The sequence below is a fragment of the Sorex fumeus genome, unplaced genomic scaffold (genome assembly GCF_029834395.1).
Source record: "Sorex fumeus unplaced genomic scaffold, SorFum_2.1 ptg000061l, whole genome shotgun sequence".
Classification (NCBI taxonomy): Eukaryota; Metazoa; Chordata; class Mammalia; order Eulipotyphla; family Soricidae; genus Sorex; species Sorex fumeus.
Genome location: NW_026606118.1, coordinates 5,365,708 through 5,418,778, shown reverse-complemented (window position 1 = coordinate 5,418,778; position 53,071 = coordinate 5,365,708). Strand labels below are relative to the sequence as shown.

Here is a 53,071-nt window from a genome sequence, read left to right as displayed (position 1 = left end):
CGTGCCTGGAAGTTGGGGTGGGCTGCTGTCACAGGCAACCACCAGCCTCTCACCCTCTGGGACTCGCTCCCTGTCATCTCGCGGTAAGAAAGCCAGATTTCCTTCCACAGAGATGAAGAACAGAAGATGCAGCGCCTCCCAAGCCTAGGACCACAAGACAGACCCCAAAACTCCAAACCCAGCCCACTCCAGGGGCTCTGAAATGGAATCTGCCCCTGCCTGGGAGACGTGGTGATGTACACAGGCACCAGACAAAACGTATCGATCTCCTGGCAGGCTGACCAGACTGTAGGTGGGGACACAGTCACCACCCAGAGCAGGTGTCTCACACATAAGGAGACCATGTCCTCTACAGACAAGTGTTGTCTTGGATGGATGTGTTTTGATGTGTGAGCTGTGCTTCTCCAGCTGGTAGGCGTTACAGAGAACGGAAATACACTTGCCTGCGCCTTTCTTTGTTATAATGCGTAATGTTGAAGGTGAGAGAAAGCTGATGGGTGGAGCACATACTTTGCATTCAGTGGACCCCAGTTGACCCTGGCACCACTTTGCCCCCCCACACACAGCTAAGGAGCAACCACAAGCAGCTAGCCAGTCGCTCGGAGTGTGATCTCTAAGGATAGACAGGTAATGGGTGGTAGAGATACGTAGTAGATTGATGTAGCAATAGTTGATAGATAATGTTATGGTAGTGGGAATGGTTTGAAATGCTTTATTCAGGCAGAGGACAGCACAGGGATTAAAAATCTTGCCTTGCATGTAAAGAGCCCGCCCCCAGTTCGATCCCCAGCACCCTAAAGGATCCCAAGCCCCGCCAGGAGTGACCCCTGAGCACAGAACCAGGAGTAATCCCTGAGCACCGCTGGGAGTGGCCTACAAAACAAAACAACCCAAGGCGGGCACGATAGTACAGTGAGGAGGGGGCTTTCTCGCACGCGGCTGACCGGGGTTCGATCCTCGGCATCTTCTGTGGTCCCCCGAACACCGCCAGGAGTAATTTCTGAGTGCAAAGCCAAGCGTAATCCCTGAGCATCGCCGGGTGTGACCCAAAAAGGCAAAAATAAATAAAAAAAAAAAAAAAACACAAAACCCCCGAACAGCCGCCGCCGGGAGCGCAGCGTTCCACTTGGGCGAGCGGCACTGGGCGGGGCGCGGGCGCGGCGCTGTCCGCGGTGCTGAAGCCGAGCCGGACTCGCCGCGCGGGTTCCCGGCCGCTGCTCCCGCTTTTCTGGCCTGGGACCCCGTTTCTTGGGTCCGGCTTGACGTTGCAGTCTGGGCGGCAGGTGACCTTGCATGGGGTTCCACCCCCGCCCGGCTCCCTCCGCCCCTGCGCAGCGGCGGTGGGCGCGGCCCCCTCGCCGCCGCCCGCCCGGGTGGTGCCACGTCGCCGCGGCGGCGCCCGGGGCCCCCTCCCTGCGCGCACCCCACCTGCTCCCGCATCCCCGGCGCGGGCGCGCACAGGCGGGCGGCGGGGCGCGGGCATGGACGCCGAGTACCCGGCCTGGGAGCCCCCGCTCTGCAGCGAGCTCAAGCGCCTGTGCAAGCGTTTGCAGGAGGCCTACCGCGAGCTGCGCGAGGACCTCACGCCCTTCCGAGATGAGCGTTTCTACAGGTAGGGTGGGCGCGGGGCGGGCGGGCCGACCCGGAGCTGGGGGAGGGCCGCGCTCCGGCTCGGGGTTAGGGACCCGCCCGGGATCCTACCACCCCCCACCTTGGGCCGCGGGCGCCCGCGCTGGCTGGTCCTTCTGCGCCCCTGCATCCCCGGCCGCGTGCGCGTTTAGGGCGCGCGGTCACTCCCCCCTGCACCCCGAGCCCAGCGGGGAGGGGCTTGGCCTCTCCACTCAGGCTTTGGGCCTCGTGGGAATCCCGAGGGTGCTGGGGTCCGTGTCTCAGCACCCCCTTGTTCCAGTGCCTCTCTGGGGACCCGCGATTCCCAGGGGCGCCCCTCGCCTTCCCCGCTCCCCCTCCTCCGCCTTGCGCTTCTGTTACCACGGTAACTCCCCCTGCTACCGGGTCCTCTGCCGACAGCGACCCGCGCCCGCCCGAGGGAGGCCTGCCTGGTCCCCGCCTCAGCATGGCGAGCTCTGCGGCGGGGTGGGCGTCGGTACCACCCACCCCAGCCCAGAGCCCTGCGTGCAGGCGCAGAAATGAATCACGCGGAGCAGCCAATCCTGCCCAAAGCCCCACGCCTCCCCAGGGAAAGATTGCTCACAGTTGTGGGGTAGAAAAGCCCATTTTAAAAATACGTGTATAATCCCAAGATCATAGAGTGTGGCTTTGACTGCCTCTTGCAATCCAGTCAGCGCTGAAGCCCTGGTGGGGAGAGTTGAAAGGACCAACCCGCCGACAGAGGGGTGGGGGCGCGCCCAGAGATACGGAAACCACAGAGTGAGCCTGAGGGCTAGGGGTTTCTGGGGGTCTCCAGGGCCTCAGCTGGGGCTCAGGGATTGTGCAGTGCCAGGAACTGTTGAGCTATCTCCCTACCCCCCCTCTCTCTCTCTATATATATATACATATATATATATATATGTATATAAAACTTGATTTTCTTTCCCACTAATTTCCTCAGTTTTGTTTTCTGGATCCCCCCCACCCCCGCCCCTGCCCCTGACTGTATTTTTCTTCTCTAGAGTTTGGGCCACCCCAGTGGAGCTCAGAACTTATTCCTGGCTCTGGGCTCATGGATCACTCCTGGAGGGGCACCATTTGGTTTGATCCCTGTGGGTGCCAGGGAGGGATGAAACCTCAGTTGGTGGCGTGCACGGCGCGCGCCCTACCCACGGTGCTCACTGGCTGCCTGGTATCTTATTTCTTGGGAGCACTTCCTGTTCCCTCCCCTCCCCCTTTCCTTCACCGCTGCTGGCGTTGTCAGGATGACGGGCTGTGCTGCTCTGGTGCTCCCACATTTAGCGGCTCACGTGTTCTCGGGTGGTGAATCGGGGGCCCTGTGTCAGAATGTGGTGCTCCCACACTTGGCCACGAGCTCCCTGAGGCACTTGCACACACACACACACACACACACACACACACACACACACACACCCCACCCCCTCTGCCACGGCTCAGGCCCTGGGTGTAGATGTCGCCGGGGCCACTACGGTGCTCGCTCACCAGCTCTCCTGAGCACTGTCATCCTCTCAGTTGTGCCGTTCCCTGGGGGCGGGCATTGCACTGTGGTGCCCGCACACACCCTGGTGTCGTGGCTTGGAGGCACTTGCCGTGCAGGAGACCACAGGCATCAGGGCCACCTGGGCTGGTCCTGACCTATGTGGGGCACTAGGGATTTGAACTCGTGACCATGTGCTTGCAGCCAGGTGCCCTAAGCCCCCGAGCTGTTCCTCTAGACCTGTGGCAACTCTTCTCTGGCTGAGAAGCTGTGGACAGGTTGTGTTGTAGGGACAAGAGGACCTGTCCATCACCGGTGAATGTGCAAGGGGCTCACCTTCGATTCATTATGTCAGTCAACAGTTCCCAAGTTGTTCTCTGCTCCTGTTGTTAGTCCAGATGTTGGGGAGTGGGGAGTGGCGGAGAGGTGGTCAGGGTCCCTGCTTCCACGGACTTCCAGGCAATAAACAGGGCTGTGCGTCCCAGGCTGAGAGCTCCAACAACAACCTGCAGGTGTAAATGTGACGTGGGGCAACACTTTAGTGGAAATGACAGGAGTTGTCCATTGGACCCTCTTTTCTTTTTTCTTCTTTTTTTCTTTTTTTTTTTAAATTTTATTGAATCACCATCAGATAGTTACAAGCTTCCATGTTTGGGTTCCAATCACACAATGATCAAACACCCATCCCTCCACCAGCGCACATTCCCCACCACCAATACCCCCGGTATACCCCCCCCCACTTCCCACTCTCCCCCTGCCTCCATGGCAGACAATTTTCCCCATACTCTCTCTCTACTTTGGGGCATTGTTTTGCTATATAACTACTGAGAGACCATCATGTCTGTGGGCCCTCTTTTCTTAAAAGAATTTTAAAAATTATAATACCATGATTGGCCAGGTTGGACTCTTCTTAAATTGTAGGTCTAGAGGCTGGAGTGGTCGTAGAGCAGGGAGGACCCTTGCCTTGCACACAGCCAACCCGGGTTCCATCCCTGGCATCCATATGGTTCCCTTGAGCGCTGCCAGGAGAAATTCCTGAGTTCAGAGCCAGGAATAAACCTTGAGCATCTCCGAGTGTGTCCCCAAACCCTAAATAAATAAATAACTGTGAGTCAAGACCTCCTGTGGGGCGCATCACTGACCGTGAGAGTCACTCCCGAATGGGCCACCGTAAACGGTTTCTAAATGCGCAACCAAAACCAAATTCAAACTCAAACGCGCTGTGAACCCCAGGGGACTGAGCGTGTCTCGCAGTAGGAAGGGGCCACAAGAGCACAGCGTGAGAAGCCCCGCATCACGTGGGGAAGTTCCGGGGAAGAAAGGACAAGCGCAGAACTCCCAAGGCCCTGGGAACATGGCATGTTCTGAAGATGGCGTGTCTGGCATGGGCAGATGCTGGAGACAGGGCTGTGTGGGGCCTGGACGGTGACACTGAGAGAGGGGGTCTCCCAGGGTGAGCACATCCAGCCTGAGGGTTACTGCACGCGGCAGTGTGAGCTGGCTGCGATGCTCCTGCATCTGGGTCAGATGCTGCTCGCTGGCCCCAACATCCATGGTCAGAGGCTGACCATGGACCCAGCCGCTGCATCCGTGGTCAGACGTGGCTCTCTGACCCCACCCATCCCAAGGCCCATCCCAGGGAAGGGATTAACTTGGCCCCCTGCTCTGAGAACTGCAGCTTGTCTTACCCCTGCCATGGCAGAGGCTGCAGTGCGGTGCAGTGGGGCCCTGCTGGCCCTCCTGCCCGCCCGGTGGTTCCTGCAGAGGTTGGAGCAGGTTGCACGCGGGGAGTTGCAGAGCGGAGACTTAGAGCTGCCGCCTCTCGGGCTGGAAGATGAACTTGCTACTCTGATTCCTGCTCTTGCTCTTCTCACCATCCCCGTTTCGATATGTGGCACTGCCCCAAAGGGCCAGGGACTCTCGCGTGGTTGTCAGTTTCCTCCGAATGGGGAACAGCCAGGAGGCACCACCAATGGTGCGGCCGGGAAGAAAGAACCCACCGTCCCCCCCCTCCCTGGGACTCCTCTGGGGGTCAGTAGTAGTTGCCACACAGGACAAGGTGAGAGCGAGAGAGTGAGTGTGTGGGCACCTTTGGGAGGAGGTGGGAAACCTGTTGTGTCCCCTGTACCTCCTGGGCAATGGGAACCCTGGCCACAAGTGGACACTCAAGCCCTGGACTGGACTTGATGCTCCAGTGGTCTCCTGATGTCATAATTTACACTCCATTGTTTACCAAGTTGTTCCTGATGGTTTGTCACAGGCATTCAATATCCAACCCCAATCCCTGCCCCCCCACTGTCACCTTCCTCCACCACTGTCCCCTTTTCCCCAACCACCCCTCCAGCCTAACCACCCCCTCCCCCGTAGCAGCCCACAATAATCTCTTTTCCATCGCTTGTTACCATTAAATGACTACCAGAATGATTAATTATTTTTTGTTTTTTGGGTCACACCTGGCGATGCACAGGGGTTCCTCCTGGCTCATGCACTCAGGAATTACTCCTAGAGGTGCTCACGGGATCCTATGGGATGCTGGGAATCAAACCCGGCTCGGCCACAAGCAAGGCAAACGCCCTACCCGCTGTGCTATCTCTTCAGCCCCGACTACCAGAATGATTAAAAAAAAAAAATCTGTAGAAGAAAATGTGTGAAAATTGACGCTTCTCACCATGGGGACACCAAGTCCCTGCCTGAGGGCTTACTGAGCTGTTGTTGCAGTTGAACCTCTGGTGTTCGTGTGTTTGTTAGTCGAGCTTAGTTGGTGTCTCCGTTACACTCCCATCCAATCTGCTGCATCCTACTGGAATGTTAGTATTGTAGAGTTTGGAGACGTCACACGGCCGTGAATGCAGTTACGCAGTTCAGAAAATCCAGAATATTGAACTGGGTTGTCTGGCCAGAGTTCTGGCGGCAGCTCTGGGGAGTGAGTGAGTTGCTGGGGCAGGGCTGGCCTGGGGTTTCAGCGAAGAACGCGTGTCTGAGAAATGTTTGCTGCTGGTCCATCACTTTTCAAGATTCCTTTCTGAGTCTCTGGAACAGGGCAGGTAGAAAAGCTTGCATGGTGGCAGTGATGAGACCGGGGGTGGGGGGCAGGCGTGGGGGGCATGTCTTGGGGGTTACAGGAAGGTTCGGGGGAGGTCACCCAGCCCGACTCTGAGAAGGCCTGGAGTTTTCAGCCAAAAAAACCAAAAAAACAAACAAACAAAAACCAACCAAACAAACAACAACAAAAATAACCCAAACAACAACAAAACATTTACCAGAATTGTTCAGCACCTGAGGCTCTGTCCTGTGGCAGTGGAGTTGGGCTGGAGCTACGAGGATGGCTTTGGGGCCAGACAGTGGCACCTGGTGCTTTGGGGGACACGCACAAGGCAAAGTGCCCTACCCACCCCACTGTACTGGGCCCTGATGCTTCTCGATTTTGAATTTATTTTTATTTCTTTTATTTGTCATTCCACTTCCCTTTATTCACGATAAAGGGGGGCCCTGGGGCCTGGCCCTGGTGCTGTGTGGGCCGTGCTGGGCCGTCCACACTTGCCTGCTGTCGGGTGCCTCTCTGGACGTTGGTGGTGGGCAGGGGGAATGGAGTGGCCAGGAGTGATTTCCAGGTTTCCAGAAGCTGCATCCTGTGACTTCTGTGAACCCAGCTGGGTCTGTCTCGTGCGCAGAACTTGGTTTTTGTTTTGCTTTGGTTTGGGGGCCACACCCAGCAATGTTCAGGGCTTACTTCTGGCTCTACATTCAGGGGTCACTCCTGGTGGGACGCGGGGGAACCATCTGGGGTGGGAAGGATTGACCCGGGATGGCTTCATGCAACGCAAGCGCCCTTCCCGCTGTGCCGTGGCGAGCACTTGACTGGAGTTGCGTTCCCTTGCCCACGCTCAGGGCTAGTGCCCAGGAGCCGGAGCCAGAGATGCCAGTGGAAGAAACCGTCAGGGGGAGCTCTGGCAAGTGGGGACCCAGGTTTGCCCGCAAGGATCCTGATTGAGCCCAGGGCTGGGTGGCAGGCGAGGAATGTTCCAGATTAAGATGGTCTTTGTGCATCTCCATCTCTTCCAGGGGACACGTTCGCCAACCGGGCAGAGCCTGGGGGTCTACCTGGGGTTCCCTCGGCTAACACAGCTCAGAGGCCCTCCTCCCCGCACCCCTGATTCAAGTAGCTGCACCCACTCAGGCTCCCAGGCCGGAGGAGAATTTCCTATTCAAAGCCAAGCTGCTTTCCCTGCTGACCAAGCCCATCAGGATGTCAGCCTTGACATCTCAGAGCTCACTTTTCTTTCTGTATGTTTTTTGGCAGGGGCGGGGGTGGGGGAGCAGCATACCTGGTGCTCAGGGCTTACTCCTGGCTCTGTGCTTACGGATAACTGTTTGCAGGGTTCGGGGGGGCATAGGAGATGTCAGGGATTGAACCCACATCTGCTCTGTGCAAGGCAAGCGCCCTGCCCACTGTACTACCTCTTTGCCCCCCCCCCATTTTTACTGGAAACAATCACTGAGTACTAGCACCTTCGCCTCTCCGTCTCTTATTTGGGGCGGAAACAGCATCTCTGGAGGGTAGACTCGAAACTGTCTACCCTGTGACCAACTGTGTTGGTCTCAATGCTGCTGAGTCTGAGTGTAGCCTCCAGACTCTTCAGGGTCCTTGGGGCCACACCCAGCCCCAACCCCACCCTGGGGTTCTCCCACCCTTGCTCAGCTGCCCCAAGGAGACTCTTGCCTGGTAAGACTCCTTTGTGATGTCCCCTCCGGATGAGGGACCTCCCTGGCTGCACAACCTTAAGTCCCCCACCCCCACCGCCTGCCGGGAGCTGTGATGTGCAACACTGCCCCCTGCTGGCACACGCTTCCTCTCACACGTGCCCCACAGAGGCTCTTGGCCCTGGGGAGTGTGTGTCAGTCACGCCCTGTAGCCCCTTTCGGGCTCTTGCTTTGAAAGACTTGGCTTGGAGCTGGACACTCACGAAGGGCTCATGCCTTTCTTGGGACCCGGGGCCTTTCTCCTCCTGCCTCCCAAAGTTTCTCGGGCTTCTCGGGGACCGTATGGTGCCAGGGTAGAGCCCCCCGCACTCCAGTGTGAGAAGCCCCCGGCCAGTCTCCCCCCTCAGACTATGGCTTTTTATTCTGTTTTGGGGTCGTACCCAGTGATGCGCAGGGCTTACTCCTGAGTCTGAATCACTCCTGGCAGGGCTCAGGTGGCCTTACGTGGTGCCGGGGTTGAACCCAGGTGAGTTGCACGCAAGGCAAACACCTACCCGCCGTGCCATCTGTCTGGTCCGAACTGTGGCGTTTTTTTAAGCCAGTGGGTCGGGGAGAATGAGCACAGCTGTTCCTGTTCCGGCGCCGCTACACTCCAGCTGGGTCGCCCGCGCTCGGTGCCAGCCATTATTCATTATTACCAAGACGGCAGAGCCCAGAGCGTTGCCACAAAGTGGTAGACAAATGGCACTTGTTCAATTAGGACGTGGGTCGGAAACCTCCGCTATAGCCACGCTCGTTCCTAGGGCACCGGGAACCCCTGCAGGTGGCCCATGGGTGGTGGCTTTCCGAGTGGGGCAGACAGCTCACTTTCTGGGTCCACGGGCAGCTGAGCTTGACTCTGGTGCTTTTCTAGAAGGAACTGACACCTGCCGGAGGCTGGCCGGCTCTTGGGAGATGAACTGAACATCGGGTGTGAGTGTGGCTGTCAGAGAGACGGGTCTCATTTGCCCTCCTGGTTGCTTCTGGAACAGGCTCAGGCCCCGTGTACAGCCGCCTTCCTGACCAAGCAGCCCGGTCATCATACAACAGGGTTTTAGATGGCTGTAGTCAGAGCGAAGTGAATTCCCTCTGGGGCCTCGGGCCTCTGTAGCGACTGTAGCTCGGCTGTGCCTGACCCTGCCACCTCTGCAACACCCGGGCCCCAACGCTGAGCATCCAGGTCGGGGTCAGGGGCTATTGGCTCTCAGAGGCAGTCTTGGTGGCCTCTGACCCGCAGGCCTGAGTCTCCCGCCTGGGAAGCGGGCGGCAGTCACTCAGCGCTGTCACGGGGCGGGTGTGCAGGAAGGCTGGTGCGCACACGCTGTGCAGCCCGTAACGGGGGGAGGGGAGAGTGCCCACACCCACGTACTCTCAGGCTGAGAGACAGAGCTGGACTCCATCCTGGAGCTGCTGCCTGCCCGGAGGAAGGGGACAAGCAAAAGCCGGCTAGTCCAGCAATAGGACAGTGGGGAGGGGACTTGCTTTGCAAGTTCGATCCTGTGTGGTCCCTGGGGACCACCAGGAGTGATTCCTGAACACAGAGCAGGAGCAAGCCCCCAGCATTGCCAGGTGTGGGCCCCAAGCAAAAACAAAAACTTGGGGGGGTGGGAATCATGTTTCATTGTCAACCACAGGCCCTCCCGCCCCACCCCCACCCCGTCCAGCCCAATCCCTCCCCCGTCCCGCCCCGTCACGCCCTGTCACGAGGTTTGACTGTCAGCAGGTATCGCAGGGCACCTTTGGTCACTGTGCTGGCCGGATGACTCGTCCATGTGTCCAGGTTGTGTTTCTAAGCTGCGTGTCCAGCACCTATGATGCCCAGTTGATTTTGAAAGAACAAACAGGGAAGGAAAAAGCACAAGCCACGTGCTTCTGCTGCGGGGCGGCTGGCAGAAGTTACTGGAAGGTGATCTAGGCCCTTGAGGGGCTTTTTAAAAGGAGGAGTCCAAGACGACTGGAGCACGGGACAGCAGATAGGGCACTTGCCTCACACTCAGCAGACCCAGATTCAATCCCGGGCACCACACCCCAGCCTGCCAGGACTGATTCCTGAGTGCAGAGTCAGGACCAAGCCCCTGAGTACCCCTGACAGAGGCAAAAAAAGCAAAAAAAAAAAAAAAAAAAAAAAAAAAAAAAAAAAGAAAAGGAGTCCAGGGCCAGAAAGATAGTACTGGGGCAGGAGAGAGAGTACCAGAGAGAGAGAGAGAGAGAGAGAGAGAGAGAGAGAGAGAGAGATAGTATCAGAGAGACAGACAGACAGACAGAGAACGGGGCAGAGAGACTGTACAGAGGGAAGGAGCTCGCCTTGCAGTGACTGATGCTGGCTTGTTCCCCAGCACCATGTATGGTCCCGCGAGCCCTACAGGATGATCCCTGAGCACAGAGCCAGAAGTGAGCCGTGTGCATTTCCAACTGTGCCTTACCTTCAAACTACAAAAAATTCAGTTCCTGTGAAAACCCGTGGTTCCATGGGGTAGTGGAACCCCATCCACGGCGCTGTATCAGGAGGGGCTGGGAGGCCCCCAGCTCTGCCCTGTGTCTGGTGAAAGGCGCCTCCTGCTGGGGGCTGAGCTGACTGTGAGGGGGGCCCAGGGCCAGCACAGGCGCTCTCTTCCATACCGGGTGGGGACCGACCCCCTGCAGTCACCTTCAGAGCAGGCTCCAGCGCTCTGTCCCCTGCCAGGCCCAGCCCCAAAGGCCTGGTGTTTGGGGCCCTTCCCCTCAGTGTCCAAAAAAGCCACTATTTTGCGACAAGGTGTGAACCAGAGTCGAGCTGGCGGCATGCGTGGGATTGGGGGTTGGACCCTGGGCACTGCATGCGACCATGGATGTGCTCCAGCCGCTCAGCCTGAGAAATACTCTGCCTTCCCAGAGGAACGGCTGCTTGGCCCATCTTAGGGCCGCTCTGGGGCTATTCCTGGCTCTGCTCAGGAGAGTGACCCTGGGAGCAGGGGTGCTCTGGGGACCATGCCCCGTGCCAGGAATCCAACTGGGCCCCGCAGGTGCCAGGCGAGCGCCCGAACCCGTTCCCTTGCGGCTGAGGAATAATCTTTCACGGGTTGTACCAGATGAATCCAGCCTGAGGGGCCGCTTACTGTAGTAACTGAGGTCCAGGGGCACATTGCCGGCTGCCCCCACCCTCGGCTTGTTCTCTCCAACTTGACCCCAAAACCGTGCTCCCTCTCCCGCCCTTCCTCCTTGCCGTGCGCGGAGGCGACGAGAAAGCTTGGAGCGTCGAAAGGACACTCGCCCCGCGCGCGGGTCCCCGGGCCAGCCTCAAGGGCCAGCCTCAAGGCCGCGTCGGTAGCGAAGATGGGACGGGGACACGTGGGCAGGAAGGTCCAGTCCCGGGTCTCCACGGCGGACTCCAAACCCGCGCCACGCGGGCATTTGGACCCACGTTCCGAAGAGAGTGTGGCGGGTCCTCCCTCGAGGAGCTGCGCGCGGCGAGCGCGTCGGGGTGAGCGCCAGGCCGGACCCGGGTCCGTGCGCCCTTCCCGGGGGTCGCAGCGCCCGCAGGCAGCTCGCCTCGAGGCTCCCCCCAGTCCCGTGGGACTCTGGGGTCGCGGGTGCGGCCCCGCCCCAGGACCCCGCGCCCCTTCTGAGGCCCCGACTTGCGGGTTCCCACGCGCTGAAAGCGGGCGGTGGAGAACCGAGGAGCAGGAGCCAGTCGTTTGTTCATTCATTCATTCATTCATTCATTCATTCATTCATTCATTCCCGGAGAACCCGGAATGAGGCCTCGGCTCCGGGCGGGGAACACCCCCACCCGCGTCAGCACCCCGTTTCTATCCGTAATCCTCCCCCTTCCCGCCCCGCCTCCCCCGCGCCCACCCGCGGGGTCCCGCTCAGCCCAGCAGCGCCCCCCGCACGCCTCGCCCTGCCCGCCTGGCCCCGCCTGCGCGCCTCCCCTCTCTCCGCCCACCCCCACAGCTCCCACCCCGCAGGCCGCCAGCCCCACCCCCTCTCGCCCGCCCCGCCCCCCTCCTGCAGACCCCGAGTCCCTCCTTCCCTCTGGCCCTCCCTCTGCACCCTTCCCTCCCTCCCGCCCCCTGCACCCACCCCTGCGTCCAGGCACTACCCGCTGCGCCCTCCCCTCCGCCCGCCCCTGGCACCCCCTGCAGCTCCCTTCCCGCCCGCCCCCTGCACCCCTGCACCCCCCTTCCCGCCCGCCCCCTGCACCCCCCGTCTCCCCCGGCCCTCGCGCCCCGCTCCCGGCCCCGCCCGGCCGCGCCGCTTCCGCGCACGTGACGGCGGCGTCGCGCTGACGCGTGTGGCGGCCGCGCTCGGACCGCTGTCGGGTTGCGGCGGTGGCAGCCGGGCGGGTGCGGGGCCGGGCGGACTCGGGGCGCCGCCGCCATGGAACCGTGAGTGCGACCGGCGGGCGGGGGTCCGGGGTCCCGGGAGGCCCTGCCGGGGGAGCGGCCCGGCGCCCCCCGCCCGGACACGTCGGCGGCTCCGCGCGCTCGGCGAGTTCTGGCGGCCGCGCCGGGCCGGGCCGGGCCCGGAGGAGGTGCAGGGGGTACCCGGTGGGTGCCCGGCGACGCCCGCGCGAGTCCCGGAGCTTTGACGCAGCGCGCGCCGAGGGGTCCCGGGCGCAGGGAAGGGGCGCGGCGGGACGGAGAGCGCTGGCCGGCGCGCCCGGGAGCCGGAGCCGGGATGGTGCCCGCGCGGTTCCGCCCGCGCCGCCGGAGTTTCCGGCCTCGGCCGGTCACTCGAGCCCCGCACAGGACCCGGCCACCCTGGAAGGTCCCTCCGGCGGGACCCTTGGAAGGTGTAGGGGAGCCCCCGGCGGACGTTGCGGTGCGTCCTGCCGGGGCCGGGTGCGGGGAGCCCCCGGCAGGGCGCGGGGCCGAGCGCTGGCCGCGTAGCAGTGTCCAGACCCCGGCGGCGGCCTTCTCGGAAGGACAGTTTGGTTCGGACTCCAGCCCAGCCCTGTTGGTGGAAACTACGCTCCTCGCCCCCAGCAGACGCTCAGCCCGCTGCTCCCCTCCTGCTCTTGGTCCCGGGCTGGCCTGTGCCCATCCGCTCTCCAGGGCACCTGAGACCCATCAGCTCCCCAGGACACCTGTGACACATCCTCTCCCCAGGGCATCTGTGATGCATCCGCTCCCCAGGGCACCTGTGACCCCCCCCCTCGCCCCCAGCTTCCCAGGGCATCCGTGACCCCCAGCTTCCTTAGGACACCTGTGACCTGTCAGCTTTGAAGGGGACAGGCTTCTGTCGCTGCTGCAGCATCTCTGCCTGCGGTGGGCTGCTGTCTGTTGTGGACAGTGTTTGCGTGGGTTTCTGTCTGGCCAGCCACTAACGTAGGCGCTGTCCGTGCTGGACGGCTTCGGGTCACTCCCCTATGCTCCGTGTGGGACAGCGTTTGTGACCCGTGTCAGGTGGGCTGGTCCTTTTGCACGTGGATGTCCAGGCTTTCCAGGAACTTACTGAGCAGACCGTCCTGGGCCTACTTGTGGTTTGTTGCCAGTTTTATTGTAGATTTGTTGGCCACGTCCACACCCGTCCGGGGCCCGTCTCAAAAGAGTCCTCCGCGCTCAGCCTTCCACCTTTATTCAGGACTGATCTTAGCTGCGACCTCTCATAGGTGGTTTCTTCCTCTAAACCCATTTTGTTGAAGTTTCCTTGAGGTTTTTCTCCCCATGTGTGGTCTAGCGTCTGTGATGTATTTGATATGCCAAACACAGTAACAATTGTCACAATGGAGACGTTACTGGGCCCGCTCGAGAAAATCGATGAACAACGGGAGGACAGTGACAGTGTGGACATTAAAGTTTTTTTCTGTGCGTCTGTTGAGAAGGTTGGGTGGTATCTTAATCCTTCCTTCCATGGAGGTGGTTTCTCACGTCGATGGTGTTGCAGCGGTCGGATCCTTCTTGTGTTCCGGAGTGAACCCCACTTGCTCCTGCCGTCCCGCCTTTGAATGCCTTGTTCAGTCATGTTGCCGTTATTTGGTCGAGGACTTTTGGCTTCCTTCACCCGGACTCTCGGGCTGTGTTTATTATTTTTACTTTATGTGGCGTGTTCTTGTCTGGAGGACGCTGAACTCTTGAGCTGAGTTTGGGGATACCCAGTGGGTAACCGTAGGATCCCTGTTCTGATGGTTCTCGGGAGAGTTGCAGGCTAACTCCGTCCACTGTGGGGACCCGTCTCAGGATGCCATCAGGCCTGGCCTGACACTTCCAGGAGGGAGTCGAGTCGAGTCAAGTCAAGTCAAGCAGGAGTCGACCAACTCCGCCTGCTTGCTTATCGGTGCTCTTGTTTCTTGAGTCGGCCCCAGTCACGTGGAATTCCCTCTGGGTTCTGCTTCTGCTGCTTCCTGGAGATTTAGTTTTGTCAATTGTCAGTTTATCTCAGGGTATTTTTCTTTCAAATTTCTTTGTTGACATCTTCATTGGCCGGTGGTTGTTCCTAGCGCGTTGTTTAACTTCTGGGTGTGTGTGTGTGCGCGTGCGCGCGTGTGATTTTTCTAGTTGACTTTCTCTAAGTGATTTGGTTTCAGACCACTGTGGGCTGAGAGAGGGTCAAATGTGATTTATTTTCTCGAACTGCTTTGCGTCTCTCCGGGGCCATCTGGTCCGGGTCCTCTGCAGCCCAGTTTCCTTGACGACACCCCTGGGGTCAGCCCAGGGCTGGGTCAGATGTCCAGGTTCCGCCTGCGACTGTCGCTCCAGACCTTTGGGCCTGCTAATATTTGCTTTGTGCGGCTCAGCGCTGCCTCCACAGCTGTGACAGGCTCTCACTGGTTGTTCCTTTGTCCTTACGCAACGTTCTTCGGATTTATTGGATTTGGGGCCACACCCGGCGGTGCTCGGGGCTCACTCTTGGGGGCTGCTCTCCCGCCCGCCGCTCCCCCTTTCCGGCCCCCTTGTGTCTTTTGCCCCCAGTGCATCTTGCCCGCCGTGAAGTGTCCCCCCAGCCAGTTTGAGGTTGGCACTCACCTGGGTCTTCTCAGCCTCAGCTGTGGCCGTGGATTTCTTTGGCAGCCTCATCATGGGCCTGGTTTTCTGTGTGTGTGTGTGTGTGTGTGTGTGTGTGTGTGTGTGTGTGTTTTGGAGTGGTCCTCCCCTAGTCCTGGTGGCTACTCCCAGCTCTGTGCTCCGGGCCGTGTCTTGGCGGGCTGTGTGGTATGGGGTGTGGGTGGGGGGTCCAACCTGGGCCTCCCAGCGGCTCAGCCCCGGGGAGGTCTTCGCTCTGGGCTCAGCCTGTTTTCCCATCCGTTTCGCCCCTGTGCGTTTTTGGAGCAGGTCCCTGGTCCCCGCGTGTCCAGTTGTGGTTCAGGTCCTGGTCCTGTGCGCGTGTCTCTGCCCCTGTCCTTGTTTCCTTGCCTCTGAGGCGCTGTCTTCATGTTCTCCGTGCATCTGGGTTCGTATCTGTCTCTGCTCTTGTTTTGGGCTTTATGTTTGCCAGGAGCTCACGTGTGGCATCCCGTGTGGAGCATAATCGATTCTGAGTTGAGAGCAACTTGCTCAAGAACTCATTTTAAGACTGTCGTTGTTACTAGTTTTGGGGGCCACACCCAGCAGGGCTCGGGGCTTATTCCTTCCTCTGCATCCAGGGACCGATCCTGGTGGGGCACAGGGGACCATATGGGGTGTTAGAGCTCATTCAGGGCAGGTACCCCGCCCACTAGGCTATCTGCCCAGCTGCTGAACTGTACATTTTCACTTCTCCCCCGCCAAATTTGATGGGGTTTTCTAAATTTTTTTGATTTTTTTTTTATTCATCTTATAGGGCTGGAGTGCTAGCACAGCAGGTAGTTTGCCTTGCATGCGGCTGACACAGCCGACCCGAGTTCTATTCCTCCGCTCCTCTCTGAGAGCCCGGCAAGCTACTGAGAGTATCCCGCCCGCACGGCAGAGCCTGGCAAGCTCCCGTGACGTGTATTCGATATGCCAAACACAGTAACAACAAGTCTCACAATGGAGACGTTACTGGGCCCCCTCGAACATCATCGAACATCTTCCGGGAGGGCAGTGCTACAGGTCTTACAGGAAAAAAGATGTACTTTCCTGTATTCCTTAGATACTGTTGTTACATTTGCAATACTATTGTAACATTTGTTTAAAGCCTCAGGATTTGTTTGTGGCTGGTCACTAAGTTGCAGATTGACTTTTTGTTTTTGTTTTCGGGTCACCAACAGCTGTGCTCAGGGACCAGATCCCGCAGGGCTGATGCTGGGGTGTGTGTGTGGTGGGGGGGGGAGGGGGAGTAGGAACCGGGTCCACCACATCTAGGGCTGGGCCTTCCCACTTGTTCTCCCGCCCCAGTGTGGGGGCTTTTCCCAGTGAAAGTGCATCCTAGTTACATCCTAGTTACATTGGCCCCTTTCAGATGTCAAGGCCAGGTGGGTAGCCAGGAGGCTTCCCCTCAGTCCCAGGTGGCCTTGCAGAGGGCCATCCGCATCTTGGTGGCTTCTGTTCTGAGGGTATCTCACCCTGGACCCTCTGGTTCCTGCTGAGGATCGGCTCAGTGTGGTATGGGCGAGGGTCCTGCCGGGGGAGCCCCTGTCTCGCCTCTTCAGTTGGCAGGTGCCCCTGGGAGCTCCTGGGCCCCGTGGGGGGAGGAAACTGACCCTGGGGTGGGCACTGGGCCTAACCAGAGCATGATGTGGCCCCCACGGGCATGCGGTGAGCCCACACACACCTGGCGCTGACCCTTTCCAACGATGTGCCGCCTTTGTCGGCTACTGGGCTGAGGTGTCCGCGCAGGGGGTTCTGTGCCCCCGGAGACCCGCCTGGCCAGCCTCTGCCCCTCGCTGTGCCCAGGGCTCAGGATCGGGTGGAATCAGGGCCCCAGCCTCTGCCCTGTCCCGTCTGTCACTGTGCGTTCCCTCTCCATCCCTCTGGAGCAGCGACCCATGGTGACGTGTTCGAGCTCTGGTCCCAAGGTCGCAGCCTGCTGGCGGCCCCTATCAGCAGACCCATGCCAGGGGCTCACCTTTGCCCGCTGCAAGAGGGTGCGCCCGCGACACCCACAGTGCATTGCCACCTCCCTCTGTCCCTCCCTACCCCCTGTTTCCTCCCCGCCTCCCCCACCGTCCCTCTAACCCCCTTGTCTCCTCCCCTCCCCCCCTGCACTTGGGGGCATGGTCCTTACACAGGGCCACTCAGCCCTCACGGGTTAAGTGCTGCTCCCCGAGTGCCGCGTGGGCCATGCGCCGCCCCGCCCCTGTGCTGGGCCTGACCCCCTGTCCCCGCAGGCTGGCGCCCATGCGCCTCTACTCGCTGTCCAAGCGCCACTTCGTGCTGGTCTTCGTTGTCTTCTTCGTCTGCTTCGGCCTGACGGTCTTTGTGGGCATCAGAGGTGAGTGGGGCGCGGTGGGGGGAGGGGACGCCGGTCACTTCCTGTCTGAGCCGGCCACACCCCGGGGCCTGGCCTCCTGAGCCGAGGAGTGGAGGGGCACAGGCCCCTTGGAGTCCCAGGGGGTGGGGCACAGCTTTTGAGGTCACCCAGGGGATCAAGGGTGAGTGTGTCACGGTCCGGATGGCCTCGTCTGTCCATGAGAGACCCCCTGGGAGGGACCTGCACCACAGATGCTGACACACCTGGGGCCTTCCATGGGGCCCCCTTGGTCCACGCACAGCTCCCCACACCCCCCAGCCCATAGCCAGCTCATCTCGGTCTGACAGGGTGAAGATGGGGCTGGGGTTCTGTCCACATGGCCGGCGCCCCGGCTGCACCCCCCCACAGACCCGGTGGTGACCACCTCAGGTCAGGTGCGGTGGGAGAGACTGGCCTGGGGGTGGAGGGGCCGGGCCGGCCCGCTGGGCCCTGGGTGTGCACCACCTCTGTCCCTGCGTGGGCCGAGCAGGAGGAGACAATACCCAGCACCTCAGAGCAACGAGCCGCAGGACGTCTGGCTCAGGGCTGGCTCCGATGGTGGCCCATGCCCGCCACGAGTCTGAGTATGCGCCCGTGTCCCGGCCCTCGGCCTCTCCTGTCTTGCCTGTTGGGGCCAGTCAGGGGCCAGCAGCCTGCTGAATCCACAGGGAACCTTCTAGAACCCTCACGGATACACGGAAATCACATTTACCCTGACATCACACAGAGACACACAGGGAGACCCCAGGGTGAGGCCGGGGATGGTGTCAGAGGTCGCAGGCCTTGGGCAACAGAGGAGGAGGCTGTGGCACCGGCCACCTCTGCCCAGCCTGGCCCTGTGGCCTCCCCTCATGGCAAGTGGCGCGTTCAGGACACCGCCAGCTCTGAGAGACACCAGCCCCCACCCTCCGCGTTTCTGCTCACCCTCAGATGCCGGCTTGTTCAGTCCTGCAGGCTGGGCCCTCGCCCTGGGGGGAGTCCTGTCTGGGGGGGTCCCGACCCGGGGACCTCCGAGGCCCAGGAAGTTGGATATAGAGGCCACAAGGACCATTCGTGAAGTGTGTGTCTGCAAGTGTGTGTGCATGACTGCATGTGTGTTTATGTGCAAGTGTGTATGTGTACATGCGAGTGTGCATGTTGCAAGTGTGTGTGCACGTCTGCGAATGTGTGTGTGGTAAGTGTGCATGCATGTTGTGAGTGTGTGCATTGTCTGAGTGTGTGTGTTATCTGCATGTGTGTGTGTTTTCTGAGTGTGTGTGTGCATTGTCTGTGGGTGTGTGTGTGTTGTCTGTGTGTTTTTCTGCGAGTGTGTGTGTGTTGTCTATGTGTGCTTTATCTGCGTGTGTTTGTGCTGTGAGTCTGTGTGTTGTTTGTGGGTGTGTCTGTTGTCTGAGTGTGTGCATTGCCTATGTGTGCGTTGCCTGCGTGTGTGTGTGTGTGTGTGTGTGTGTGTGTGTGTGCGCCTGTGTATGTGTGTTGGGGCCACCCCACAGTGCTGCTCCAGAGCCAATGTTGGGGGTTGCTCATGGCAGCGCTGGGGGTCCGGCCAGGTTGACCTGGGACTGCTACAGGCCAGGCGCGGGCGCCCAAGCCCACCTTCCCCTGCCTCACCTGCACCAGGTGCCTCTGTGCCCATTTCCCGTGTGGACTCCTTGGGCAGCGTCCATATGGTGCCCCTGTGCGGATCCCCCAGTCGGCACCCCGTGGAGTGTCCCTGTGGGATCCCCGGCTGGCGCCCCGCGGGGTGCCCTGTGCGTTGTGGGTGCGTAGGGCAGGCACCGCCACCTGCCCGCACCTGGCGACCCCTGTCTCTCCTCTCTCCTGCTGCAGGGCCCAAAGTGATCCAGACGTCCGCAGCCAACTTCTCGCTAAGTTACAGCAGTAAGGTGAGCCGGGCGGGGTGTGTGGCCGGCGTCTGCCGCTGCAGTTCTTATAAAGGCAGGAGGAGGCCCGAGCCCCCGGCACAGGCACAGCGGGGTGGGCTCTGGCCTTGCCTGCGGCCCGCCAAGGGTTGACCTTCAGCATTGTGTGGGCTTGGCGGAAGGTCATGGGGTTTCTCTAATGCAGCGCATTTCTGTAGCAGCTGAAGCCCATCCGGATCCTGTCGAACCCCCTGTCCACGTACAACCAGCAGCTGTGGCTCACATGCACGGTGCAGCTGGCGCAGTCGAAAGGTGGGCGCCTGCCCCCCGGGGTCTCACAGGCCACTGGGGGGCGATCATTCTCCACGGGCACACGAGGCCCTGACGTGTCCCGGGGCCCAGCACAGCCCGTGGAGTTTGGACTCTCCCTCTGGGTGGTGGTGGCCGCCGGGCCGAGGGCTCTGCTGCCCAGGACACTCAGAGTGGGACTTGGAGACATTTTGGTGTCACAGCTGGGGCAGCGGGGCTGGGAGGCTGGGATGCTGCTGAGTCTCCCAGGTGCGAGGACTATCCCTGGCTGAGTGACGAGGACCGCAGAGGGACCCATCACTGGGTCCTCTGCCTCCTGAGCTCTGGAGGGCCCCGGGCAGTGCCCGAGAGGGGCCCCCTGAGTTGTGCCTTGCAGAGCCGAGGTAAATCGGTCCTCTGTGCTTCCACGTGTCGAGAGAGGCCTGGCGCGGGGACAAGGTTTGAGCGTCCTTCTCATGAGGGGGTGGGGTTGAATGTCTTCTTTATGCTCTTCAGTCTCTGGCATATTTTCAAAGAATCGTCAGAGAAATAGCGGAGTCCAGAATCAGAGGAGAACACGGTTCTGACCTTGGCATAAAGTTAAAGTACCGTTTTCCCTGGGGGTTGAGAAGTCAGGCGCCCGCTCTGGCCCTTTGTGGACAGAGACCCCGGGAAGTGAAGGGGATCCTGGGCCCCCTGGCCAGCAGGCAGGGACACAGGGCAGTGCTGACCCTCTCACCCTGCCACAGAGACGTCCATTCAGACCAGCTTCCCCATGACCGTGAAGGTGGACGGGGTCGCCAAGGACGGGACCATCATGTTCATCCACAACAAAGTCCACAATCGAACGAGGACCCTGACCTGTGCGGAGGTGAGGCCAGGACCAGGGCTGCTTGTGTCCTGTGTGTGTGAGGGGGGTGTGCGGGGTTAGGGGGCCCTAACAGGAGGCCTGTGCTCCCCCTGAGATGTGCGCAGCCCAGTGCCAGGTCTTTGGGTAGGGGAAAAGCATGCAGAGAAGGGATAAAAAACTCACCAGATACTGTGCCCAGGTCCCCAAGAAAGGCTCCCCACTTGCATGCCTGCACGCGCACACACATGCACACACCATGCACACACGCATACATGCACACGCATACACACATGCACACACGCACACACATGCACACGTGCATACATATGCACGCACACACATGCGCACATACATATGCACGCACACACATGCATACACCATGCATGCATGCATGCATGCATGCACACATGCACACACATGCAGACACATGCAGACATGCACGCACATATATGCACACACATGCGCACGTGCACACACCATACACATACATACACACTTGCACACATGCATACACCTGCACGCACACACATACATACACATGCACGCACACATGCATACATGCACGCACATACATACACACATACACATATGCACACACATACACACATGCACACACCATGCACAGATGCCTGCACATGCACACACATACGTGTACACATATATACACACATACACATATGCACACGCACACACACATGCACACACAGGTCAGTTTACTGCTGGCGAAGTACACTGGGACGCCACGTTTGTCATTGTACTCACACTGTTGCCCATGGCAGGGGCCACCTGTGTACCTGACATCGCCGCCTACCCCCCATCCCAGGGTTCAGTGGACACAGGCAGTGGACACTTGCTCCGGCTACAGTCCTTCTCAGTGTGACCGGAGGGGCTGTCGGGGGCGGGGGGTACTCCGCATGGGAGTGTCCTGTGCATGGGGGTCCATTTTCGGGGCCTCCCCTCTGCAGCCAGGCTGCCCCCCGGTCACCCCTGTATGCCCTATCTCCTGTGTGTTGCAGAAGTGCGCGGAGATCATTGTGGCGCACCTGGGCTACCTGAACTACACCCAGTACACAGTGGTTGTGGGCTTTGAGCACCTCCAGCTCCCCATCAAGGAGATGAACTTCACGGTGAGTGCGCCCCGCGCTGCCATGAGGAGGGGGTTCTGCCCAGCCCTGCTGGAGTGAGACAAGGCATGGATGTCGGGTGCTGCCGTCTCAGCAGGGCTGGCAGCGTGGAAGCGATTGGAAAGCCACGCTTGGTTAGGTCCAGGGATGCTGGACAGGCTGAGAGCCACGCTGCAGTGGACCAGAACGAGACCTGTCGGGCTCCTGGGGAGGCCAGCACTGCCCAGGCTGCGTGCAGGGAGAAGTGCGGGGTCTCGCATGCTGGTGTTGAGTTGCAGCTGGGCACTGTTCACCCTCACGTTTCTCTTTCTTCCTTCCTTCCTTCCTTTCTTTCTTTCTTTCTTTCTTTCTTTCTCTTCATTGAATCACTATGAGGTAGTTACAAAGCTTTCATGTTTGAGCCTCGGCCGTACAGTGATGGAACACCCTCCCTCCACCAGTGCACATTTCCCACCATCAATGTCCCCAATATCGCCCACCCCACCCCCCACCTCAGCCCTCCCCCTGCCTCTATGGCAGACAATTTCCCCAATACTCTCTCTCTACTTTGGGGCATTATAGTTTGCTCAAATTTTCCCACTGCCATTCAAGCCTGCCTGCCAGGGGCAGATGCTCGGTCATTTATTTTCTGTCACTCACTTTGAATATCAGGAGATATTCATGGAATATTCAGCGCTTCTGGAATTCTAAAATTGTCAATGGTTGGGGTCCAGAGACACCTCTGTAGGGCGCTAACCCATTTTGGGATTCATTTGGGAGTCTCTGCTGCTTCTCTGGACCAGGGCTGTTGGTGCGCTGAGATGACCCGGCAGGCAGATTGTGGTTGTGACAGCCAGGACCCCAGGCGGGCGGGGAGACTGGGAGAGATGGCCCAACTCCCCTGCCACTGCTGTGAGGCCTGCCCTCAGGCTTCTTGCATGTGAAATAGTTGCCTGCTAAAACCATCAAGAGGATGCCAGGGGTGCCCTTAACAGCCGAACCACGCCACCCTTGGGTGGTCCCCGTGCAGTGGCTAGGATTCTGGGCTCCTGGGCCCCAGCCGGCGGGCAGGACAGCCCCAGAGAGTCACAGTAAGCGTTCCCTGCCCCCCATCCCCCATGGCCCAAGAGACTCCACCCCACTCCACGCTCCACAGGAGAGTGGCACGCTCAGCTTCTGACGTAGCTTCCTAAGCATCCTCCTCACGGCTGCCCTCCCAGCGGTGTCTTCTCTGGAGAAAGGCTGGAGGCCGCTTGCTATAGTCCATTGGCCTGTCTTGGCTTCTGTCACCTTTGCCAGAGGAGTCAGACGGTCGACGACGCCTCTGAGGTGCACCTCCCGGAGATCTTCCTGCGTTTTCCTCCATGTGTTGTGTGGGTTGGGCTCGAGGCTCGACTCCACTTTGAGTGACCTTCTGGGATGGTGTAAGTGGCTCCGGCTTCATGCTGCCGCGTGGGGCTGTTCCATTTCCTTTGCTCGCTCCCTTTTGCGTGCCCAGCTCTGTCCGAGCTCGGAGACTTCATCTCTGCGCTCTCAGTCCTAGTTCGTTGGTCTGAGTCTGTCCCCGTTCCACTGCCTTGCCATTGTCGCCACTCGGTGTGAGTCAAGAGTGCCACACTCCCATCTTTCTTCTCTCTCGGAATCGCTTTGGCTGTGTAGGGAACCTCCCATCTTTCTTTCTGAGAATCGCTTTGGCTGTTCAGGGAGTTTAACGACTGCATCGAGAGTTCAGTAGCGTTTGTTTCCAGTCCTTCAAGAATTCCGTTGGCGCTTTGGCGAGAGTGCATTGGGTCTGTGTGATGCTCTGGGTTGGACGGTCATTTTGACAGTGTTGATTCTTCCAGTCCATCGCGTGGAATGTTTTATTTTTTTCCTTTTTTTAAATTTTTTTTTTATTTATTGTTGTTACTGTGTCTGGCATATCGAATACTCTCGGTAGCTTGCCGGGCTCTCGGAGAGGGGCAGAGGAATCGAACTCGAGTCGGCCATGTTGGCTGCGTGCAAGGCAGACACCCTACCCGCTGTGCTATCGCTCCAGCCCAGATTTATTTATTGAATCACTGTGGGAAAAGTTACAAAGCTTTCAGGCTTAAGTCTCGGCGCATGGAATGTTTTGCCTCTCTCTGTTCTCTTCGATCTGATGGGAGAGTCTTTCACCCCCTTTATTGGTTCCTAGGAACTTGAAGCTTTTGGACACTTTGAGTTTCTGCTTTTCTTAATTACCGCTTCATCGCGTTACTGTGACCTGCAGGTCTGTTATTACATTTTCCATGCACACCTCACCCCAGGGATCCCCTTCTCTCGCCAGCGTCTCAAGGGCCCCCTCTTCCCCCCACAATTTAAGCTCAGCTTGAACCCCCATTCTGCTGCCTTGGACCCCTTGACGGTCCTTTTCTGTGTGTCTTTGTATTCTCTACAGGACAGTTCAGGAGATGGTGACGCCCATGCACATAGATGAATAAGGTTTAACTTGGGAGATTCCACAGCTTGTCAATTAATCATTAAGCTGAAAAAACAAAAATTTTAAGCCATGTCTTTCTTTGGCAGGTATATAAACTAAGAAATTAATAGATGATAATTCTGTGCTACTGCATTTGCATCTGCCCTGTGGTAGTGCAGTCCTGCTTGCTGGACTGTCGCTCAGACCCTAACGGAAATTGTTTCATTTATTTTTCTTGTGTTTGGGCCACACCTGGCGGTGCTCAGGGATTTTCCTCCTGACTTTTTTCTTTTTAGCTTTTTGGGTCACACCTGGCAATGCACAGGGGTTATACCTGGCTCTGCACTCAGGAATTACTCTTGGCGGTGCTCAGGGGACCATATGGGATGCTGGGAATTGAATCCGGGTCGGTCACAAGCAAGGCAAACGCCCTACCCGCTGTGCTATCACTCCAGCCCCTCCTCCCGGCTTTCTACTCAGGAATTCCTCCTGGCGGTGCTCGGGGACCATATGAATGCCAGGGATTGAACCCGTCCCGCTGTTCCTGTTGGCTCTGGCTCCCATGAAGCAAACAGATTTTCATGATCATGATCACGATCATCCTGTTGTTCGTCGATTGCCTCGAGCAGGCACCAGTAACATCTCCTTCGTCCTAGCCCTGAGATTTTAAAAAGTGCCATATTCAAGGCTCTTTCAGGGTTAGGAGAATGAGACCCATCATTGTTACTGGTATTTGGCATATTGGGTATGCCACGGGGAGTTTGCCAGACTCTGCCGTGTGGGCACATTACATTCCGTAGCCTGCCAGTTTGTCTAAAGTAGGAATGAGATAATAAGATGTCACACGGCTGCAAATGCGGCCGCGTGCTTCCGGGAGCTGGATTTTATAGTCTCTGGGTCTTGGCCGTTGATGGGATTACCTGGCACCGGGGGCAGTTGGTGGGTGTGACCCCCACCTACTGGAAGATGGAGGATCTGGGTGCAGGATGCTAAGCCCCGATCCGAGCAGGCTTGGAGATCTCAGCCCCGGGACCCGTGTGCCTGTGTTTCTCTGCGGGTTTCTTCGTGCGTGTGGAGGGTGGTCTCAGCATGGCTGTGGCTGGTTCTGGAGGTCTTCGACTGCTGGGGCTCTGCTCGGGGCGGGGAGGGAAACTCAACCCACCCCCCTTCAAGGGGCCCCGGTGAGGATTTTATTAGATATATTTTTAATAGATTTTATTTAAGGAAATTAGTGAATGTGAGGGAGAGAGAGAAAGGTGTGTGTTCGAGAACACCGGCTTCTGCAGAGTAGGAGGCCTCACCGTGTTGTTTTGTTTGGTTTATGATCTGCCACCTTTCTTTCCCGTCCCGTTTGTCAGATCTGCTGTGAGTTCTCTAAGGTTTCCTCCGAGTGTCAGCCCTGTGTGTGGCATGCCGCTCTCGCATTCTGTCTCCTGTCGCTCTGAGCGCGTGTGTCCTGGAGTCCTTGTCTTGGGGCTGTTTTCTCTGGGGTTTCCCTGCTCGCCTCTCCCGGGCCTGGATCCCGCACTGCTCAGCTCTGGGTGATTTGCTCATTTTTTCATTTTATGTTTTTTTTTTTAAACTTTTTTTTTAACTGAATCACTGTGAGATAGGTCGTTGCAAAGCTGTTCATGTTTGGATTTCAGTTACACAGTGTTCCAAGCCCCCGTCCCTCCACCAGTGTTACATTTATTTCCCAGCACCATATCCCCAGGTCCCCTCCCATCACCCCCAACCCCCACCCCCTCTGTGGCAGCCACTTTCTCTCTCTCTCTGTCTCTGTCCCTCTCTCTCCTTTTGGGCCTTGTGGTTTGCAGTATTGAGACTGAGAGGTCATCAGGAATATCCGTTCCTACTCTCAGCCCTCAGATCCTGCCCAGTGACCATTCCCAGCTGTCACTGTCATGCTGGTCTCTCCTCTCTGACCTGCCTCGGCCCCACACACTGTGGCTCGTTCCAACCATTGGAGCTCTGGGTGATTTGGATCGTGATTCTTTGACTTGCCGCTCACAGAAGTCGCCTTCCTGCCCCTCAGGGCCCCTGGGACCCCTCGGACCTCCCTCGCAGTCCTCTGGTGTGCTGTTGGTTTCTTTCACCCTCCCACCTTCTGTCGCCTCCGAGGTTTTCACCCCGTCTTGGTGCTCCCCAATCTCTCTCGGATGCCGCCAAGTGTGCTCATTGCACCTCCGCACGCCAGCCCTGCGCTGCCGGGGCGGTTGTCTGGCCGCCCGTGCCAGAGCCCTCGGGGAGTGCGGGGCTGGCTGGTGCCACCGGAGCAGACGCCTCTCTCCTCCGGGGTCCCCTGCCCAGGGGGGCCTGCTGGCCGTTGAGCGCCCTCAGAGCCTGTCGGGCTTCTCCCGGTGACAGGGAGTGTTGTGCGAGCCCGGGGGTGGGGTGAGCGGAGTGGGCACAGCACGTGGAGTCACGGCCCCAGGTGGGCGCTGCCCTGAGGCTGCAAAGGGTCTGCGATGTGGAGATGGGCCGGTCAGGGTGGAGGCCTCCGGCTGCAGCGGGAAGGGCAGGAGGCCTGGCCGGCCAGCGGGGGTCGGGGGGGCGGCCACCCTGCGGGGCCAGAAGAGTCTCGGCTGGTTCTGCTGATACGGGAAAGCCAAGTGCTCGGTTCCCGTCCCGGGTCCGGCTGCTTCCTCAGACTGAGCTTCCTGCCTGCACTTTTCAAAGGGAAGCCTGCGCGGGACGTGTGGGGACAGTCAGCCAGCCGAGGGCCCTTGACTGCCCCTCCCCTCCCCCGTCACCTCTCCCCCCTCCCCTCTCCCCCTCCTCACCTCCCACTCTCCCCCTCTTCCCCCTCCCCTCTCCCCTCACCTCTACCCCCTCTCCTCTCCTCCCTCTCCTCTACTTCCTCACCTCTTCCTCTCTCGCTTCTTCCCCTCCTCCCCTCTCCCCCTCACCCCTCCCCCTCCTCTCCTCCCTCACCTTTCTCTCACTTCTTCCCCTCCTCACCTCTCCCCTCCTCACCTCTCCCCACCACCTTTTCCCCCTTCTCACCTCTCAACTCTCCTCCCTCTTCTCCCCTCCCCTCTCCCCCTCGCCTCTCCTCTCTCACCTCTCCCCCCTCATCTCTCCCCTCCTCACCTCTCCCCTCTTCACCTCTTCCCCTCCTCACCTCCCCCCTCACCTCTCCCCCTCTCCTCTCCTCCCTCACCTCTTCCTCTCTCACTTCTTCTCCTCCTCCCCTCTCCCCTCCTCCCCTCTCCCCCTTCCCTCTCCCCTTCACCTCTCCCCCTCTCCTTCACCTCTTTCTCTCACTTCTTCCCCTCCCCACCTCTCCCCTCCTCACCTCTCCCCCCCTCGCCTCTCCCCTCCTCACTCCTCCCCCTCTCTCCCCAGTGGAAGACCTACGACCCGGCCTTCTCGCAGCTGGAGATCTGGTTCCGCTTCTTCTTCGTGGTGCTCACCTTCACGGTCACTGTGAGTCGCTCCCTGCCCTGTGCCGGCCGCTCCCGGGCGCTGGGGAGGAGTGTGGGCCCCGGGCACCTCCGAGGCGGCAGCCGTGGCGGCACGTCTCTGGGCTCTGTGGACCTCATGGGAAGGTGGGGACTAGGCGTGTCCACAGATGCCCGTGACTGGGGCAGTGGAGGGGACAGTGAGGGGCCGTGTCTGCGGAGGCCGCTTTGGCCAGGGGTGTCCGCCTGGCGAATGTCTAAGGGACTCTGGAGAGGCTCCCTGGGGTCACAGGACCAGGTGCCCTGGGTCCCCACACAGGGGGACGGTCTGATGGGCGGCCCAGAGCTCGTGGGTGCCCCTGGGAGACCCAGAGGGAGCAGAAACGGAGCCCGGAGCCCAAGTCTTGGCCAGAGCAGACCCCCCCAGGAGGGCGCTGCCAAGCACACGGCCACCCACCTCCACCCCGAGTGCAGAGCCCTGAGCACTGCCCACTGAAGCCCCCAGCCCAGAGCTAAGTGAGCCCGCAAAGGCCCTCGCCCTGCCGCCCGGCCAGCCCGGGGACAGGGGCCCAGCAGCCCCGGGAGGGCCCAGCATCCCCGCCCGCCCTGACCCTGCCGCCCCCCAGTGCCTGTTCGCGCACTCCCTGCGCAAGTTCTCCATGCGGGACTGGGGCATCGAGCAGAAGTGGACGGCCATCCTGCTGCCCCTGCTGCTGCTCTACAACGGTACGTGCCCGTGTCCCCTCTCTGAGAGCCTCCCCAGTGTGACTGACCCACGTGTGACCCTAACCCCACGTGTGACTGTGACCCTGTGTGACTCTAACCCTGTGTGTTACTATGTCCCCCTGTGTGACTGTGTCTCCACTTGACCGGGTCCCCGTGTGTGACCGTGACCCTGTGTGTGACGCCAACCTCATGTGTGACTGTGTCCCCGGGGGTGGCAGCCCCCACACGCGTCTAGAGCTGCCCGGGGCTGTGCCGTGTCCCCCCGCCGTGTGGCTCGTCCCCTCCGCCTGGCCAGGCCAGCGGGCAGCAGCGCGGTGGGAGCAGGCGGCCCATCGGGGGGTGGGTGCAGGGCTGGGGCCGGCGCCCGCCTCACTCGCCCCCGCCCCGCAGACCCCTTCTTCCCGCTCTCCTTCCTGGTCAACAGCTGGTTCCCGGGGATGCTGGACGACCTGTTCCAGTCCGTCTTCCTCTGCGCGCTGCTGCTCTTCTGGCTGTGCGTGTACCACGGGCTCCGTGCGCCGGTGAGCGCCCGCCCCCCCCCCGGAACCCCGGCCCTGCGCCCCCCCCCCCCCCCCCCCGCCCTGCACTGCCCACCCTGCCCGCCCTGCCCCTGCCCATGGAGAGCCAGCGCCTGCCCACCCCTCCCCCACCCCGCCTCTGCCCTGCCTGCAGAGGGCCAGTCCCTGCAGACCCCCGCCCCGCCCACAGACCCCCCTACCCACCCTGCCCCTGCCCTGCTTGTGGAGGGCCAGCACCCGCCCTGCCCCCACCCTGCCCGCAGAGGGCCCAGAGCCTGACTAGCCCTCCTCACCCCCCTCCCTTTCAAAGGGGCCCAGAACCCCGCCCCCGACCCCCACGGAGCCCTGCCCCCTGCCCTCAGCTGCCCGTTCTCTTGGCTCTAGGGGGAGCGGAAGTGTCTGACTTTCTACTTGCCCAAGTTCTGCATCGTGGGGCTGCTGTGGCTGGCCTCCGTCACGCTGGGCATCTGGCAGACGTGAGCACTCTCCCCTTCCCTGGGGAGCACCTGCAGCCGGGACGGGCGGGGCAGGGGCAGCCGGGGGCAGGGGTGGGAGGGACAGGATGGGCCCAGGGCAGGGCGCGGGTGTCTGAGCCCTACGCCAGGCCCCAGGCCTCAGGGAAGCAACTGGCCCCTGTCCCTTCATCTGAGCCACATGGGGCTGGGCAAGCTCCTGCTCCGGCTCCCCCCTCCCTCCGTCTCCCTTGTCCCTCTTCCCCTTCCTTCCCTCCCTCCATCTCTTCCTCCCTTATCCTCCTTCCCTCCCTCCCTCCCTCCTTCCCTCCTCCCTTATCCTTCTTCCCTCCCTCTCCTTCCCTCCCTCTGTGCTCCCTACTTCCCTCCTCCCTTATCCCTCCTCCCCTTCCTTCCCCCCTCCATCTCTTCCTCCTTCCTCCCTCCCTCCCTCCCTCCTTCCCTCCCTCCAACCTCCTTTACATACTTTCCCCTTCTTATCTTTCCTCCCTCTTCTTCCCTCCATTCCTCCCTCCCTCCTCCCTCCATCCTTTCCTCCTCCTTCCCTCCCTCCCCCCTTCCTCCTGCACTGTCCTCACGGCCTCCTGCTCCTTCCTGTGGGCCTCTGTTGCTGCTGTCCTTCTGTCAGCGGCCCCCACAGAAGCCCGAGGGTTCCTGGTGCCACAGTACCCACGTGTGTGACCACGTGGGTCAAGCTGCTTCTCGTCACAGAGCTATGGGCATGTGCAGGAGGCCTCGTGGGGTCCTTGGGCTGCTCCTCGCCTCAGGGTGTGCACAGAAGCCAGTGTTGGTCCTGCGGCTCTGGGCGCTGTGAGGGTCAGCAGCCAGCTCCCCAGCACACACGGTGTCTTCTTCATCACACCGTGGGGGTGGTCCGCGTCTGCCTTAGTGAGGATTTGGCTTTGTTTGGGCCCACATATGGCAGTGCTCAGGAGTTAATTTCTAGTTCTGCACTCCCAAGTCACACCTGGGTACAACATGGGGTGATGGGGATCAAACCCGGGTCGCCTGCGTGTAAGGCAAGTGCCCTGCCCCCTGTTCTATGACCCCGGCCCCACCGTAGTAAGTTTTAAGATAAGGGAAAGGTGGGGGAGTTTTGAAAAAGTCCACACTTCCTAACCTTTAGGTTGTGTTCTGTTTTTAGAGTCAACGAATTGCATGATCCAATGTACCAGTACCGGGTTGACACAGGAAACTTCCAGGTATGACAGAGGTTGGGGCTGGAGAGAGAACCAACACCCGCTCACTGCCTTGTGGGGCGAGGGGGTCCTGTTTCCATCCAGCCCTGGTGGTCCTCAGCACTGCCCTGTGAGCCCCAAGCACTGCGCCAGGAATAGCCCTTGAATTGAGCCACGTGATCACGAAGCCGAGGATGTTTTATTTATTTATTTTTTGCTTTTTGGGTCAGACCTGGAGATGCACAGGGCCTACTCCTGGCTCTGCACTCAGGAATTACCCCTGGCAGTGCTCAGGGGACCATATGGGATGCTGGGAATCGAACCCGGGTTGGCCACGTGCAAGGCAAACGCCCTACCCGCTGTGCTATTGCTCCAGCTCCCGAGGATATCTTAAATGCTGTGTCTTGTGGGCCAGAGCAAGGGGACAACGGGGAGGGCCCCGGACTTACACGTGGCTGACCGGGCTTAACCCGGGAACCCCATAAGGTCCCCTGAGTGCAGAGCCAGGAGTGAGCCCCGAGCATCTCCGGGTGTGGCTGTCCCCAGAGAAAAACCCCGACAAAGACCGACTACAGAGGGTCATGGGAATGGACGCATGTCCTGAGGTGCAGCTTCTTGGAAACGTGGCGCTCTGCCCCACCCCCAGCCTGTTTGCTGAGCCGCCAGAGCTCAGGCCGGGCCCAGGCTGGAGGCTCAGGGACAGGCCAGTGTCTTCTGCGCAGAGGCTGCAGGCTCGATCCTGGGGGTCCCCGGGCAGGGCGCACTCTCGCCCGGCTCCCTGGGTGCAGCCGCCTGGGCAGGGGCTGGGTGCAGACTACTCCCCCGCCAGGGGTCCGCGCACCTCTTTGGAGACTCCTCTTCTTGCGTGGGGACTGTGACCTCTGCCCTCTGACCTGGCAGGAAGCAGGGCCCCTGGCAGGCAGTGTGCGTCTGTCTGTCTTTCCCATTTGTAGCGCGCAGTGCGCGCGCGGGCGTGTGTGTGTGTGTGTGTGTGTGTGTGTGTGTATGTGTGGTGGGGGTGGGGGGCAGGTCATCTGCACCAGGTGGAGGGCGGGCCCTGGCAGAAACCAGCTGTGGAGGAGGTGGGCACCCTACGGCGGGGGGACCCTCGGCCACCAGGCTCTGGGCTGTGCCCGCGTGGGCACCCTCCAAGCAGGGCAGGAGGGCAGGGCCGGGGGCTGTAGTCACCCACCAGGGGCTTCCCGCAGAGGCTGGTGCTAGAGTGTGGCCGTGGCTCCTGCCCCGAGTGGCTCTTGTCTGTCACTGCATCCCTGAGCAGGAGAGTGACCGAGGGGGCTGGACAGCAGCTCTGCGCCCTGGACCCCGGGCAGACCCTGGGCACCACACAGTCCCCTGAACACTCGGGTGTGGCCCCACAGGAAATAAGAACGAGTGCGGCCCAGTGGGCCAACTCAGAACTCACAGTCACTAGGTGACGTTCAGTTCTCCCGCTCACAGCTGGGGGGACTGAGGCCCGGGAATCCAGGTTCTAGAACCTTCTTCTTTGATCTGTTCCACCACCTTCCAAAGCAGGTTGTCAGCGACCGGCACCCAAGGCGAGCACAGGCCGAGGGCTCCTTGGGGGTCCAGCCCCTCTGAGGAACACCAGGCACTCCTGGGCGGGTGGCATGTGCCCTGGGGAGCACCCTCTGCCTCGGGCGGGAGCACGGGTGCTGCTTCTCCGGGCCGTGCCGGCCGGTGTGGGGAGGACACGGCCGCCCTACTGACCCACACCCACGCCCTTTCAGGGGATGAAGGTCTTCTTCATGGTGGTGGCGGCTGTGTACGTGCTGTACCTTCTGTTCCTGATCGTGCGTGCCTGTTCCGAGCTGCGTCACATGCCTTACGTCGGTAAGCGCCCCCGGTGCCCTCGGCAGTGACCAGGCGGTGGGGGTCCACTGGATGGGGCCAGTTTGTCCCCTGTCGCTTGCCCCAGCTGGGCCAGCGCTGCAGGTGGCCTGTGGTGAGAGCTGGACAGGCCAGCGTGACTGTGATAGCTGTGCGGATCCTTCCAGCATCCCCACCGAGCCTGAGTGGTGGAGGGACCGGCTGGGGACCTTCCTGAGCCCTGGCAGGTGGGACAGCACCTCTGGGCATCAGGCAGGAGGAGGTTCGGGTCTGAGAGATGCTACGGCCGGGAAAGGTGCTTCCTTGTACACAGCCCAGGCTCAGTCCCTGGTACCCCGTATGGGCCTTGAGCAGCGGCAGGAGAGATTCCCACGTATCGCACCCCGCATCGCACCAGGTGTGGCCCCCAAACAAAATCAGAGGCTCCAGGTCCAGAGAGGAGTGGGATTTCGGGGTTTGATTTTTAAAGCTCCCTCTGATGAGCTTTTCGAGGAGACTTAATACAGTTTATCTGTTTCCTTTCCAGATCTCAGGTTAAAATTTCTGACTGCGCTGACTTTCGTGGTGCTCATCATTAGGTGAGAGAACTGTGTCTCTACAAAGAAGCGGCACTGCACGTTTGTTTTCCTGCCAGGAGTCTCTCTCTCTCCCGGCGGGGTTCATCTTAGGGTGCTCGGCAGTCACATTCCTGAGTTTGGGCCAGGACACTCTGTCGCGTCCTGAGGGGAGGCAGGTGTGCGCGCTCACCTGAGCTGCTTAGCACAGTGGCTAGACCCCGTGGACACCGCCCCAGCATGGGACGAATGAGAATACAAGTGGGGCTTGGCCCACGGATCCCAGAGCCCAGTCTAGGACTGTGACAGCTGTTCTGTTTCGACTCAGTTGGAGTGGTACATACATGGCCCTGTGGCAAGGGAGTAGGTGAGGCAGGCAGGAGTACCCTGGGCAGGGCCATGAGACACCTGAGGAAGCTCACACTCGACACCTGAACCACAACTGAGAGTCACACCCAGACACAGAGACTCACACTGACACCTGAGACTCATAGTCCACACCTGAGGCTCACACTCAACACTTGAGACTCACACTAGACACCTGAATCACAACTGAGTCACACCCAGACACAGGAGACTCACACTAGATACCTGAGACTCACACTTGACACCTGAGAGAGACTCACACTGATACCTGAGACTCACAGTCCACACCTGAGGCTCACACTAGGTATCTGAATCACAACTGAGTCACATCTAGACACAGAAGACTCACACTCAACACCTCAGACTCACAGTCCACACCTGAGGCTCACACTCAACACCTGAGACTCACACTAGACACCTGAATCACAATGAGAATCACATCCAGACACAGGAGAATCACACTAGATACCTGAGACTCACACTTGACACCTGAGAAAGACTCACACTTGACACCTGAGAGAGATTCACACTCGACACCTGAGAAAGATTTGCACTTGACACCTGATTCACACTCAACACCTGAAATTTGCACTTGACACCTGAGAAAGACACACTTGATGCCTGAGACTCACACTTGACACCTGAGAGAGATTCACACTTGAAACCTGAGACTCACAGTCCATACCTGAGGCTCACACTCAACACCTGAGACTCACACTAGACTCACACCTGAATCACAACTGAGAATCACATCCAGACACAGGAGACTCATACTAGATACCTTAGACTCACACTTGACACCTGAGACTCGCTCTTGACACCTGAGAGAGATTCACACTCAACACCTGAGACTCGCACTTGATACCTGAGACTCACACTTGACACCTGAGACTCACACTCAGACCCCTTAGAGAGACTCACACTTGACACCTGAGAGAGATTCACAATTGACACCTGAGGCTCACACTCAACACCTGAGACTCACATTCGACACCTGAGACTCACACTTGACACCTGAGAGAGACTCGCACTTTATACCTGAGAGAGATTCACACTCAGCACCTGAGATTCGCACTTGACACCTGAGACTCACACTTGACACCTGAGAGAGATTCACACTTGACACCTGAGAGAGTCACACTTGACACCTGAGAGAGGTTCACACTTGACACCTGAGAGAGACTCACACTTGATGCCTGAGAGACTCACACTTGACACTTGAAAGAGATTCACACTTGACACCTGAGGCTCACACTCAACACCTGAGACTCACACTAGACACCTGAATCACAACTGAGAATCACATCCAGACACAGGACAATCACATCCAGACACAGGAGACTCATACTAGATACCTTAGACTCACACTTGTCACCTGAGAGAGACTCGTGCTTGACACCTGAGACTCACACTCAGACCCCTCAGAGAGACTCACACTTGACACCTGAGAGAGATTCACACTTGACACCTGAGATTCACACTTGACACCTGAGACTCACACTCGACACCTGAGAGAGACTCACACTTGACACCTGAGAGAGACTCGCACTTGACACCTGAGAGAGATTCACACTCAACACCTGAGATTCGCACTTGAGACTCACACTTGACACCTGAGAGAGATTCACACTTGACACCTGAGACTCACACTTGACACCTGAGAGACTCACACTTGACACCTGAGAGAGGTTCACACTTGACACCTGAGAGAGACTCACACTTGACACCTGAGAGAGATTCACACTTGACACCTGAGAGAGACTCACACTTGACACCTGAGATCCACACTCGACACCTGAGACTCACACTTGATACCTGAGAGAGACTCACACTCGGACTCCTGAGAGAGACTCACACTTGGACTCCTGAGAATCATACCCTTGGCTCTGGGAGACACACACTTGGGCCTGAGGGACATGTCTGGGTTTTGTTGTCAGGAAGGGAAACCTTGGGTGGCTCTTGGCTGGGAGGCAAAGGGTCTGTTGTGTGTTTTTCCTCGCTGTCCCTGGGACAGCGATGGGGAGCAGTCTGTAGGGTGCTGGCCTGGCCTGTGTTTGGGTCAGGGGCGAGCAGCATGGCCCTGAGCCCTCCGTTTCCAGCGTCCGCACAGGCTGCTGCTTTGTCGACCTGGGCTTCGAGCCCGGGAGCACTGTTGGATGAGAGAACCCAACTTTCCTCAGGCGGCGGCAGGAGTGGGTTTGCCTGGGTGCCAGGAGAGAGAAAGGGACGGGACCAGGTGAAGCCCCCGTTCCAGCCATAGGTGGTGGTCAGGGCTGGTGGACTCGCTCCGCCCACTCAGGCGATGTGAGTGAGCGGGCACGAGGGTTCCTGGGCCGAGCACCCGCTGTCCAGAACCAGCCCGTTTCCGTCTGTTCACCGATGCTCCTTTCCCAGCATCGTCATCCTGTATTTGCGGTTCGGAGCCCAAGTGCTGCAGGACAATTTTGTAGCCGAGCTGTCGACCAACTACCAGAATTATATCCTTTGAGCTGGCGGGTGCCGGCGCCGTGGTGCCCTCAGTGGAATCGCGGGCATGTAGGTGTGAGCCGGCCTCTCGGGGGGCGGGGGAGGGTCCTCTGCTCTCTGGCTGGGGATGGCACATGCCCCCCCATAGGGCAGTAGCTTGCACTGGGTGAAGCTCCCCAGGCTCCCCAGCTTCAAGCCCCAGAACCCAGCATCGGGGCTGGCGCCGTAGGACAGTGAGTTGGCGCTGCCCTGCACACAGCGGACCCGGGTTCAGCCCCGGCACCTCATATGCGCCCCTGAGCCCCGCCAGGAGGATGCCCTGAGCACCACTGGGTGTGGCCCCAAACCAGTAAAACCAGCCCAGGGCCCCAGCATCTGCAGTGACTCTGTACCCCTTTTTTCCTGCCATTGGGGTAATTTGGGGACTCTCGTTCTGAGCGACGCCCCAACCTGCGTTCTCGTGCAGCTCCAAGCAGTGGGCGTCGGGGCTGACCCTTGGCTTTCCAGGCCTCATCCATCGTCACCTCAGTGCGGCATTAGGGACCCCAGGGCCTAGCCCAGGGCGGGAAGAGCGCCTGGCGGCTCCCACCTGCTGCCTGCACGAGGCCTTCCGGGCCTCTCCACAGGCCTTGGTGCGACATGTCACAGCTTTGGAGGTTCTGGGCAGTCCCGGGCAGAGGAAGGGCTCCCCGGGCTCGGAGGGGCAGCCGCTCCCGGGCAGACGAGCAGACACTTGTTTCCTTGACGCGTGTCACCCGCTGAGTTCTTGTCCTTCTATGGCCTGTTGAATTTTTACCTCTACACTCTGGCCTTCGTGTACTCGCCGTCCAGGAACGCCCTGTACGGTGAGCAGCTCTGGAGAGCGGCCTGGGTGTCTCCGCTTGCCTTTGTCCTGGGGGGGCGTTTCCAGAGTTCTGGTCGGAAGCAAAGGCAAAGCGGGTCCGTAGCAGCCTCAGCGCTGAGGGCTCAGGCGCATGGAGTTGCTTCTGAGCACCACTGCCGGGGGCACCTGCAGACCCTGATGCCCAGGGGAGACCTGCAGACCCCACTGCCCGGGGGAGACCCGCAGACCCCATTGCCAGGGGGTGACCCTCAGACCCCGCTGCCCAGGGGCACCCTCAGACCCCACTTCCCGGGGGGACCCTCAGACCCCGCTGACCGGGGGGACACTCAGACCCCGCTGCCCTGGGGAAACCGCAGACCCCACTGCCCGTGGGTACCCACAGACCCCACTGCCTGGGGAGGGAGGGGACGCACAGACCCCGCTGCCCCGGGGGACCCAAGACCCCAGCAGCCCCTCAGTCGTGTGGCGGGGCTGGAAGCTTCCCCTTGGGGCCCCTGGCCGTGCTCCGTGAGTCGTGGGCAGCGTCTGAGGAAGGCCCCGCTGCACCCTCTGGCCGACGATGCGTGGACTCTGCGCCTCTGAGGGTGCGGGTGCGGGAGGCCGGCGTCCTCTGCCCGCTGCCTGCCCTGATGGGATTCTTGTTGGCCGCAGAGTCGCAGCTGAAGGACAATCCCGCCTTCTCCATGCTCAATGACTCGGACGACGACGTCATCTACGGGTGAGTCCTGCATCCTGGGCCCACGTGCCTGTGTCGCCGGCCTCCGTTGCAGGGGCTGGAGGGAGAGTCGGGGAGCGCCAGTCACAGCGTCCGCCTCCCCTTGCTCCTCCCAGGAGCGACTACGAGGAGATGCCACTGCAGAACGGCCAGGCCATCCGCGCACAGTACCGGGAGGAGTCGGACAGCGACTGAGCCCGCGCCCGCGGCCAGGGTGCTCACCTGTCGCCCCGCGGTGAAGGGAAACGCAGCGGCCGCCGCCGGAACGCAGGGCCCGGCTTCCTTCTGAATGGGAATGGGAAGAGGTGCTGACAGTGGCTGGCCGAGTCCCCCGCGCTGAGAGTCAGAGGTTGCCAGCAGCCCCGTCTCAGCAGGGAGAACTCGCACACTTTCTTTTTCACGAACGGACTGATGCCCCGTCTGAGCGCCCGCTGTCGGGGGGTCCTGCCTGGCAGCTGTGCTGGCCGCGTCCCTGCCCGCTGTCCCCCAGCCCCGGGTTGGCCCAGTCCTCTCCGGAGCCAGCCTGGGAGGCCACCGCACAACTGGGCCTTCCTGAGCCTGGAGGGACGCCGGCCTGTGGAAGCCCTGCAGGGTCCCAGCTGCTGCCCCAACAGGGAGGGGGGTCTCCACACTACAGTCCAGCAAACAAAACCCCCTCACCCTGGGACAACTTTCTTTTTTAATGAACACTAACAAAGGACGGCCAGAACTTTCTTCGGGACACGGCTGCAAGCTCTCGTGGGAACAGCCCTGTGAGATTGGCCAGCGGTCCCGCTGTGGGGGTCCGGCCGTGGTGGGGGCCACAGCGTTTTGGCTCCTGCCCGCACCCGCGGGTGCACCCACCCCCACCTCCAGCCATGCCCCAATGGGGTGTGGACAGTTTGGCTGTGCCGGCAGAACCCTGCCTGTCCTATGCACCAGCTCTGGCTTCCACACGTGTCACCTGGCGCTGCTCCCCGTTAGGCACTTCTGGACCTTAGCGAGCTTCCGGAAGGCGCTGGCCGACCTGCACGCTGCTGACCCCAGCTCGATCCCTGAGCAGAGCCTCGGGAGATGATGCAATCTGGGTTCCCCGTCGTCTTACTTTAAACTCTCGCGAGAAGGAATCTTGAATATATAAATTCCACTTCTGTTTGTTTTCAAAACCTTGTAAATATGAATGAATGAAAACAAGTGTATTATTGAAAGAGTAAGTCACGTTTACATGGACTTCCCATTTGCAATGGTAAAATTATTCTTTTGTTAATTCTGCGTACTCAAAGTTATTTAAAGATCTTCCTTCCCAAGTTTTACAACTTCTATTAAGAGTAGCTATAAATAACTTTATGTAAATTAACAAATACTTGTGCTGATTAATGTATTCTTATATGCACTATAGTTTAGAAGATCTAACATAATTATATAATTGTCCATGATTGGAATGCTGTTCTCAGAAAATGTAAAATATTTGAAGCATTTAGCCAAATGCATTAGAACTTTTAAAAATGTCTTTGTCTTACAGTGTAATTATAAACTATGACCGATAATCACATTCTCTGAGTCTTCAGAGAATCAAGTTGCTGATATGGAAACCATGCAAGTATTTATTTAGTCCTCTTTTTTAACTATTGGAAATAAGATTATAAAAGAAGTCCCTATCAGGAGCTGAGCGGGTCCTTACTAAATCACACACCTGCCATTTCTCTTTCCTGGTCTCTAGCACGGTGTCGAATGCCTCATGTAAAACTGGAAAGCGGATAATATTTGCATGTCATGTGTTCTGTGGGTATTAGGTTAAAACACTAAAGTCTGCCAAAAATTTTAGATAGGAGCACTACAGTTGTTTTTGTCCACGCCCCCACCCCCAAACCCTTTGTTGATTATCAAGAGTTTTGCAGACCTAGACAAAAGGCTGACTTTAGTTCTGTCGTGGGTACGGCCTGAATAACATCTTTGGGATAATGTTTTCAGACTGGAAGATGACCAGGTGCTTTCTCAGCCCCTCGGGGTAACAGGCTGCTTGATTTATTATTAAATCATTTCCGCAGTGAAGTGGTGCCGTCTCCTCCAGGCCCAATCTGAAAGGCTCGGCCGGGGACACAGAAGCTGTATTCATGGTTTGAAGGTTCCTTACAGAATCGTAGATTGCAATAAAGTTTCTCTTATGTAAAGCCAGGCCCGAACTGGGCTGTGAGGTGAGTGCCCCCGGCCTCGCGGAGTGCAGAGCGCGTCCTTGAGGGGCCAGTGACTGAGGTGGGTCCGAGCAAGGCCTTTCCCCGGGGACAGCACAGCTGCTCGCTGAGCCGGGGCTTGAAACCTAAAGAAAATGTCTATACTGTGAGGGTGTCAGAAACCAGTTGCCTTAGAGGTTAGACTTTGGGGGGTAAAAAGAAGTCTCCCCCCGCCAAAGGGGAGTCGCGTTATCCTAAGACATCCTGTTACTCTAGTTTAAAGTTTTAAGCATACCGGTAACTATTTGACCGCACTAAGAAACACAGGATTTTCTGCTACTAAAAACTGCCTTTTTACAGATATACTGCAAATAATTTGTAAAGTGAATCGCTCGGCTAGGCTCCAGGAGAGAAGGGCCTGTCGGGGCTTGGCGTCTGAGTGCAGCGCACGGGCCACACTCGGGACGGGTTTTCTCCCGAGACTGCCTTGCTGTAAATGTCAATAAATTTTTAATCACCAATTCCAACGTACGCGCCTTGCTTTGTTGGCTCTTGGCACGAGCTCCTTGTTGAAAGGGCTGGGGAGCGAGTAGGACCACCCAGCCACATGTCTGCACGCACAGATGTGGCTCCTGACTCGGGAACGACTCGCTCGCGGACCCGGGAACTGTGGCTGCATCCCAGGATCAAGTCGGTCCCGAAGTCACTGCAGAACAGCAGTGGGGCCCAGGCCGGGGCTCTGGCTAGCCTGGCATGCCTACCCCATCCTGCCCAAGACCCCACGGGAACCCAGCGCGCCCACCCCCTGTCCTGCCCGAGACCCTGAGGGCATCGTGCCCAGGCAGGGAAATGACCGACTCCGACTCATTTCTGACACAGAAACCCAAAGGCCACAGTGGCCGTATACACGGGGAACCCCTGAAGCGAGCCACCGCCGAGACCATGAGAAACGCACCAGCATTAAGTTGGAATAATTTATTCTAACAAAAGTACAAAGTATGGAAAACTAGTGTCCGTGAGTCATTGCAGAGTTGAGTTTCACACGAGCAGATGTCGGTTTTGAGCACCTTTGAGAAAAGAAATGTTCCGAGTTAAGACAGGTGGCAGGCCAGCCTCTGGTGACGATTCTCTGGGGGTGATGCTGGTGTTTCCGCGGCGAGAGCCGCACCTCAGGAAACACCAACGGGAGGAGAGACGGAGATGGGAGGGCCAGCGCGGCCACCTCAGATGGACAGCCCGAAGGCGCTGACGATGCAGTACATGGTCTTGTTCTCCCATCGCACGGTGCAGCTCCCTGCAGGAAAGCAGGGGTGTGAGGCTGGGGGTGGGAGACACCAGCCACCCACCGGGGGACGGGAGGTGGGGGAGCCCACGCCCGTGTGCACTGGGACAGAAGCCCAGCACCACCTACCGTCAGTCGTGCTGTCCCAGAAGCAGGAGCTGGCCGTGTGCAGCCCAGCCCCATTCTTCTGCATGATGACGCAGGTCACTGCAACACCAAGAGATGTGTCAGCCGCCGGCCCAGCCCGCGCTGCCTCCTCGCGCCCTCCGCACAGGGACAGTGGCCTCTGGGGGGCACCTCGTCGCCCTGAGCGCCTGGCACGCTCACACCCCGCCACTGCCCCAGCAGCCCATGTGGCTGGCATCACACCAGGGCCTGACCTCTGGCCCGTCACTGAGGGCCGCCCCCCACCCCCACCCGAGGAACGGACAGCCATTACCGATGTACTTGAACGGCTTGCCCAGCTTGGTGAGCTGGCTCAGCGTCTGCTCCACCACGTTCGTGGTCCACTGGTTGACCTTGCTGTGCTGGTAGGCATTGCCGCCGATGGCGCTCTCGATGGCCTAGGATGGCAGGAAGTGCCCTCAGCAGCCAGCGGCACCTGGGAAGGGTGCCCCTGCGCTCAACGGGAGCAACCGGCCCCTTGGCCATAGGCCTCCGGTCAGGCTTGTTTCAGTGAAGTACATTTTATATGCATTTTTATTTTTGCCTTTTTTTTTTAGGTCACACCCAGCTGATGCACAGGGGTTACTCCTGAATCATGCACTCAGGAATCACTCCTGGCAGTGCTCGGGGGACCATACGGGATGCTGGGAATCAGAACCTAGGTTGGAAGCGTGCAAGGCAAAAACCCCACCCGCTGTGCTATCGCTCCAGCCCGCGCATTTTTAAAAGCCGTAATTATAGCACATGTTGGATCTGAAAAACATCTCACTGATTTAACTTAAATGTGATAAACACCGGGAAATAATACTTTTTTCCCCCACTAGACTAGAAACTTCTTTTGCCCATTCCTTCAATACAAAGCTATATCTGGGAGCTAGCACGATAGCGCAATGGGTAGGGCGTTTGCCTTGCATGCAAAGGATTGGGAACCGAACCCAGATGTGCTGACCCGGGTTTAATACCCAGCATCCCATATGGTCCCCCGAGCACCGCCAGGAGTAATTCCTGAGTGCAGAGCCAGGAGGAACCCCTGTGCATCGCTGGGTAGCACTGTAGCACTGTCCTCCAGTTGTTCATTGATTTGCTCGAGCGGGCGCAATAATGTCTCCATTGTGACACTTGTTACTGTGTTTGGCATATCAAGATACTCTTGGTAGCTTGCTGGGCTCTCCGAGAGGTGTGACCCAAAAAGCAAAATAAATAAATAAAAATAAAAAAGCTGCTATCCACCACTTACACAGTTGGCAGCACCAAAACATATGTCCAGGGAGGCATTAAAAACACACTTTGGGCTGGAGTGACCGCACAGCGCGGAGGGCGCTTGCCTTGCACATGGCTGACCCAGTTCGACCCCAAGCAGCCTGTATCGTCCCCCACCGAGCACTGCCATGAGTAATTCCTGAATGCAGAGCCAGGAGTAACCCCCAGCACGGCTGGGTGTGGCCTCCACACAAGAATCAAGCCAACCGACCCACTTCTTTGGAGCCGGAGAGATAGTACAGCGGCGAGGGCACTTGCCTTGCACCTGGCCAACCTGTGGTCAGTCCCCAGCACCCCATATGGTCCCCTGAGGCTGCCAGGAGTAGTGATCCTCGAGCACAGAAATCAGGAGTCATGCCTGAGCACTGTGCCCCACCCATGCAAAAAAAAAAATTCTTAATGGGTCCCGAGGAACAGCACCGTGACCGGGAGGGAGCACTGTGACCTCTGGGGAGCACACGTGAGTGCCACCCTGAGCTCCCATACGGCATAGCTGCACCGTGCACCTCAGCTGACGCGGCGGCCGGGAAGGTGACGGTCTGGGGGATGTGCTGTTTGGCTCTGCTCAGGGAACACAGTCTCCCACACGCTGCAGGCAGCACGGCCCGAAGCTATCGTGAGCACCCCTGGGCGAAGCACAAACTTGGGTGCGCACCGCAAGGGAGGACGGGGTGGGAAAGATCCGACCCCTCCCCTCCACCATTCTGGTCTCCACAGGGTGCGCGTGTTGCCCCCTGCCCTCTTCCGCCCATTCCACCCACACCCACAGTCCGCAGCTCCCGTTTTATGATTTTTCAGGCCTTTGCCGCTGCTGCCGACATACCGATTCCCAAGGACACTCCCTCTGCCACCCCTTCCTCCTTCACGCCGAAACCCAGAGAACCGGGTGCTACAAGTCATACCCTAAAACAGCGCACGGGGGTCAGCCCTGACCTGGGCTCGGGCTGCACGGAGGCCCAGGCTGACCCAGCACTAGGGCCCAAGCACACAGCCAGCCAGCCCCAAGTTTGCAGCATCTCTGAGGGCCCCCGAGAGCCGGCAGAGCAGAGACCCCAGAGCAGGACCCGCAGCCCACCAGGTCCTGCCCCTCTCTCTCCCGCGCAGAGCTTGAGCCCCGGCTCAGAGCGGCCAGATGCTGAATCGAGAGGGTGCGGCGGGTCTGTCTAAGCTAAGCCTCTCGGGCAGGTCTCCCCACACGCTGGGTTTCGGGGGGACACTCTTTGGATTTTCTTTCAAACGCTCACGTGGCTCAAGTCCAGAGTTAACGTGTTGCCAGGGCGGGCCCAGGAGACCACAGGGTGGCCAGACCTGCTGCCTGGTGACCAGGCAAGCAAGGCCAGCAGCGCGGTGACACCAAAGAGACTGCCCAAGCCAGGGGCAGAGGAACGGGGTGGAGGGAGGGGTGCGAGCAGGGGAGGGGCTCCCAGGGAGGGTGGGTTCCTGCACCCCGCAGGGTCCAGCCTGCGTGCACTGCAGGGTGCGGGCCCACACCAAGCCACGCTGAAAGGAGCCGATTCTCTCCTGTCCCACTGTCCGTTTCCTGCCCGCTGGTTCAGGAAACACTTGTGAGCCGGCTGGTCGGTTACACACCCAAGCCTCAGTGGCCTTCAGTAAGGCTTCAGCTTGCATGTATAATTCCCTGTCTAAAAAAGATACAATTTACATAATATGGGAGTAATTCTTGTCTAGATGCTCATGGAAGTAAAAACTGTTATTTGAAATGCCAAAACACATAGGCTCAGCGGAACCAATTCCGAGGTGGTAATTAAAACACATTATTTTCACATAAGCCACTAATCAGATAGTTAAAAAAAAATAAGCATTTCTCCTCTCACCTCTTTCACGATGTTGCTCACTTCGTCAACGACAAAGGAAGTCTGGAAGGAAGCAGAGAGGTGGTTAGAGGCGCTTCACTGCAGGCTCAGGCGGGGAACAGACGTTTAAAACATTCCAAGAGGCCAGAAAACTGCAGCGGGCTGGGCATTCTCCTTGCAGTTGGGGCTGCATCCCCCGTATGACCCCCTGTACCCCGCCAGGAGCGATTCCTGAGCACAGAGCCAGGAGCATCGCCAGGTGTGGTCCCCCCAAACACCAAACCCAAGCGGATCTCAACAGACAACACTTGTTTACTGAGAAAACCGCCACAAACAGGCTGGGGCTCAGGAGTGGCCGCGGGTGAGGTGGTCTGTTCACGAGAACGGTCTCTGCCTCACGTTCAGGGTCACTCACACAGCCTACGAGTGGCTGCACTTTTGTCTGTAGCAAGTGACTCAGGCAGGAGGCCGAGACTGCGTCTTTCTCACTCGGCAGATGTGGGGTCTTTTCGTAAGAACCGTGTCCTGCTGGCACCTGTCCCCCTCCACCTGGGCAGGGGGCTGGGGAGCGGTGGCTTCCTTAGTTCTTTCTGCTCTTTCCTTACAGGATATGGCAATGGCCCCGAGGCTGGGTGTGTGTCCCGGGCACTGCGCCCCACTCTGGGCAGTGGGTTTCCTCCCTGCCGGCTGCTGACCCCTGTGGCTGCACCCCAGTAAATCCCTTTCCTTTCCAGAAGGATCTCGAGCTGCCTGCCTGGCGCAGTACTGGAAAGTCACTCCTGGAGCCCAGTGGACGCAACCCCGTGAGGCCACGCAGGGGCGTCTTGGAGACACATTCCTGGGAGTTTAAAGGCTCCTTCCAAGGTCGCCTCCACTGGGGCGGGAACGCAGCAGACTGGTAACTGGCCTGCACGCAGCCCACCCGGATGGGACCCCCGCGCCCCAGAGGGTGCCCCGAGCACTGCCAGGAGTGACCCCGAGGACCACTAGGCGTTCCTTTGGTCACCATTCCTTTTTCTTCCTCTTCTTTCCTGGCTAGGGCCACCTCACACTGGGGAGTTCCCACCGGCTCTCCCAGCACTGCGACAGGGGCCGGTCCACGGGACGGGAAAGGCCGGGCATTCAGCCCTCAAGCCCCAGGGGGGTTTCTGTTCCCTCTAAACCTTCCAAGTCAACACTGCACAATCTGTGAAACCAGTCCTCCCTGCCACGTCACCGCCTCGTCCACTTCTGCCAGGACGCCCCGTGTGCATTCTGCAGAGGGGCAGTGCTCGGCGGGCCACCCGCGCCGGGGGCAGGCCTGGGCTGTGCCGCGGGGATGCAGGGGATGCAGGAGATGCCGCGGGGACGCAGGGGATGCAGGAGATGCTGCGGGGATGCAGGGGACGCTGCAGGGATGCAGGGGACTCTGCGGCGGGCAGCCAGGCCGGCCGCTGGGGCACCGGGCGACGCCCTCGGCCACCCGGGGCTCGGTCGGGCGGACAAAGGCAGGTGCGGGGCGCCGCCCCCCACCCCGGGCAGGGTCCGCCGCGCGCGAGTCGGGGCGGTGACGTCACGCGGGCGGGGCAACGGGCCCGGGAGCGCGGCGCGGCCGAGGGGGTCCCGGCCCGGCCGGGGGGTGGGGGGGCTGCGTGGCCCGTCCGGCAGCTCCAGGGGGGCCCCCATGCCCCGGCCTGCGCTGCCCGGCCGCCCCCGAGCGCCGGCCTCCCCGCGGGTCCGGCCGGCAGTTACCTCCTCGGCAGCCTGGTAGTCTTCCATCTTCCCCGGCGCCGCGGCCTCTGCTTCCCGCAGCACGCAGCGCGCAAGCGCGCGCAGGCCCCGCCTCCGACACGCCCCCGACACGCCCCTTCAGGCTCGCGCGGCCGCTCAGGCTCTGCGTGCCCGCCCCCAAGCCACGCCCCGGACACGCCCCCTCGGGCTCCCGCGGCCTCTCGCGCTCCGCGGGCCCCGCCCCCCTGGACCCCACCCAGCCCTGGCACCGCCTCTGTCTGCCCTGGAGGAGGTGGCGGGTCACCCCGGAGACCGTGAGTTAGGGTCGCCTAGCAGCACCGGAGAAAACAAAACAGAAGGACAAAAACCAGTCCCAGAGGGAGTGAGGGGGGTCGTCCTGGCCCTGCGCTCCAGCTTGTTTGCGGATTAATTCCAACCTGCAAAGGTGCTCTTGCACCCAGAAACAAAGAGTTACGGGGTTTCGGGACGCGACGGGTGGTGACAGATTGTTGAGTCGACCTGAACCCACGCCGAGAAACTTTGCCGAACGAAACCTGGGCCAGGGTGGGGGGGAGGCGGAAAAGATATATTTTCCACATTAACGAGCCTCCCCCCTCCCCCCACCCCCACACACACACACACCTGTGAGCGCTGTTGAAAACATACTGGGTGGAAATATTTGTAAAATGCTGCACCTCCCTGCTTCATCGGAATGACCAAGACGTGCACTTGAGTCTTTGAAAAAGTACCCGCTGTGGGACGGAGCTCTTCTAAAGGGCACCGGCCTGCATGTACTCACTCTAGGTGAAGATCATAGTCTTTTTCTTGGGGTGGGGGGGTCGGTGGGGAACGACATCTGGGGATGCTCGGGACATGCAGTGCCAAGGATCGAACCCCAAGTCTCTGGCATGCAAAGCATGCACTCTAGCCCCAAAACTTGTGTCTTTTTTTGGGGGGGTGGGGCAGGGTAGGGGGATGGAGGTAGGCCATACCCACTGTGTTCAGATCTTACTCCTCGTTTTGTGCTCAGGGGTCACTCCTGGCAGGCTCAGGAGAGCATACGGAGTGCTGGGTATCGAACCCTGGTCAGCAAGGCAGGCGCCCTACCTGCTGGACTCTAACTGGTCTTTGTCTTTAAGGTCTATTTTCTTTTTTATCTTATCCTTGCTCTTGGAATTAAGCATCCCTTCTTACCCCAGTCACTTCCCTGAGTATACGACCCCAGAGGTTTCGTCCAATCAGCTGCCACTCCCACAGTCCAGTCCACTCCACCCTTGTCATTTCCATCCTGGAGAAGGCAAGTTCCAGGCAGGCAAAATCCTCATTACTCACAAATGCATCCCCTGCCCTTTTTACGGGGCCCAGCACATACTGGGTGCATAATTAAAAGCTACGGGTTGGCTTCCCCTTCAGCATTCTGCCTCAGTTCCCAGTGGGGAGGACCCGGGTGAGAAAGGGTGGGCTGGTGGGAAGAGGGTTCTCTGCCCCTAACCCGTGCCAGGAGCTGCTCTCTGCTCGAATTCTCCACTCTGCCTTTTTTTCAGTTTTTCTTCTGACCCGCCTCTGGCTTCAGCCTGCCCGTGCATGTCTCCATCGCGGTCTGCAGCCCTGCTGGGAGTCTGACCCTACCGTCCCAGTTACGCCTGCGAGGCCACCTCCCATGGTCTCTGTTTCTGGTCCTCGGCACTACCACGCTCTGACCCAGAAGGGCCTTTGCAAGCTCTCATTATTATTACTATCATTATTATTTGGCTTTTTGGGTCATATCCAGTGATGCTAGGGGTTACTCCTGGCTCTGCACTCAGGAATTATTTCAGGTGGTACTCAGGGGAACATATGGGATGCTGGGCATTGAACCCAGGTTGTCTGTGTGCAAGGCAAACGCCCTCGCTGCTATCCATGTCTCCTAATTTCTTTCTGCCCCTCTGTGCGCACCTAGAGGCCCATGGGCTAAGTGTGTGAGCACTGTGGATCCAGTAGGAGTGAAGAGGTTCAGCATGCACATCTCCAGCTGAGGAGCAGGAGGGTGGGGAATCCTCTTAAAGCTGCTCTAGAAGCCGGTGATGAGGGACCTCCCCCAACCTCCTGTTGTTCCTGCAGCCGGGCGGTCATGCCCACAGCTGCCTCTGGTGCCATTTAAGCTCATTAACCAGTTGAAATCCAGAGATTCGCAAGTAAATCTCTGAAGAGATCAACAAACTGCCGAGGTACCTCCATACCCTGCACCAGGCTGAACCTCGTATCCAGAGCACCCTGGAGGGGGGCGGGTGAGTGCTACCACCTGGCCCAACAGAGCCCCGACAGCTGAAAACCCTCCAGAACCCAATCGTCACCATGCTTACGACTGATCTCCACAGGCTCAGACTAGCCTCACCCATGAATGAATCTGTTGGAAAAACTCAGGTATGCTGATATTGTGACGGAAATCTCCAGGCTCTCGTGGAGTTGGGGATGGGTGACCTTCCCCCCCCCCATACCCCTGTTCTTCCGGGAGCCTGGCAGTCACACCCAGGAACTGCCTCTGGCGCCATATAAACTCATTAACCGGTCATGATCCAGAGACTCACAAATCTCGAAAGAGATCAACAAGCTGCAGAGATGCCTCAGACCCCCAAAGTCCCCATCCAGTTAAAAATTTCACTCCAACTGTATCACCTCATTTAAAATTTTAGAATTCCTGGAGTGTCTGATTTGAACAAAAATTCATCTGGCTCTACACTCAAGGGTCACTCCTGTAAGATTCAGGGAACAAGATGGGTTGCAGGGGTCAAACCTGGGTCAGCTGTGTGAAAGACTTATCCACTGTACTGTCTCTCCAGTCTCCAGAACTTTTGCTTTTTTTTTGCTTTTGGGGTCACACCCAGTGATGCTCAGGGGTTACTCCTGGCTCATGCACTCAGGAATTCCTCCTGGCAGTGCTCGGGGGACCATATGGGATGCTGGGAATCGAACCCGGGTTGGCCATGTTGGCTGCGTGCAAGGCAAACGCCCTATCCGCTGTGCTATCGCTCCAGCCCCAGAACTTCTGCTTTTTTAATATAGTTCAACATTTAATATAGTTTAACATTTAATATAGTTTTAACATTTAATATAGTTTCTGGTTTTTTACTCTCTGTTAGGATATATTTATAATAAAATCAGATTATTAAAAAAACAATAATACATTGAAATTAAATCTCAGTGCTTTTATCTTTATAGGTGTCCTTTGCAATGTGCTGAATTAGCTTTCTTGGAAATAAATGAGTCACAGATAAAATGTTATATCTTCCAGTAATAACATTTATTTAGCTCAATAAATTCAAAAGGTGATTATTTTAACATGCAGTCAACATAATGCCACTAAGATAGTGCTATTCCTTTTTGTTGAAGGCTTTGAATGTCTCCATATCTTTCATATGACACGTTTAATCAATTTAGATTAATGAAGTTTCAAGTGCTACGTGACTACATATAATTAGTGACTGCTGCAGAGGGCTTGCTCTTTCAGCACAAGCAGACAGAAAGGTCATTCTTTAGAATATATATGTATATATAGAATATATGTATATACAAATATATATTGCATGCACCCAGGTTCGATTCCCAGCATCCCATATGTCCCCCAAGCACCACCAGGAATAATTCCTAAGTGCAAACCAGGAGTAACCCCTGAGTGTGACCCAAAAAAAAAAAAAGTTAATTAGGTTATTTTTGGAGATAAATGGGTTTAATTTACAGGATTTTTAATTTTTTTGGTTGTCTGATTCTGTTACAATGTGTCCTGTAAAAGGAGTGTTATATTGGTAATTTTAAAAAGACAATTGTTAGACTGGAGATAAGGTTTAAGAGTTTAGGCACTTGCCTTCGATTCTGCTGACCCCGGTTGGATTCCTGGCATCATGTATGGTCCCCTCAGCACTGGTAAGATTGAATCCTGAGCACAGAGCCAGGAGTAGTCCCCAAGCACAACCAAATGTGCCATAAACCCCACAAATAAAATGGAATAAAAGGCAATTGTGTAAGTTGTGTAAACTCAAAAAGACCTCAGCAGTCTCTCTCTCCTGCCGCCCATGTTCGGCAGTCTCACGAGGTGTGACTCCACCCTCTACTGGACATTTTAGAAGTACAAGCTCTTCGAAATTTGAATCATCATTTTGTGAACATTATGGCTTAAACTCTTCTAAATTATAAAAATGCATACATTCTGTAATTCTTACAATCTGTATCAGCTTTTATTTCAACTGGATCTATCATGGAATCAATTCCATAATAATGTATGGATGGATATATATGCAATAGACACCAAAGGTTAACATTTTTGTTTGTTTGGGGGCCACAACTAGCAGTACTCAGGCTTTCTCATGGCTCTGTGCTTAGGGGCCACTCTTGGTGGGGGTTGGGGGCACCATATGGGATGCCAGGATCGAACCTGGGTTTGCCACATACAAGATAACCCTACCCTTGCCAATGTACTATTGCTTTGGGCCCCTAATATTAACATTACATATTAAAGTTATATAATGTTAACTCTCCTCCTGCTTCCTCTAATTGTTTAATCAGATAAACTGGAAGGTCCCATCCTGGTTCTGACATTCTATAATTCATAAATACATATATAATGTTAACTTTTGTTATTATATAGTATGTTATATATAATAGCTTACATTATGTTATATTTTGATATATATTTTATATCATATATAACATTATATATATATAAATTGAATCACCATGAGATACACAGTTACAAAGCTTTCATGATTAGATTTCAGTCATACAATATTAGAACATTTTATATATTTTAATGAGAAAAAAACTTAGATGACACTAAAGTTCTAATGGCGGAGCGATAGCACAGCGGTAGGGCATTTGCCTTGAGTGTAGCCGGCCTGGCTGAGCCAGTTTGATTCCTCCGCCCCTCTCGGAGAGCCCGGCAAGCTACTGAGAGTATCTCGCCCGCATGGCAGAGCCTGGCAAGCTCCCCGTGACGTATTCGATATGCCAGACACAGTAACAACATGTCTCACGATGGAGACGTTACTGGGCCCGCTTGAGCAAATTGATGAATAATGGGAGGACAGCGCTACGGTGCAGAATTCCTGGAGCGTGATATTTCACACTCTGTGCCACTGACATACCAGGAGTAGCACACACTGGATAGCATATAAGGTAGAAAACAACCAATCTCAATTAAAAAAAAATATTAGCACAAGAGGCTCAACCTGTAACAGCATGTTAGCAATCTCTTATACAAGGGCTCAATGACTCCAGGGTGAGATGCAACAATCTTCACACACTTTCTTCTAAGGAAAGCTTTTTTGATCATTTTTAGAGAATTTTTCATGACAAACAACACACACTAAATTTTTTAGGGCCTGCTATTGGGGCAGATTTGGGTGGTGGTTGGGAAAATTCAAAAGAAGGGTGGTGGGAAGGTGTAATGGTGCTGGGATTGATGTTGGAATGTTAAATATAATAAATCGTTGTGAACAACCTTCTAAAAATTTAATTTAAAAAATGCTCCAGAGACTGGAGAGATAGTGCATTGGGTAGGGCATTTTCCTTACTCATGGTGGACTAGCTTTGAGCCCCAGCATCCCATATGGTCCCCCAAGCACCGCCAGGAGTAATTCCTGAGTGCAGAGCCAGGAGTCATCCCTGAGCATTGCCAAGTGTGCCCCCACACCGAAAACCAAAACCAAAGCTAAACCCTTTGGAACTGCCCCCAGTGCGCAGAAGGGCCACGGAGATTCTGCATGAGCTGACTGAGGCTGCCCCTCTCAGTGCTGACACTGTAAGATGCCTCCCTGGGGACGGGCTATGTGGGTCGATGAGTCAATGTATCCATGATGGATAAGACAGTGGCAAGGGAGCTAGTGCAGGAGGCTCTCAGCTGCAAACCAGCCACTTTGTTCACAAAGAATCTGATAAACAGGCAGAAGGCAAGAACAGGTAAAACCTGGCTGCTCGGGCAGCAGCCCCGCCTCCCTTCAGGTGCACGGGAGGTCCGGATAAGGCACCGTGGCAATCAGCAGAGGAGCCGCAAGGAGCCGTTTGAGATGCAGAAAATGCTGGACGCAGCGCTTGATCCAGAAGCTGCTCCTGAGAACCTTCCCTCTGGCAGGGGTGCTTCCTGTCCCGTGACACTGCCCTGTGGCAGTGCTCGGCGCAGTCCCCAACAGCGACAGTGTGCCACGGCCTGTCTCAGCGGCTGTCCCCACCTTCCTTCTGCTGCCCACTGTACTGTATGCCTAGAGAACTGCACTACTCGGGCCGTAGGGAATCGGCTCGGGGCCTAAATCAAGCCCCTAGGCGGGAATTAGCATTTTTTTTGGGTCACATCCAGCGATGCTCAGGGGTTACTCCTGGCTCCTGCACTCAGGAAGTACTCCTGGCGGTGCTCGGGGGACCATATGGGATGCTGGGAATCGAACCCGGGTCGGCCATGTTGGCTGCGTGCAAGGCAAACGCCCTACCCGCTGTGCTATCGCTCCAGTTCCTGGGAGTTAGCATTTTTGAGATCCAAAACATAGTAACTAAACAGCACGTTGGCAAATCATTAGAAAACACGAAGACGTGAATTCTTGGAGCTTTAGCAGAATCCCCACTTCTATGCCTTGGGAACCGCCGTCAGAAGCTCTCGGGAAGAACGTTCGTTAAACAAGTGTAGGGACAGTCGGTCCATTCCTCAGCAGAATCATCTTCCCTTATGCACTAGCCACCTCAGAGCCCTTGCCTGCTGTCAGCTTCTGAACTGGCTTTTTTTTCCTTTTTGGGTCACACCCGGTGATACATAGGGGTTACTCCCGGCTCTGCACTCAGGAATCACCCCTGGCAGTGCTCAGGGGACCATATGGAATGCTGGGAATCGAACCCGGGTTGGCTGCTTGCAAGGCAAATGCCCTACCCACTGTGCTATTGCTCCAGCCCCTCTGAACTGACTTTGAGGCGACAAAGTTGACTGAGGTAGGAGGACCTTGATGGAAAAGATTGAAAACAAACTCCTCTAACCTGAAGTTTTCTGTATTCTCCTGTATTCTCTCAGGTCCTAGGTAAGGCTCCGTGCTTGGAAGGAGGAAGTGGGTTGGTCTGACATCCCGTCTACACGGTGTCCCCTGTCAGGTTGAGGGGGCTGTCAGTCACAGCGGCACTTGGCAGTTCCCAGCTGCCATTTTCAGGATCCATAAGAGACACGGAGGTAGAAATACATGACATTTAGCTGTGCGTAAATCATTGGCAAATTATAGGATTACGTTTTGTTTGTAGGCAAGTCAGTCAGTGAGTGACCCCTGGGTTTGTTCTATCTTTGGGGGCGGGGTGGTGGGTGAGCCATACACTGACAAGATGTACATCTTCTTCAATCCAGTTCTATCTCTCAAACACAGACTCGTTAAGCATCAGGGTTGGTGTTGCCAGCACCTCTGCGCAGGCCCAGTCATGGCAGTGATGTCATCTCAGCTCATCAACCGCCACCGTTGGGTCTCAGCTGTGCTTCTAGAGGGTCAAGCGTCAGACCGACTGATGAGGACAACTTCCAAAAGGAAGTTTAATGATAACACAGATACCTCCTGGGTGCAGGGGAGAGACCCAGCAAGATTCACTAGCTGACTTGTGTGGCTTCAGAAGTCTTTTAGGTTGGAAGCGCGGCCAAGACAGAGACATTGGGAAGACGGTGGAGAAAGAGAATGGTAGGGTGGCCCGGGGAGGCACAGGAGAGGAAGGCATGCAGACTGAATTCAGATTTCGCCAAGGAAAAGGATCAGAAGGTTAAGCCTTCCCCTCCAGGAAGTGTTTTCTACTGATTTGCCAACAGCTGTTTGGCTTCTAATTTTTGGATCTCACATTAACTTGTCACTGGTTCCCCACCCCCTTTTCACTTTACCTTTCTTTCTTTCTTTCT

At 57.9% G+C, this 53,071-nt stretch overlaps 2 protein-coding genes across 5 annotated transcripts; one reads left to right on the top strand and one right to left on the bottom strand.

Moving 5' to 3' along the window:
• The first annotated feature begins 1,313 nt into the window (after window positions 1-1,313).
• TMEM181 (transmembrane protein 181) lies at window positions 1,314-39,463 on the top strand. 4 transcript variants are annotated; one of them, XM_056126144.1, is made up of 17 exons: window positions 1,314-1,612; window positions 17,055-17,158; window positions 19,007-19,062; window positions 19,260-19,350; window positions 20,076-20,197; window positions 21,193-21,303; window positions 27,068-27,148; window positions 27,750-27,849; window positions 28,240-28,370; window positions 28,752-28,843; window positions 29,985-30,042; window positions 31,767-31,869; window positions 32,393-32,444; window positions 35,181-35,263; window positions 36,008-36,097; window positions 36,748-36,814; window positions 36,928-39,462. In XM_056126144.1, exons 1-17 carry the CDS (start codon window positions 1,482-1,484, stop codon window positions 37,004-37,006), a joined length of 1,551 nt encoding a protein of 516 aa, XP_055982119.1. In that variant the 5' UTR covers window positions 1,314-1,481; the 3' UTR covers window positions 37,007-39,462. The 4 variants fall into 4 exon arrangements, with proteins under 4 accessions (XP_055982119.1, XP_055982118.1, XP_055982121.1 ...); XM_056126143.1 differs by having other exon boundaries at window positions 1,315-1,612; window positions 19,257-19,350; window positions 36,928-39,461; XM_056126146.1 differs by lacking the exon at window positions 1,314-1,612 and adding an exon at window positions 12,076-12,213 and having other exon boundaries at window positions 36,928-39,463.
• A 458-nt stretch (window positions 39,464-39,921) lies between these two features.
• Window positions 39,922-45,283, bottom strand: DYNLT1 (dynein light chain Tctex-type 1). The gene is made up of 5 exons (XM_056126147.1): window positions 45,214-45,283; window positions 43,504-43,545; window positions 40,683-40,806; window positions 40,373-40,450; window positions 39,922-40,255 (listed from the first exon to the last, which is right to left on the bottom strand). The coding sequence occupies exons 1-5, from the start codon at window positions 45,238-45,240 to the stop codon at window positions 40,185-40,187; spliced, it is 342 nt and encodes a 113-aa protein (XP_055982122.1). The 5' UTR covers window positions 45,241-45,283; the 3' UTR covers window positions 39,922-40,184.
• Window positions 45,284-53,071: the final 7,788 nt, after the last annotated feature.

Excerpts from the sequence above, each read along its gene's own strand:
- TMEM181 (XM_056126143.1), top strand. The coding sequence starts at position 1,482 with ATGGACGCCGAGTACCCGGCCTGGGAGCCCCCGCTCTGCAGCGAGCTC. Across the intron at positions 28,371-28,751 it reads ACCACGGGCTCCGTGCGCCG|GGGGAGCGGAAGTGTCTGAC; the intron begins GTGAGCGCCCGC and ends TCTTGGCTCTAG. Across the intron at positions 30,043-31,766 it reads TTGACACAGGAAACTTCCAG|GGGATGAAGGTCTTCTTCAT; the intron begins GTATGACAGAGG and ends ACGCCCTTTCAG.
- DYNLT1 (XM_056126147.1), bottom strand. The coding sequence starts at position 45,240 with ATGGAAGACTACCAGGCTGCCGAGGAG. Across the intron at positions 40,807-43,503 it reads TGAGCAACATCGTGAAAGAG|GCCATCGAGAGCGCCATCGG; the intron begins GTGAGAGGAGAA and ends CTGCCATCCTAG. Across the intron at positions 40,451-40,682 it reads CAAGCCGTTCAAGTACATCG|TGACCTGCGTCATCATGCAG; the intron begins GTAATGGCTGTC and ends TTGGTGTTGCAG.